This window comes from Lissotriton vulgaris, chromosome 2_1 (genome assembly GCF_964263255.1).
Source record: "Lissotriton vulgaris chromosome 2_1, aLisVul1.2, whole genome shotgun sequence".
Lineage (NCBI taxonomy): Eukaryota > Metazoa > Chordata > Amphibia > Caudata > Salamandridae > Lissotriton > Lissotriton vulgaris.
In genome coordinates this window covers 424,982,181-425,054,269 of record NC_141687.1, presented here as the reverse complement: position 1 = coordinate 425,054,269, position 72,089 = coordinate 424,982,181, and positions in this window count along the sequence as shown.

The following is a 72,089-nucleotide window of genomic DNA, read 5'->3' as shown; positions in this document are numbered from 1 at the left end:
GGAAAGAAAAACGCAGAGTCCGTGGTGTTAGAGTTCTTAGGGGTTTTATTCCTTAAAAAGGAATGGTTCTGGTACCGGATATCGGGTTCCTGACACCACTGGGGTGCAGGAAGGGATAGAGCAATGCTTTATTGACAATACATAGCTTATATACTTAAATCATATACTGGAAACCAATACAGTAGGCGTAACAGCTGAGAGAAACAAGATAAGAGCACACACGTGTTAGCAATACGTAATCAGAAGGCGTGAACTAGGCGTGAACATAGAGGAGTGTGCTAGAAACGTCACATGTAAGTGTCACAAATGGGTGGATACATAGCAGAATCTTGCAATGTCAGCAGAAATCTGAGATCTGGATGCGCGCGCAGCTGCATGACGTGTGATTGACGTGGAACTGGAGGGTGCAGGGGACTTGACATTTACACTAGCGGAAAGAGACAGAAGTCTGGCATGTCAGATCAACTCGTACCTATATCATATCTGATATCTGATGTTTGGGAACCATATTATCTAGAAGGAAAAGGTCTCTCGGACAGAGGCTATTCTATACTGACTGTGAGTGCGTGTATAAGCGTCTAGGTGTCTGCATGAGGGGGCATGGGCCTACCATGGTAACAGAAACTATGAATTACTTGGACGGAGACAGTGAGGCCGGGCCCTTTGCTCTGCAGCTGGAAGGATGTTTACTTAAACTAGTAGGCAGGAATGTATTTTTGAGGAGCAGAACAGATAATTCGAAGGTTGAATACAGTCTTGGCAGGCAACAGGCTGAGCTAAGCGTCGTGAGCCGCGCAGGGAGTAAGGCAGAGGTCACGGGTACAGAGGCCGGCCCAGGCTGAGGCATTTCAGAGTCTGAAGGCAGGAAAAGGCTCGATGGCAGAATTCAGGGCCTACTTCGCCTGGGCTGGAAAACGTGTAAAGTACACCACAAAAAGACGTTGGCAAGGCATACTTAGAAACGGAATATTCAACCCGTTCAGGGTGGGTCTGAAAGAGGACATGTTAACGTTGGACGCAAATGTAATTGCGTCTTCATAGCTGGCACAGGAGGGAAGTTACATGCACTTTAAGCTGGTACATGGAGACGGTGGGGTACACGTTAGGGAACATTTCTTGCCCATAAAATGTATATTTCCTCAAGCTGGCTAACTAAACAGGGCCAGTGGCTGATACCACTAACAAAGGGTGGTTGGGCAGGTGGGGGGAATGCGGAAGTAGCATGTGGTGGGCATGTAAGTAATAATAAAAAAAGAACTTACCTGAAGCCACCAGCCACTTCCTGTGTCACGTTGCTCCTACTGGCCTCTTCCTGGTCCAAGCAGCCCATGGGACAGACTACCATCCAATCCCAGTGCTGCAGAGCCAGTGGGTGCCTGTGAGGGCTCCTGGCACTCATTTTTGGGGACCAGCACTTATTTTCCCTCATCAGACATTTACAGAGCGCAAGAGAGGGAAATACAGACAAAGTAGAATGACGAAGGGAGAGAAAGACAGGAAAGCAAAGGGAGAAAGCATAGACAGGGAAGAGTGGGATAAGGGTGTAGAAGACAGGTAAGAGTGAGATAAGCGGGCAGGGTGTATCTGGAATTGGATTAAAGAAGCATGCAGTGAATTCAGGTCTATGCAGCCTTTGTATTTGTCACACCAGTATTTAATAGTACCGGCCGCAGCCCTCAGAGCAGAGCTTGGGGCACCAGCACTAATTTTTTTCTCCATGTTAACCACTACACTCAGCCATTCTTGATTATTAACAACAAGCTTTCGCTCCCTCTGTACTAAACTGATTATTGTAATATGTACAATATGTGTTAAATAAACCTCTCCAGAAAGATACCTCAATTGATCCATTTTCAATGTATTGCCCGCCCCACACGTGTTGCATTGCACTCTGTGCTATATTAAATCAATCTCTGTAATGTATGTAATTTCAATGACTTGTTGAATAACAGTACGTCCACAAGTATTTTCAGATTTGCACACTGATTTGTGCATCTTTCTCCTCCTATCACTATTAGTTACAGGCGTCCAAACATACTCTCAAAACCCAGTGGCGTAACAAACAATGATGCTCCCCCCTGTCGAATGTGACGTGGGGCCCCTTCGTCTCCCATATCTCACACACATTAGTTGGCCTTGAGCTGAATGGAGCTCTCGAATGGTTGGGGCCTTCTAAAGGGTTATGGACCCCTCCAACTCAGGGGATGAAGGCTCCTGCATTACGCCCCTGCCTGACAAAACCACTCTCCCAAATACACACTTCATCCCCCCTTGGAGTTCTGTGCCACCAGCGGCACAACAAGCCCCTTCAGCTGAGTGTCTTGATGGGATATAAATACAATGAATACAAGTCATTGGCCCAATATATATAATATAACCCTATAACCGCACGTTATCATAGCATTATTCACATTGTATTATTGTAGTAGGAAATGATTCACTGTAGTGCTGCTTGAACCTATTGGTATGACCGGCGCCATATTGTTTCGTTTCTCCATGATAAGCACTTTTTCCCTGAAATCACTTGATTAGGCTTTCTGCACGAATCTACGATGGCAGACTTAGCTGTCTGCTCCACTCGCTAGTTTGTAGCTCGGGGAATCCAAGGTCACACCTGCCTTTCTTGTGGGATGCGCACATTCTAGCGGAGCCCGTTCCTGTACTCCCCGAGCTACAGATAGACAGGGAGGAACCTTACTGACCTACCCCCGGAATAGCTTAGGCCCAGCTACTAGCAATCAATTATGCCTTATATGGGTCTTCCTGCTGGCTCACTGACAAGTTGTATCTTTCCAAGTAAGGTGACATCGTGCTATGTTTGAAACGTTTATATGCTTTGCCCTGTTGTATGTAGTCAGTCTCCTCTGCGCACCTCTGAGGGTCGTGTAGACTGAGACTCCCCTGTCAGGGCCTGTATCTGCAGAATAAACGATTGAACATTGTCCATTGCCGACTGACTTATTATTTATGTATAAGGTATATGGGCTATTGGTGAGTATAGTCCATTAGTCTAATATTTTGGTTTTTTCACTCTCAAACAATCCATTTAAAAAATCACTACTTCCTCCTTTTACTTATAAAACACCTGTTGGAAATACAATGAGATCATTGATATTACTTAACACTTTGATGCTCCATCCCCTATTTAGAGCAATTTCTGTAAGATAAAAAGTCACAAAAGCTCAGCGACACCAGATTCATTTGACACATAAATTGCAACTATCAAAACCACATTCCATATAAAAACGCAGCAAGGTACGTTTCTGCCTCAAAAGCTTATCACAATTATTCCTACCAGAATATTAAACCCTTCACAACCTGCTTTAAAATACTAATCTAGCAATATGGCCATTACCCGGAATCATAGGGCCTTTCAGCGATGACTATCTATGACTCTGTATTACAAACCTTATCATCCAAAACCTCACGCATCCTTTTCAGAGGCGTTGAACTTGTCGATGACCCACCAGATCAACCATCAGATGCACCCAAATCTCTTTGCTCATGTTTCTGTTCCACCACTCACTGTTGAATACTCATTCTCTTTCCAACACACTCGTGGTGAAAAACTTTATTTTGTTCGGATCCACAAATCTCTCTCTCCCTCCCTCCCAACCCAGCATTAGTACATTTCCTTTAACCCATGCCATCCTGCATGCCAATAACCTCCCCACCACCAAACGAGCCAACTAACAAGCACCCCATCCTTAAACAAAAACATCCTTTGAAGTTCTTACCTTTCTTTCTCGACCAACTGCACAATGATTTAGAACCCTTGAACCCTGGCCTCAATTAATTCAACAACACCCCGAGAAATGTTTTCAATTTACACAACGCTCTGTACAATTTCACATCAAGTATAGCCTCTCCTCCGCCTTGGAAAACTCTTGGCATTCATTCTATGAAAGTAAAATGTGTCTGCTTCCTACAAATGGCATAAACCAGCAATGTCTTAATGTGTGGATGAAGAAAAATGATTTGTGCACTTTTAGAACTGAGGGTCTCTAGTTGGCTGAGGTAGGTACCTTGGTCCAAATAGAGATCTTTGCTTCTAGTTAGGGAAAGGAGCGACACACTCTTAGGTAACCCCTGCTCACCCCCTGGTAGCTTAGCACGAGCAGCCAGGCTTATCTCCAAGGCAATGTGTAAAGTATTTGCAACCACACTCCCAGTAACACAGTGATAACACCACAAATGGACACCACACTGGATTTTATAAAAATAGCGGTATCTTTATCAAAAGGAATACAATGAGACCAAACAATAGAAATCCAACATGTGCTTATTCGTAATCTTTCACTTTCCCGGTCATTAGGCCAGCAATAACTTATAGGTTCTTGCGGTATTAATGAGCAGTTCACAATGATCTAATGCAGTCCTAATGCAATGCTATGCAGTTCGTAATGTAGTAATAACACAGTCCTTAATGCACGTACTAATGCAGTTCGTAACGCAGGAATAATGTGATTCGTAATGAAAGAATAATGTGATTCATACTGCAAGAATAATGCGATTCGTAATGCAAGAATAATGTGATTCGTAATGCAAGAATCAGGCACTTCGTGATGCAAGAAATAATGTGATTCATAATGCAAGAATCAGGCAGTTCATAATGCAAAGAATAATGCGATTCTTAATGCAAGAATCAGGCAGTTTGTAATGCAAGGAATAATGGGATTCGTAATTCAAGAATCAGGTAGTTCGTATTGCAAGGAATAATGTGTGCGCCAATCTGCAGGGTCAACTCGGGCCACTACTAGGCCCCAAAAACAGACAATGGTCATATGCTTAAAAGGACAACCCCAGTACTGCTGGGCAGGTACGGGCCGCTAGGGGATGCAGTGCATCTCATGCAGTGCAGCGGGAGAAAGCTTGGAGCACTCCTGTACTCCTCCTGCACGCCTCCCCAGGCCACACACTCTTGCAGCTCCCGACCGGCATCCAAGCCTTACCTGGGGTGCTGCGCTACCTCTCGCTCTCTTTCTCTCCCCGTTCGGCAGGCATCCTGCTGGGCGGCCTCGATAAGGCTGCAGCTTTGGTGTCAGGAGACACTGTAACCGGACGGGTTACGGGGCTGCCTTCTCCTTCATTGATGATCTTAGGCAGATTCCTCTCGGTAAACAACGATCACGATCCATTTCACCTTGCAGCTCTCTTAGCTTCAAGAAATCCTTTAGCGCGTTGCGTTCAGGCAGGTGGCGGTCATCCTTACTCACAGCCTCAGTTAAAATGACGGCTCAGGCCACGAACAGCAATACAGCAGCGTGGACGATGATTCACGCTGCGGGGGAAATGCGATCATGGGGCCCCTCGTAAACAGTACCACGGACCACACAGCAGTCTCTGGCGTGCAAAAGCACCAAAAACCAATCGTTGCTGAGACACAGTTAGAAACTTTTATGTACCTGAGTTTCCACAAAAGGGACGAGCTCTCCTCTGGCCCTACTTAAGGACTCAGCACACAGCAAAGTCCTTACAAGCAGGGGGACACAGCACACAGCAAAGTCTCTTGTCCTCTCTTTAGTCAAATCAGCAAATTGCAGGCCAGCCCCAGAACACAAAGCAAGGGCAGTCCTTCTCTTCAGTCTCTTCAGCTGTTTTTCTTTGTCAGAGGTTCCTCTTGATCACAAAGTAGATTCAATCCTTTTTCAATCTGGATTTCAGTCTTGAGTTCAGGGTTTTAAGCTCTCACACTTATACCCCTAAATGCCTTTGAAGTTTTTGTGTTCAGGGGGCTCTGACCCCAGTCCAAACCAGACCTGGGTGTCTTACTGCCAGTGCAACCCTCTTCATTGATAGTGCAGGTCTGGGCCCCAGATGCACAGCAGGAGGTGAAGCCATCCTTTTGTGGCAGCAACTCAGCCCTCTTCACATCCAGAGGGGGCTACTCTTCCCCCTCACATCAAATGCAGGCCAACCTGTTGCTGTCTCACCTACCCCTCTCTGAGGTCAGGACACTCCCCAGACCCTGTAACATCCAAACCCAGATGGTCAATACACAAACATGCAGAGGCACACAGGATAGTTTAAGACAAGAAACCAGCCACTTCGTAAAGTGTGGTTTCTAAGCACACAATTCAAAAACCATCTTCACAAAAAGATGTGTGAATAAATTTTTAGTTCAGGCACACTAAACTCCATCCCTCCATCTTATGCCTATGGGAAGATATGCTGGAAACATGTGACACAGCATTCCCCATGCTGTCCTGTGGGCAAGATTGCCTTGCAACACTGAAAAACGAATTTGGCATTATTTCACTGTCAGGACATAGTACACACCACAGTACATGTCCTACCTTTCCCATACAATGCAACATACCCACGGGGGTACCTTGAGGTTACCATAGGGGTGTCTGATGTGCATAAAAATGGAAGGTAAGGCCTGGCAAGTGGGTGCACTTGTCCGGACAACAAGGCAGTTAGCAAACTGCATGCAGGCACAGCAGTGGCAGGCCTGAGATCGCGTTTAGGCCACTTGTAAGTGTGGCACAATTAGCGCTGCAGGCCCATTAGTAGCATTTGCATTACCAGGCCTGGCACACATAGTGCACTTTACTAGGGACTTTATTAGTAAGACAACCATACCAATTATACCATAACACTTTATACAGGGAACACTTGCACTTTGACCCTGATCAGCAATGGCAAAGTGCCCAAAGCACCTAATCCAGCAAAACACAATCCATCACATCATCAAAAATAGAGGAGGTAGAGGCGAAAAGTCAAGGGTAACCATGCCAAGAAGTGCCAGGTCTAACATGCACCAGTGCATTTATGCACTTTAGAAAGCAATACGCAGCTACTACCAAGACGTCTGTATGCTCACACCTACTACAATTTGCCCCTACAATCAACAATCCTTTCTCCTCATCTTTCCTCTCTGCCACACAGTATCTACTGTCAAAACCGGATTTTGCCTTATCTTCCTCAGCCCCCTCATATGTTTCACACTAACTTAACTTGTTGAGTTAAACCTCACATTTAGAAAAGCAAACCACCTTTTGCACAACTTCTGATCTTAGCCTCGGAATCATCTGTCCTATCATGGACCACTCTATAACCATTCTCTCAACCCTGGTATGTACGCATAGCCCAAGGGCCTATTTATTAAAAAGTAATCTAGCGCAGCAAGACACCTTGATGCACTGCGATTCAGGGAAAGAGCAGGAATGTGCTGCATTTACTACAATACGGTGCATTCCAGTCTTTTGCCCAGAATGGTGGTGCACAATGGGCTGCCTAGCACCAATGTAGGCACCCTTGCACCATGGTGCAAGTGTGCCCATGTTAAATGTCAATTTAATGTTAATTTATTTATTTTTTTCCCCTTCCTACACAAAAACAATCCTCAAAGGCATATTCCTCTAACTATGTGTACTGCACAATGCAGCACGCATACAGAGATAAAGTAAGAAGGAGAAATGTATATATTAGTGTGAAAGGAAAGTCTGTAGGTTGGCATTTCTTTCCAACAAACAACAAAATTGAAACTGTACAGATATTTCATAGTGGATCAGCAGCTAGGAAAACATAAGGCACATTTTTAATTCTGAAGTGTGATGGGAATACAGATATTATTAGGACTCAAACAAATCAAGACACTTTACTTGGTGGTGCACAAATTATATTCATTGAAATCTCTTTTCCACACTTCACTTGTGAGCGATATAGTCCTATCAGTAAAACTGTATGTCTGTTCAAATTTAGGGGAAATTGTGCTGCTTTAGTGATATGTTTGAGATTGTGCACCAAACTCTCAAACTGCATCACTGGACACATTCCACACCCATACCACTCTCCAGCTGATGGCCATGGCGCATTTGCTACAATTGTTATTTGTGTGACGTTTGGATTTTTCACAATCCTACGATTTATTTTATGTAACTTTGATGCCACCCCTACTCTGAAACGAGTTCCAGCATAACTGCCACCACCACAGTTGCTGAATGTAGCAGGAGGTGATACTTAAGAAAAAAAAGACAGTACCTTGCCATACACAATAATTTTCATAACTTCTCATTGCAAAGAAGTGTACTTTATCTAAAATATTTAAATCTGACTTTATATATGTGTCTATATATAGCTATATGTTTTTACATATAGATCTATACACATACAAAGCCAGATTTAAACATTTTAAGTAAAATATCATCAGCGTTAACAAATGATGTCATTTAAAATGTTATGGGTAATGTAGTATGCAAGGTTATAAACAGTGCATGGCAAGGGTGCAAGTTATATTTAGCTGAGTAGACTGTAACTGGTGAATTTCAGTGCTTCTTTTGTTTTACAACAATCGTTTTATATTATTACAAGGCCTAACTATAACAGCACTTTAACATTTGCTTTTTTCTGTGAATTCCTAGTGAAGAACCGGGTTTTAGAACCCAGCAGCGCCAGGGAAAACGCTCGAAGTCTTCGGATTCCCCTGCCTCGGCAAACAGAGACACGGGACACTTCTTGATGACGTCAAAGACCAAAGTTGATTGGCTGCAACCAGGAACAGAGGTCTACGAAGCACAACACAGGTGGTTCGCTAGAGACTGCACAAATTCAATGAGCGGAGCATGGTCTTTTATGCCAAAAATCACATTCCAGGCTAGCATCGATTACATACAAACTAACCAATCACAGGATGACATTTCAAAAATAGCGCATGACAACAATCCCACTTTCTGTTGTCCAGCCCACCAGAAATGACCAAGCACATTACAATATCCTGTTTGATCAGGCCGGACAAACCCATTATAAAAACTCAACCCAAATCAGTGATTATCTCGTAAAGGAAGGAGCAGAAACAGATGAGAAGCAAGATAGAAGGGTGGGTGTAGTGTACTGTAAACTCAGCAATGCCCTGCTCTTTGATCTTAGCTGTCTGCTCCACTCGCTAGTTTGTAGCTCGGGGAATCCAAGGTCACACCTGCCTTTCTTGTGGGATGCGCACATTCTAGCGGAGCCCGTTCCTGTACTCCCCGAGCTACAGATAGACAGGGAGGAACCTTACTGACCTACCCCCGGAATAGCTTAGGCCCAGCTACTAGCAATCAATTATGCCTTATATGGGTCTTCTTGCTGGCTCACTGACAAGTTGTATCTTTCCAAGTAAGGTGACATCGTGCTATGTTTGAAACGTTTATATGCTTTGCCCTGTTGTATGTAGTCAGTCTCCTCTGCGCACCTCTGAGGGTCGTGTAGACTGAGACTCCCCTGTCAGGGCCTGTATCTGCAGAATAAACGATTGAACATTCTCCATTGCCGACTGACTTATTATTTATGTATAAGGTTTATGGGCTATTGGTGAGTATAGTCCATTAGTTTAATATTTTGGTTTTTTCACTCTCAAACAATCCATTTAAAAAATCACTACTTCCTCCTTTTACTTATAAAGCACCTCTTGGAAATACAATGAGATCATTGATATTACTTAACACTTTGATGCTCCATGCCCTATTTAGAGCAATTTCTGTAAGATAAAAAGTCACAAAAGCTCAGCGACACCAGATTCATTTGACACATAAATTGCAACTATCAAAACCACATTCCATATAAAAACGCAGCAAGGTACGTTTCTGCCTCAAAAGCTTATCACAATTATTCCTACCAGAATATTAAACCCTTCACAACCTGCTTTAAAATACTAATCTAGCAATATGGCCATTACCCGGAATCATAGGGCCTTTCAGCGATGACTATCTATGACTCTGTATTACAAACCTTATCATCCAAAACCTCAAGCATCCTTTTCAGAGGCGTTGAACTTGTCGATGACCCACCAGATCAACCATCAGATGCACCCAAATCTCTTTGCTCATGTTTCTGTTCCACCACTCACTGTTGAATACTCATTCTCTTTCCAACACACTCGTGGTGAAAAACTTTATTTTGTTCGGATCCACAAATCTCTCGCTCCCTCCCTCCCAACCCAGCATTAGTACATTTCCTTTAACCCGTGCCATCCTGCATGCCAATAACCTCCCCACCACCAAACGAGCCAACTAACAAGCACCCCATCCTTAAACAGAAACATCCTTTGAAGTTCTTACCTTTCTTTCTCGACCAACTGCACAATGATTTAGAACCCTTGAACCCTGGCCTCAATTAATTCAACAACACCCCGAGAAATGTTTTCAATTTACACAATGCTCTGTACAATTTCACATCAAGTATAGCCTCTCCTCCGCCTTGGAAAACTCTTGGCATTCATTCTATGAAAGTAAAATGTGTCTGATTCCTACAAATGGCATAAACCAGCAATGTCTTAATGTGTGGATGAAGAAAAATGATTTGTGCACTTTTAGAACTGAGGGTCTCTAGTTGGCTGAGGTAGGTACCTTGGTCCAAATAGAGATCTTTGCTTCTAGTTAGGGAAAGGAGCGACACACTCTTAGGTAACCCCTGCTCACCCCCTGGTAGCTTAGCACGAGCAGCCAGGCTTATCTCCAAGGCAATGTGTAAAGTATTTGCAACCACACTCCCAGTAACACAGTGATAACACCACAAATGGACACCACACTGGATTTTATAAAAATAGCGGTATCTTTATCAAAAGGAATACAATGAGACCAAACAATAGAAATCCAACATGTGCTTATTCGTAATCTTTCACTTTCCCGGTCATTAGGCCAGCAATAACTTATAGGTTCTTGCGGTATTAATGAGCAGTTCACAATGATCTAATGCAGTCCTAATGCAATGCTATGCAGTTCGTAATGTAGTAATAACACAGTCCTTAATGCACGTACTAATGCAGTTCGTAACGCAGGAATAATGTGATTCGTAATGAAAGAATAATGTGATTCATACTGCAAGAATAATGCGATTCGTAATGCAAGAATAATGTGATTCGTAATGCAAGAATCAGGCACTTCGTGATGCAAGAAATAATGTGATTCATAATGCAAGAATCAGGCAGTTCATAATGCAAAGAATAATGCGATTCTTAATGCAAGAATCAGGCAGTTTGTAATGCAAGGAATAATGGGATTCGTAATTCAAGAATCAGGTAGTTCGTATTGCAAGGAATAATGTGTGCGCCAATCTGCAGGGTCAACTCGGGCCACTACTAGGCCCCAAAAACAGACAATGGTCATATGCTTAAAAGGACAACCCCAGTACTGCTGGGCAGGTACGGGCCGCTAGGGGATGCAGTGCATCTCATGCAGTGCAGCGGGAGAAAGCTTGGAGCACTCCTGTACTCCTCCTGCACGCCTCCCCAGGCCACACACTCTTGCAGCTCCCGACCGGCATCCAAGCCTTACCTGGGGTGCTGCGCTACCTCTCGCTCTCTTTCTCTCCCCGTTCGGCAGACATCCTGCTGGGCGGCCTCGATAAGGTTGCAGCTTTGGTGTCAGGAGACACTGTAACCGGACGGGTTACGGGGCTGCCTTCTCCTTCATTGATGATCTTAGGCAGATTCCTCTCGGTAAACAACGATCACGATCCATTTCACCTTGCAGCTCTCTTAGCTTCAAGAAATCCTTTAGCGCGTTGCGTTCAGGCAGGTGGCGGTCATCCTTACTCACAGCCTCAGTTAAAATGACGGCTCAGGCCACGAACAGCAATACAGCAGCGTGGACGATGATTCACGCTGCGGGGGAAATGCGATCATGGGGCCCCTCGTAAACAGTACCACGGACCACACAGCAGTCTCTGGCGTGCAAAAGCACCAAAAACCAATCGTTGCTGAGACACAGTTAGAAACTTTTATGTACCTGAGTTTCCACAAAAGGGACGAGCTCTCCTCTGGCCCTACTTAAGGACTCAGCACACAGCAAAGTCCTTACAAGCAGGGGGACACAGCACACAGCAAAGTCTCTTGTCCTCTCTTTAGTCAAATCAGCAAACTGCAGGCCAGCCCCAGAACACAAAGCAAGGGCAGTCCTTCTCTTCAGTCTCTTCAGCTGTTTTTCTTTGTCAGAGGTTCCTCTTGATCACAAAGTAGATTCAATCCTTTTTCAATCTGGATTTCAGTCTTGAGTTCAGGGTTTTAAGCTCTCACACTTATACCCCTAAATGCCTTTGAAGTTTTTGTGTTCAGGGGGCTCTGACCCCAGTCCAAACCAGACCTGGGTGTCTTACTGCCAGTGCAACCCTCTTCATTGATAGTGCAGGTCTGGGCCCCAGATGCACAGCAGGAGGTGAAGCCATCCTTTTGTGGCAGCAACTCAGCCCTCTTCACATCCAGGGGGGGCTACTCTTCCCCCTCACATCAAATGCAGGCCAACCTGTTGCTGTCTCACCTACCCCTCTCTGAGGTCAGGACACTCCCCAGACCCTGTAACATCCAAACCCAGATGGTCAATGCACAAACATGCAGAGGCACACAGGATAGTTTAAGACAAGAAACCAGCCACTTCGTAAAGTGTGGTTTCTAAGCACACAATTCAAAAACCATCTTCACAAAAAGATGTGTGAATACATTTTTAGTTCAGGCACACTAAACTCCATCCCTCCATCTTATGCCTATGGGAAGATATGCTGGAAACATGTGACACAGCATTCCCCATTCTGTCCTGTGGGCAAGATTGCCTTGCAACACTGAAAAACGAATTTGGCATTATTTCACTGTCAGGACATAGTACACACCACAGTACATGTCCTACCTTTCCCATACAATGCAACATACCCACGGGGGTACCTTGAGGTTACCATAGGGGTGTCTGATGTGCATAAAAATGGAAGGTAAGGCCTGGCAAGTGGGTGCACTTGTCAGGACAACAAGGCAGTTAGCAAACTGCATGCAGGCACAGCAGTGGCAGGCCTGAGATCGCGTTTAGGCCACTTGTAAGTGTGGCACAATTAGCGCTGCAGGCCCATTAGTAGCATTTGCATTACCAGGCCTGGCACACATAGTGCACTTTACTAGGGACTTTATTAGTAAGACAACCATACCAATTATATCATAACACTTTATACAGGGAACACTTGCACTTTGACCCTGATCAGCAATGGCAAAGTGCCCAAAGCACCTAATCCAGCAAAACACAATCCATCACATCATCAAAAATAGAGGAGGTAGAGGCGAAAAGTCAAGGGTAACCATGCCAAGAAGTGCCAGGTCTAACATGCACCAGTGCATTTATGCACTTTAGAAAGCAATACGCAGCTACTACCAAGACCATGTTTCACACTAACTTAACTTGTTGAGTTAAACCTCACATTTAGAAAAGCAAACCACCTTTTGCACAACTTCTGATCTTAGCCTCGGAATCATCTGTCCTATCATGGACCACTCTATAACCATTCTCTCAACCCTGGTATGTACGCATAGCCCAAGGGCCTATTTATTAAAAAGTAATCTAGCGCAGCAAGACACCTTGATGCACTGCGATTCAGGGAAAGAGCAGGAATGTGCTGCATTTACTACAATACGGTGCATTCCAGTCTTTTGCCCAGAATGGTGGTGCACAATGGGCTGCCTAGCACCAATGTAGGCACCCTTGCACCATGGTGCAAGTGTGCCCATGTTAAATGTCAATTTAATGTTAATTTATTTATTTTTTTCCCCTTCCTACACAAAAACAATCCTCAAAGGCATATTCCTCTAACTATGTGTACTGCACAATGCAGCACGCATACAGAGATAAAGTAAGAAGGAGAAATGTATATATTAGTGTGAAAGGAAAGTCTGTAGGTTGGCATTTCTTTCCAACAAACAACAAAATTGAAACTGTACAGATATTTCATAGTGGATCAGCAGCTAGGAAAACATAAGGCACATTTTTAATTCTGAAGTGTGATGGGAATACAGATATTATTAGGACTCAAACAAATCAAGACACTTTACTTGGTGGTGCACAAATTATATTCATTGAAATCTCTTTTCCACACTTCACTTGTGAGCGATATAGTCCTATCAGTAAAACTGTATGTCTGTTCAAATTTAGGGGAAATTGTGCTGCTTTAGTGATATGTTTGAGATTGTGCACCAAACTCTCAAACTGCATCACTGGACACATTCCACACCCATACCACTCTCCAGCTGATGGCCATGGCGCATTTGCTACAATTGTTATTTGTGTGACGTTTGGATTTTTCACAATCCTACGATTTATTTTATGTAACTTTGATGCCACCCCTACTCTGAAACGAGTTCCAGCATAACTGCCACCACCACAGTTGCTGAATGTAGCAGGAGGTGATACTTAAGAAAAAAAAGACAGTACCTTGCCATACACAATAATTTTCATAACTTCTCATTGCAAAGAAGTGTACTTTATCTAAAATATTTAAATCTGACTTTATATATGTGTCTATATATAGCTATATGTTTTTACATATAGATCTATACACATACAAAGCCAGATTTAAACATTTTAAGTAAAATATCATCAGCGTTAACAAATGATGTCATTTAAAATGTTATGGGTAATGTAGTATGCAAGGTTATAAACAGTGCATGGCAAGGGTGCAAGTTATATTTAGCTGAGTAGACTGTAACTGGTGAATTTCAGTGCTTCTTTTGTTTTACAACAATTGTTTTATATTATTACAAGGCCTAACTATAACAGCACTTTAACATTTGCTTTTTTCTGTGAATTCCTAGTGAAGAACCGGGTTTTAGAACCCAGCAGCGCCAGGGAAAAAGCTTGAAGTCTTCGGATTCCCCTGCCTCGGCAAACAGAGACACGGGACACTTCTTGATGACGTCAAAGACCAAAGTTGATTGGCTGCAACCAGGAACAGAGGTCTACGAAGCACAACACAGGTGGTTCGCTAGAGACTGCACAAATTCAATGAGCGGAGCATGGTCTTTTATGCCAAAAATCACATTCCAGGCTAGCATCGATTACATACAAACTAACCAATCACAGGATGACATTTCAAAAATAGCGCATGACAACAATCCCACTTTCTGTTGTCCAGCCCACCAGAAATGACCAAGCACATTACAATATCCTGTTTGATCAGGCCGGACAAACCCATTATAAAAACTCAACCCAAATCAGTGATTATCTCGTAAAGGAAGGAGCAGAAACAGATGAGAAGCAAGATAGAAGGGTGGGTGCAGTGTACTGTAAACTAAACAATGTCCTGCTCTTTGATCTTTATCTGACAAGCTGCTTAACAAGGAACTGGCTCAGAGAGGTCAGTCTCGGGCAAGGGAGTCAGTTCGGCCTGGTCACTCAGGAGTCAGCTAAGGTGTACGTGTCCCAAGGACTCGCTCGGCCGTAGTCATCGGCCTATGTGAGGGCAACCACACAAAATGGCTGCTGTACACAAAATGGAACCCGAGGGTTCAAACGAAATCCCTGAATACATAGTGTTCTCATTGATCGATTATGACGAAAACACTCGTACACACCGCACTCGTGATTTGCGGTCCGCTGACACCAAAATCGTCTATATCCGACGACCTTTATTGAACGGTTCGGAACCTATAAACCACGGACCCTCGAACTACGGAACCACAGACCCTCCTTTTGCCCTTACATAAAATATAAACCCAAACCCATGTCAGTCTGAATCTAGGTCTATATTCATCAGATCATCGATATGTTGCTGTAGTATCATCCTAGTACTTAGTAGCTCTCTCTGGACAGGTCTCCTCGCACACGAAGTAGCACAAAGGCCACAAATAGAAGGAGCACACTGTACAGAGAGACAGAACAGGAAAAGGATAGCTAAGACCATCCCAATGACCATTAGAATCTTCCATCCCCAAGTGGATATCAATCCCCAAAACCATCCCATCAACGACCAATCTCCCTTATCTATATGTACAGAGTCGGAGATCTTATGTAGCCTGGAAATGGCCTGGAAGACTGACAGAGCGTTGTCTGGAATGAAAACACAGCAGCTCGATTGAATCAGTTTACACACTCCACCTCGGTCTGCAAGTATGACATCAAGAGCAACTCTATTCTGAAGTGTCATAAGTCGATCCGACTGAAGCTCAGCAGTCAAGTTACTAAGGACACCAGCAGTTTCGACTATGGTGGACTCAACCACTCTCGTCAACTGGCGAATGTTCCTGCTGTTAGCCATCGGTCCCCAGAACGGCAGAAACCCTTAAAGAAATCTCCCAACTCTTGCCCTGCGGTATCTTCCTTACTGAAGACACTTCTAGCAACTCTCGTCTAATGGTAATCTGCCGCAGCTGTAAAAGTGGGAGGCAACAGGAAAGAAACAAAACATGTGCCCGAAAAGTCAGGGGGCAACCATGTATACGCTTTGTCGTAGCAGATGAAATAGGTACCCTTAGCTGCTAGAAATGCTGGGGAAGTCTGAGATGTAAATACATAAGTCTCAGTGCAGACACTTCCCTAACTGAGCTTTCGGATTCTTGCCATTACCCTGCAGACAATAGCGACCCTGATGGGGCACTATCCAAATCGGTGGAGAACTTTTCGCTCGCTGGTTAACACTCAGACTAACTCCATATCCAGTAACGTCCCAACCACTATATGGTTGTCTCTTATCTTTCGGAATAGTCTCATACAAGTTAGTCCCTTTCACCATGTCGACTATACCTCTGGCCAGAGCACTATTCTTCTGATTATTTTTCAGGGAACGTTGGGGGTAGACACTATGGGCATAAATGAACATCATTCTATATGCCCAAATAGAACCATTTAGGCTGAAAGGCAAAACCAAGTACGGAATACCTTTATCAGTCGTATGGGGCATTGGGCCACAAATCCAACAATTTGTCGTGTTCATAACTAGCTGGTGTTGGTGCGAAAGTTGAATAAAGGAATTGTTGGCAAATTCCAATCTTCTAACTACTTCAAGTTCGGGCAGAGGGTGAAAAGAATGAGAAGAAATAGTAGGAGGAGGTGTAGGTTGCACAGTGGGCATAAACGTCACTTTAAAAGAAAATGTCACATAACCAATTAAAAATGTCATTAAACTCAGCAACATAAATAAACACAATATTAAAAATCTTTTCCGTGTCATTAGTTTGTAAATTTTGCTCTTAAAGCTTATTGTCTCAACAGGTCTCTCCAACTCGAAGAACTCCATACTCACTAAATATGCTGCTCGCGGTGGTAGGGTGTTCTATGCTAAGGAATGCCTCTGTCAGCCCAGGGCAACTCCCTTAGGCCAACCAGAACCGTCGACCTATTGTCTCAGGCTTGCACTCCAAAGACTTGTCAACCGCGACCCTACAGCTAAACCCGGATGGCGGTTCGAAAAACAAAAATCAAAGTAGTTCCTCAGAGGAGAGTTAACCTGCAAACAGAAAAATCATAAAAACTTCATTTGTTTATTTGTCCAGCGACTCTCGGCCGCAAATTATAACGGTCTCTGCCAGGCAATGTTTGTTCGCGAAACAGGGGTTCAGGTTCAGTAGTGTTCAAACGATTCAAAGGAGGCACAGCTTCTTGAAGAAGATCGTCACTTTCTTTCTCAGTGTTCGTTCCAATCAACCGGGCATCGCTGAATGGCAGAAAACGAGGCACGGTCTCAGTCTCAGAGTCTGGAAGTCCCTTCTGGACCCACCGGTCGTACGGCAAGGGCAACGGAGCCCGTTTGCAGTGTATGCCGTGGATCCAAATTTTCTTGCCGTGTACTCAAACTGCGGAACGTGTAGATAATAAAACCAGGTGGGGTCCGGTCCAGCGGGGCTGCTCGTTCTTGCTCCGCTGAAAGTTCTTGACAAACACCCACGAGCCAGGTTCAATGGCGTGACCTGGATCTTTAGAAAGCTGTGGTAAACTGTTATGAACCTGTTGGTGTAAGACACGCAGTTTAGCCGTCAGTTCGTACAAATAATCAAGTAACACATGATGTTCAATCTCACTAAACTTCGTCGGTCTTGGCACGCCCCAAATATTCGCCGGGCGGCCAAACACGACCTCATACGGACTCAAACCCATTCGCGAATGCACAGTCATTCTCGTGGACAGAAGGGCTAGGGGCAAAGCATCTGGCCATTGCAAACCAGAGCTTGCTTGAATTTTGGCTAATTTTAATTTCAAGGTGCCATTGTAGCACTCGACTAAACAAGCTGATTGGGGGTGATTTGCAGCGTGAAATTTCGGCTTTAACCTTAATCCCTCACATACTCTCTTCATCACTTGACCCACAAATTCACTCCCATTGTCACTGCAGATTATTCTTGGCAATACAAATCTAGGGAAGAACTCTTTGATAAGGGCTTTCGCTGTGGACAAGACAGTATTGTCCTTCAAAGGGTAAGCTTCCACCCATCTAGAAAAAGAGCAAACAACCGCCAACACATATTTTAGGTTGTTGCACCTCTCCATGTGGATGAAATCTAGCTGGAAAGACTCGAACGGATACGTTGGAGGAGCAAAATGACCAGCCGGGGTTGGAGTTCCCTTACCAGGATTGTACATCAAACACACCATACAGTTCTTAACCAAATTCTCTGCACATTTGGGAATTCCTGCATTCTGTCAAACCGGAGCCAACAACTTGCAAATCCCTTTCACGCTGATATGTGCCATTCCATGAGCCATCGTAACCACTGGAAGCACATACGCATCAGGTAACAACCATCTCTGATGCTCTGACAAATCAATCCAACAACCATTCGAGTCCAATCTACCCTTACTCTCTCTCCATTAGTTCAACTCTTTCTCTGTAGCTTCAGCTTGGATGGACTTCACACTCTCAATCGAATCTTCACACATGCTTCTATCTGGAACCCATCTCGCCGGACCTGCAACATACATTCGGCTCATCACATTTCTCGCAGTTTCTTTCGCAACCTCATCTGCAAACGCATTTCCACGACCAACATCATCCGTAACTTTCTTATGCGCACTGCATTTCACAATCGCTATTTGCAATGGCAAAGTAAGTGATTCAAGGAGTTCATTCACTAACTGACCATGCTGGATTTTCGTCCCATGCGAAGTCAGGAACCCACGCTCTCGCCACAAACGTCCAAAGCTATGAGCCACACCAAACGCATACTGGCTGTCAGTGTACAGATTCACTCGTTTTCCTTTCGCCAACACACACGCTCTCATTAATGCAATCAACTCTGCTGCTTGCGCTGAATTATGTGGTATAAGTGCAGCTTCAACAATCGTATGCAAAGTCGTAACAGCATATGCCGCAGTCGTATCGCCATTCGGAAGCTTGAAGCACGAACCATCAAACCACAAAGTACCATCACACTCTGTAAGAGGAGTATCCCTAAGGTCTATCCTCCCTTTCGTTTCTTCCTCAGTTCTAAGGAAACAATCATGCTGTTCTTCAACATTATCTGTCTCAGCTGAAATCGGCAACAACGTGGCTGGATTCAACGTGTTGCATCTTTTAATGTGCACATGACTCGCTAACAAGGTCAATTCGTAACCCGACAACCGAGCCCTAGTTAAGTGCTGTGTCTTGGTACGATTCAACAAGGTATCCACTGCATGTGGAACCATCACGATCAGTGTATTGTCCATAACCAAACCAGCAGACTGTCGAATTGAAACAGCCGCAGCTGCTGTAGCTCTCAAACAACTCGGCAACGCTCTAGCTACCGGATCTAAGGTCGACGAAAAATAAGCACATGGACGCTGCTTATCGCCAAAATGTTGAGTCAACACTGACAATGCACATCCCTCTCTCTCGTGGACATACAATGTGAAAGGCTTACTGCATTCGGGGGTACCCAACACAGGAGCCGAACACAACGCATTGCGTAATTCTGAAAAGCTCTCTCGACATTCGTCAGTCCAAGGAATAGGGGGGCATATTACCAAGCAATAGCGATAATTATCGCTATTGCTTGGTTAGCGGGAAAAAAATATCGCCGAGCACCGAGGATTTTTACCGCTGAGATACCTTGATATTATCAAGGTTTATCTCAAAAGCGGTAAAAATCCTTCGAAATGCATGAATATCGCGGAAAAATCTGCGATATTCATGCATTATCGTGACAATGCTCTTAGCCATGTTATCCACCTTCCATTGGATAACATGGCTAAGAACTGCTTTTAGCAGGCGTTAGCTTTTGGAGATATTCGCGCTTAGCGCGAATATTTCCAAAAGTTGTTAATGGGAGTTAGAGATGTTAGCGACTGTTTTCAGTCGCTAACATCTTGACACGCCCACTTTGCATGTCATTAGCGATCATTATCGCTGACATGCAAAGTGGGCCACTAAATGCCCGCTATCACCTCAAGCTGTCGCTAACTGGTGTTAGCGACAGCTTGATAATAGGGCGATAAAATTATCGCCGCATTAGCGGGAAAAAGTCCCGCTAATGCGGCGATAATGCCCTTGGTAATATGCCCCAGGATTTGGAGTATCCTTAACAGTAAGAGCTATCAAAGGCTACGCTAACAACGAGAAATTAGGGATCCACTGTCTACAGTACGACGTAATACCCAAAAACGCACGTACTTCTCTCTGTGTCGTAGGGACACTCATTTTCGCAATCGCTTGAATTCTTTCTGGGGTCAGTTTCCTTCCCTCCTTCGATAAGAGGTGACCTAAATAGGTAACTTCTTGTCGACAATATTGCAACTTCGAAAGAGAAACTTTGTGATGAAAATCAGACAAGTGGCGTAACAATTACAAAGTAGCCTCCCTACAAATCTCTTCATTGTCAGCATAATAACAAATCGTCAACATATTGAATAAGAGCAGCACCATCAGGTAAAACCAACAAATCAAGTTGCGTTTTCAGAGCTTGGCTATAGATCGATGGACTCTAACAATAGCCTTGAGGAGCGCGCTTGAAGCGGAAACTTCGTCCTCCTAAAGAGAATCCAAAAATATCTCTACTCTCAACGGCAATCGGGATGCTGAAGACAGCATTCTTCAAGTCAATCACCGAAAACCACGTGGCTGTAGCCGGGATCAAAGTTAACAAAGCGGTGATATCAGGTACAACAGGAAATTGCGGAACAAGGATCTTATTCACCTCGCGAAGATCGATCACAAACCTATATACAGGAGGCTTTGAAGAATCTGTCCTTTTCAGAACAGGCAAAACCGGACTATTGCACACATTACCTCTCGTTTCCTCGATCACACCCTTTTCAATCAGATCGTAGATGATCGCCAAAAGTGCTCGCTCACCATCACTCGAGATACGATACTGTGGAATACGCGGTAACCTAGCATTCGCTTTCAGTGTCACAACATACGGCGGAATCTCCAAGAGGCCTACATCATTCGGACCAGTAGCCCAAAGAGAATCAGGGAGAGAAGACAATTCAGGTGGAAGTCGATCTTTAAATATATACATCGGAGAGATCACTCTCTCACCCAATGTAAGAGGTACTCCTGACGGAGAACAATATAGTGTTGCATACAATCTTTTTAACAAGTCCAATCCCAACAAGTTCTCACCACAACCGGTCGTCAAAATGAGGGGTGCTTCGAATTTACGAGGTCTAACAGAAAGAGACAACGGAGTAGAAATCGGATTCGTAACCGGGGCACCAGAAAAACCTACTGAAACATTCTTTAAGCCAGATAAAGGTGCGCCAGGGAGTTTAGAGTGCATAATAGAACTCTTCGCAGCACCAGTATCCAACAGAAAAGGCTCTGACACACCTGATGCAATCACTTCAACATAAGGTCCACTCTGGTCTACTGGAACTGAAACAACTCCCTCTCTTTGTCTATGGCTTTCCTAGCAATCATTACCATCCACTTCCTCACCTTCGACGTAGTAATCGTCCGTATAGTACTGAGCTGTCCTACCAGACGCACCCTGTTGCTGATCAAAGCTATTCAATGATTCTGTGGAGGCAAAGAACGCGCTTCCTGACCACGACCTCTACCTCTAGGCGCTTGTTGAGCACCTGGACCTCTCACACCAGAAGCACCATTTGTGCGCTGTAACAAAACCGGACAACTACTCTTGAAACGGCCCTCTTCTTTGCAATACGCACACTGATTAGGCCCATATGGAAAACGTTGTTGAGAAGACTGGTACCGTTGCGAGTTTCTCGAATATTGCTGATTCTGCTGATAATCGCGTTGATTATTAGTACGGGGCGGATAAGCTTGTTGTAGAAGAACTTTAGTCTTCAATTCCTTAGTCTTCTTATCCACTTTCTCTAACTCATCCTTATTCCTATTTTTATAGTACTGGGCAGTAGCTAAAATCTGCGCTGACGTGGAAACGGCCCAAGCACTCTCAGACTCCTTCAGTCTATTACACAATTCGGGAAGCAAAATATGGACGAAGTTGTCGACAAACAATCTCTGACCACCTTCGGTAGCCATGTCCTGACCACTGTGGTCTACAAAGATCTTTTCAAATCGCGTGAAAAAGTCGGACACAGTTTCATCTTTCTTCTGCTTGCACGCAGACAACTTGTCCCAATTGACACGCACTTCCGGCATCAAAGTCTTCTTATAAGTAATAATCCTATAAGGAAGTTCAGTAGTCAAATCCTCGGGCTTAGCGCCACCTACTTGTCTATTATCGGCATCTCTAAGGTGAGCCCATGTGTCACCTAATTCATGTGCATGATCTGTGTGACGAATCTTACCCCAAATAGGCTGTGGAACAACATTCCTAAACAACATGTCTATGTCTGCCAAATTCATGATGCACGAACTCACAGTCTGAGTTAGCTCCTTATAGTACCCTGCTGGATTTTTGCGCGGATCAGGCAAAGACTGCTTAGTAGCTAAAACTTCAACCCGCTTCCAAGGAACATGTACCCAGACACGCTGAAAGTGTGCGGCAACATTTCCATCAGTAGGTCCCCAAACTGGAGGAACCTCACGCATCGGATATTGACGCGCTTTTCTCCCTACTTACGAATCAGGCTCAAACAATCGCTCAGAAGGAGATGCACTCCGGAATGACAACAATGTCGCAACTGCTTTTTCAATCTCGAGACCCACAACGGTCCCTTTTGCAAACTCGGAACGTATTCGGTACAACTCAGATGGAGCTTGTCCTACTTCTTCTACCCATTGTTCAAAAAGGAACGCACACATCATATCAAAGACGTACCGTTGCTTTGGTGCTTCCCATTGATGGAAAACATCCATAATACCCTCAAGATCATACTGCGTAGAATACGTAACCCATTTACGCGCCATGTGATCCAATACTGTCCGTTCATTAGCATCTGGCAACTGACTACGCGATTGTCTACGCTCAACAACAGGAGACATACCCAATGATCCCAACAGAGGAGAAAAGATACTAGTAACTGCAGCAGTCATTCTTTGTCTAGCAGAAGGAGAAGGTGACAAAATAAGAGGAGACGGAGCAGAATGAGAGGAAACAAAAGTCGGAACAGGAGGAGTATACAAGACAGGCGTAGGAGTAGCAGATGAAGGAGGTAACAAAGTCGGCGGCCCTTGAGAAGGCTGCACCAAAGGAATAGTAGCCAACGGAAGAGGAGCTGGCTGTGGAAGAATCGCAGGTGGCAAGGCAACCGGGGGTTGCGCAACTACAACTGGTGGCGGTGGTGCTGTAGCATTCTGTGCATAAGGGGGTGGCGAACTCCATAAATGCGACATTAAAGAATCTTTCTTCTCTTCTTGCTCTTTAGATGGCAAAGCTGGGTAGCACTTATCTACTGCTAACTTACGGATCCTAAGCATCTGTTCGCTCTCTTGCTCTTCCTTATTATCCCTAAACTGTATAGCAGCTTGCACCATTGACAGACCTCGTTCTCGTTTATTCTTCTTCGCTAACTTAATTTCTTTCTGTTTGGCTTCTTTGTGCCATATGCGGAAAGAGTCAAACATTGCCGGCCGGGCTTTCTTCTTGAACAGTTTAACTTCGAGATTGTCTAAAATCTCTGTTTCAAAGCTACCATAACCGGGCCACTGTATATTTAACCCAGATGTCATTATATCCGATGGGGCCCACACCATGTTTTACATAGAGCTCATAGGTCGGAGTTCCAATCGGAGGAACCGGACACGAATCCTCCAATCGGGAATCCCTAGAACAACCAAAACCAAATATCTTTCCAAGTCTGCTAAGACCAGGCATCTTCGCTCACTAGTCTAGCTTCAAACTTTAAGGGAAATCTCAAAACGATAGTCTCGTGAATACACGAGTCCCTCGGCTTTGGGGCCTGCAGGTACCAAATCAAAGCGATCCTCGAAGGGATACCAAAACAAACGAAGGACTGGGAAACGCTCCACTCATACTTAACTGAAATGTCGATGGCGTCACCAGAAGACCCGTCTATCGTCTCGCTCTATAAATCGTCTATGGCTCCAAGACAGGGCGACAGTCAGGGCAGCAGTCCTTCGTAGCCATCAGAAAGCGGGGAACCTCGCAGCAAAGACTTTCGGACCACGACGACATACAGGGGTCGATGAAGTGGCAGGCCTTCCTCCAGAATTTCCACACAAAGCTTCTCACGATCTTCGGGCTTGGACCCGTACCGCTGAAGTCGCCCCAGTTGGGCACCAACTGAAGAACCGGGTTTTAGAATCCAGCAGCGCCAGGGAAAACACTCGAAGTCTTTGGATTCCTCTGCCTCGGCAAACAGAGACACGGGACACTTCTTGATGACGTCAAAGACCAAAGTTTATTGGCTGCAACCAGGAACAGAGGTCTACGAAGCACAACACAAGTGGTTTGCTAGAGACTGCACAAATTCAATGAGCGGAGCATGGTCTTTTATGCCAAAAATCACATTCCAGGCTACCATCGATTACATACAAACTAGCATCGATTACATACAAACTAACCAATCACAGGATGACATTTCAAAAATAGCGCATGACGACAATCCCACTTTCCATTGTCCAGCCCACCAGAAATAACTAAGCACATTCCAATATCCTGTTTGATCAGGCCGGACAAACCCATCATAAAACCTCAACCCAAATCAGTGATTATGTCGTAAAGGAAGGAGCAGAAACAGATGAGAAGCAAGATAGAAGGGTGGGTGCAGTGTACTGTAAACTCAGCAATGTCCTGCTCTTTGGTCTTTATCTGACCAGCTGTTTAACAAGGAACTGGCTCAGCGAGGTCAGCCTCGGGCAAGGGAGTCAGTTCGGCCAGGTCACTCAGGAGTCAGCTAAGGTGTACGTGTCCCAAGGACTCGCTCGGCCGTAGTCATTGGCCTATGTGAGGGCAACCACACAAAATGGCTGCCATACATAAAATGGAACCCGAGGGTTCAAACAAAATCCCTGAATACATAGTGTTCTCATTGATCGATTATGACGAAAACACTCGTACACACCGCACTCGTGATTTACGGTCCGCTGACACCAAAATCGTCTATATCTGATGACCTTTATTGAACGGGTTCGGAACCTATGAACCACGGACCCTCGAACTACGGAACCACACTAGGGATTTAAAAAAAACTAGCATTACATAATTTTACCATACCTAACTATAACATCACTTTAACCTATGTTATTTATTAAATTCCTTCTTTGTTTAATTATAGTTCCCTAACTCTCTCACTGAACATATCTTTTGACCATGCGCAGTAGAGAGTTGGATCTAGGGGCCGACCCAAAGCAAAATCCATTGGGAATTTACAAACCAACGCAAATTGATATTCAAGTTGGTTTGGAAGAAAAGTAACACCAACCAGCGCAAGGTACTTCTTTGCATTGTTCTGAATCCAGGGGACATCTCATGGGTGGTACATGGGCATTACCATGCAATCACCCATGGTTTTGATGCCCTGTCGACTAATAAAAACAGATAGGGTTAACCCCCCAAAATAACAGAGAAATAGTTTAATTTCTACTTTCTTCTCTGACTTTGCAAGTGTGATGCACTGTACAGCAGACTTATAAAGTAGGAAAAGTTGTACATTTTATCTAGGAGTAGCATTTGAATTGGAAGGGTGCCCTTCCAGTAAAAAATCTATGCTAGAGTCACACAAACACCCTTGCATCAAGGCGCAAAGGTGTGCGCTTGTTGTACGGCTACCTAATTGTGTGCCAGTGCTGGGGAGAGGGGAGGACAAAACCATATCTCTGTATATATTGCACTCTTCTCCTCTATCCTTGTCACGCAACACACCACAGCAACTTTTGGTGCAGCGTTGTGTTGCCTGGTATCATCATAAATCTTGCCCCAAGTACTTATAGTTTGAAAAATGTGACCCATTTTCACTTTCACAATGCCAAAACACTCATATTTGGACTTGTGCTGAGCAAGTTAGATTACTCAAACTAATATCAAAAGTAGTTAGAAATGTCAGAATAAAAGATTGTGAAATTAACAGTCAGACAGAGAGCAAAATAACTGACTTCTAAATATCATATTTTTACTGCTGCCCTCTGCAATAACTTTGTAAATAAACTTTCATCATCAAATTTGTGTTGATCACTCCTGAAAGGCAAAACTTCACATTTGAAATTCTGAGATGATGGTGCCATGCCGCAAATGCCATAAATCACTCTCTGTAATAAAGTCTTCAGAAGGACCAAGCCAAAAACAAATGAAGGAAATAACATACTTTTGCATACCCCGCACAAAAGAGTTATTTATCTCCCAGACTTCTCCCAGACTTAACAGATAGGTCTGGGAGACTTCAAATAAGCTCTCCCAGAATTATCTGATTCTCTAGGTGGACCTGGATTCCTGGTTTCAATGCTCGTCTGGACTTTAATGTCGAACTTGTTCTTCTTGATCTGTTATTCTAACTGTGATGTGGTATTGTTTCCACCGTAACTATCTACACCTAGATGTCTGAAGTGGCTGCAAGGTGATGTGCAACACTATATAAACTTCCTTAATAGTGTTAGAGAGATACTTGATTGTTTGCATAGCACTGTATAGATAAGACTTTGTTAAAATTCAATATAATTGTCTAGGTGGCGTAAAGGCTGTAGCCACACTTCGTCATACAAAGCACATAATGAGTTGCAACTAATATGTCAGGATAAGTAGAGGGACTGTTGAAGTGGGGCAAGTCTATCTGGGATGATCAGGTTTACCTCCTAGCTCGAAGCAGAATGACTCTGCAATTATAGGAGTTTTTTCAGAATCTGAGGAATAGCCTTCAGAAGCACAGAACCCGAGGCAGAAAAGCACCCTTCACCAAATGTTTTGTACCAGGCTGGGCAAATGGTTAGTAGATTCTGAGCAACCTTGATTTGAAAAATTTACAGATGGATGCCAAGACCATGATATGTTCTGAAGGCATGACCTCTACCAAAGGCCGCATGCTCGCACACCCAAAGAAAGATAAGAGGCATTTCTAAATCAAAAGAAAAAACGTTGCATTTCATATTGAAAAATGTAAACATGTTTATAATGAAATTATTATTAAAGGGGAGGGCTACTTGGTGTTAATACCCAAAGACATTTCACAAAATGTTTTCTTTTCCACAGCAAATTTAGCAAACGGTTTGTCATGGCAACATATTTTAGAGAAGGAACTATGAAAGCAGCTTCTTTTTGTATGTTAATAGTTTTCAATGGAAGATACGTCACTATGAGAATGTGTACAGGCATAAATATACCAAGTATAAATGATGATGTAAAAAGCATGAGTATCAAAATATGTTAAATAGTACAACCCTTCCATGTCTGCTGTGTAAAGGGGAATCCAGCCGAAGTACTGCATAAGTCCAATGTTTGTTTACGTAGCACTGTTGTCTACCAATGGAATTCGATGTATTATTTAACACTGAAGTTATGTGTGTTTAATTGCCATTGACAAAGGCCATCGGGCCGAAACACGTCTGTCAGGTGTTGTTGATGGCTGGCACACGTGAAATAAACAAAACTAGAATGTTATAGTATGGAAATGGAACAAAATAAACTTCGAGAGTCACAGAAAAACGAAAGGTTACAGATACGTTGTAGTTAGGCTCAGGTTTGACTCACACAAAACCAGAGAAACTCAAGAGTTAGTTAGCTGAGCTAACTATAACTAGCGCCCGGCAATGCACTGCTTATGACCTCACATATTACATCACTCATGACATGGTCAGTGACATCACTCATGACATCATCCAGTGACTGTGTTTAAAAAAAGTTTATGGGTGTTAATTATATATACCAAGGTATATATATTTGTGGGTGTATGAGTGCCTGTAAGGATGATTCAGTGGATGAATGACTGAGTGTATAAGTAAGTGATTTGGGCGTGGATGAATGACTAGGTTGTGTGAATGTCTGTCAGTTGATGTCAAAGTGGCTCTATAGGTTGGTGAGTGGGTACATCAGTGGCTGTATGGGCAACTGATTGGTTGCTTGAGGACCTGTATGCTGTAAGAGTGTCCGTGTGGATGGGTGAGATGGTGGGTGACTGCCTCCATGGATGAGTACGTGGTTGAGTCAGTGGCTGTATGAGCGAGTGAGTGCGTATGTGAAGGGCTTTATGGGTGACTGAGTGTGTGTATGGCTGTGTCAGTAAGTGAATAGATGTGCCAGTGGTATATGGGTGAGTAACTGCATATGTGAAAGGCAGTATAGGAGAGTGTTGGAGTATATGAGTGACTATGTGTGCATGAGTGATTGTGAGATTGGTGAGTGTGTCAGTGACTGTATAGGTGAGTGAGTATGTGTTAGTATCTGTATGAATAAGTGAGTGGGTGTGTGTATAACTGTATCAGTGAGTAAGTTGCAGTATGATTGACTTTATAGGTGCTTGAGTATGTGTGAGAGTAGCTTTATGGGTGACTGAGAGTGTTTGTGTGGCTGTATAGATGGATACATCATTGGCTGTATTAATGAGTGAGTTGTTGTATGAGTGGCTGCATTATTGAGTGGATGTATGTATAGACCTATGAATCAGTGAGTGGGTGTATCAGTACTGGTATGGGTGTGTTACTGGTTTTGAGAATGGCAGTGGGAAGTTGGAGTGGGTGTATGTAAGGTTATTTTAGTGTGTGATAGGGTACGTCAGAGATTCTATGCATTATGGCATCAGTGATGTCACTTGAGATGTCACCAGTGATGTCATGAGTGATGCCACTGACCATGTCATGAGTGATGTAATATGTGAGGTCATAAGGAATGCATTGCAGGGGCACAAGTTACATGCAGCTCCCTGGATCTCAAAGCAATGTGCCTGTTTTCCTGCTCACTTGACAGCAGGCAGGGAAACATACATGCTCCGCTTTAAGCAAGCAAGAGCATTTTCAGCTCTCATTTGCTGAAAGCAGAGCAGGTTTGCTATAGCTTGGCGGGAATGATGGTCCCATCAAGCCATAGTAAACTGCAATGTCACATGGGTGGGCACACCGGGACACTACTGGAGCTTGGCGAGGGGAAGTGGTGGTCCCTGAGGCCGCAAGGGATGCCCTTCATTGTTGTGTTTGTGCCCCAGGGAGGTGGTGCTCCCTGGGGTTCTGAAGGGGTCTAAGCGAGCCCCAACTGCATTCAGTGGTAATTCCCCTGGGGAGGTGGTGGTCCTTGGGATGCGGGGTGGCCAAGCGGACCCCCTTATATTTATTGTTTACAGCCCCAGAGAGGTGGCATCCCCAGAGCTTTTTATAAACCTAACAGGAGTGCCCTATGAACCCCCCTCCCTAATGCTCCTGGGATTTGGCCCACCCAGCGGCTTTAAAAAAAGACACACAAGTCAACCACAAAATCGGACAAAAAATGCTTTTTACTCCTCTCAGGATTCCTGAGGGACCCCTCCACCGGTGGTGTGTGGGTATTCCTACCCTGCCCACTATTCTTTCTTTTTTACCTCGTTTTTATTAGGAAGTCCTGGATGGCTGCCAACACTTCCAAGTTGTAGTGTTGGCAGCCAATGAAATTTTAGGAGGAGGCAAAAGACTGTGGTAGGGACTCGTGTCCCCAGATATCAATATTTTTTTAAGTTAGACATATCAAAAACGATTGAAATGATTTTAATCAAATCACAAAAAGCACACTTTCCTGACCAACCTCCAGCTTTCTGCCAAATTCGGTGTAGTTCCGTACAGCAGTTCAGGCTCTAGTCGTGTTCAAAAAGTGAACAACCCCAACAGAGATAACATGGGGAAAACGCGTTTTGAGGCCCCGCTTTTTTCTCAACACCCGCTTGACAGATCACCCCCCAAAATTTTCAACACAGCAGCTGAACCAATAAGGGGAAGTTTTGTAGAAATTTCATGGAGATTTGTCAAGTGGTGCCAAAGTTACAGGCAAAATAAAAAATGCTCTTCCCATGGAAACAGTGACCCTAATTATAACTGCCTACTGGCGTTTCACTAGCCAAAGGAAGAACAGTCAACATTCACAAGGAAAGGAAAAATTCTCATTAATCACAATGAATAGATGAACAGATGCATTTCGACAACCGCCTTTGTCAATATGTATATATATATATGAACAAAGAAAGTGCACCTGTAATGGAGTGATTGCCCACTGGACCGAAAATGTATTTGTGTATTACCAATTATCAAAAAATTGAGTATATTTGGGAAACGATTCAGTTCAAATGATTACTGACGATTTTATGTTATTATACAAGTTGGGATTATAGTTTGAATTTATACTATCCTATAACCATGAATTGTTGGGAGAATATTATACGATTTTTCACCATTATATAATGGCCGCTGTATTTTCACCACCAAACTACAGCAGTTCGGATATGTAGTCCTACATTCATGTTTATGTCTATAGTGCACCGTATGTAATCATGTTTTACAAACGTTCCCTCGACCCGAGACCAAGGTGCGGCTGCACCGAAACGTGTCGGGCATTTGGCTAACATATGCTTATGGAATAAATCACAGATTGAAAACGAATTTGGGCTCAAGTATGTCCTTAAAGTAAGAATGAGAGGATTTGTGTGTGTATATATATATATGTATATATGTATATATATATATATATATATATATATATAAATATATATATATATATATATATATATATATATCCTTGTACCAACAGCGTTCCTAAACGAGCACTCGGGCGTCGATAGTACAAAACCACAATCCACGTACAGGTCCAACAAAGTTGAATTTATTGCTCCATAAATCAACGTGACGCGTTTCGCGCTCCACATAGCGCTTGATCACACAAGTTACTGTTGCCATTACAAACATTTTTATGTTTACATGTTTGTCGAAATCGAAAGCAGACTGTCTGTGCGGGTGCCTCCCTGTCGAATTGTGAGGGTGCCGCCATGTTGGAACAGTATACGCATTGAGTCTAAACATTATAGTACTCATCTGTATATAAATTCATTGCAATAGTGCTTGAAAGTAATTCATATTGTTTAATTTTAAATTATAAATTATACATGTCCATTACGCATAGTAAAATTCGTCTGTTTGTAAATTCATTGCAAATAGTGCTTTTGCATTAGTATAATTCGTAACATTCGAATTAGGTGTGTCCTTTTAACCAATACGTAAGGATAAAACCAGCCACGTTTTAGTGCTTTCTGTTACCCTGGATCAGGTCACAGAGCGAGTATCAACGAGCGTGGTCATGGTTACCAAGCCGCCCGTGACGTGCGGGTTGCTCCGCCTGGGATAATAATGTGAACCCCACGGAACGGAGATGTATAATAGGAACCCGGCTACCCGGTCAGGACCTCTCTCATAGGGGGGTGGTTGAAGGTCCTAAGACAATTCTTTGACGGGATGTTACGATCGCACTGTAGTGCGAAAAGGTAGTAATCATATCCTGGTTAGTGGATTAGTTTTACTTTCCTGGTTAGTGGAAAAGTAGGACATTACTGGTTTTATCTCATTTGTTATGGTTAAGGACCATCCTGTGTGCATATATTTTTACAAATTAATTTCATTTGAGAACAAACATTACGTGTATAGTTATTATAATGCTATACAGTCCGAACTGTTTGTTGAAGGCAACACATGCAACTTTTTAACTCATTGTGAATAAGGTGAAAAAAATTTGAAACCAAATACTTTCGTCCAGATGGAAGATGACCACAGTGAAAGGATTAGGGTGCTTGTGTCGTGGATCTCTAGACACCATCTCTCCCTTTGCATCTGTGGGAAAGAAGGAGTAAGAGACAGAAGTCAGGAAGGTCTATGCCTGTAAATGGCATGCATAGCTTTAAACACATTATTATGCATATGTTACACATATTATATATATCATTCTTGCAGGTGTACATTGTATTCTTCATTGATATTATGGCCTTTTGAGTAACGGGTACATAGGCTTATAATATATCTGGATTCCTTTTGTCTCAATTTCATTAGACGATTACCACCTCTAGGGCCTACATTTACTTGTTCTAAAACATAGTAAGCTAATTTTTTGACAGCATAGATACCTTCCAAGAACAGATGGGTAAAGATCTATTAGAATTATGCAGTCAGAACTGGACCAAAATCAGAAAAAAAAGTGAAGTATAACATGACTGTGACACAGAAGAAAGCTATGTTAGACCTTGCCAATGATGATAGCATCCTCATCAGACCCGCGGATAAAGGCGGGAATATCGTCATAATGCCCAGGGAAATGTACATCTTAGAGGCTTTTCACAATGAGTTAAAAAGTTGCATGTGTTGCCTTCAACAAACAGTTCGGACTGTATAGCATTATAATAACTATACACGTAATGTTTGTTCTCAAATGAAATGAATTTGTAAAAATATATGCACACAGGATGGTCCTTAACCATAACAAATGAAATAAAAACAGTAATGTCCTACTTTTCCACTAACCAGGAAAGTAAAACTAATCCACTAACCAGGATATGATTACTACCTTTTCGCACTACAGTGCGATCGTAACATCCCGTCAAAGAATTGTCTTAGGACCTTCAACCACCCCCTATGAGAGAGGTCCTGACCGGGTAGCCGGGTTCCTATTATACATCATTCTCCGTTCCGTGTGGTTCACATTATTATCACAGGTGGAGCAACCCGCACGTCACGGGCGGCTTGGTAACAATGACCACGCTCGTTGATACTCGCTCTGTGACCTGACCCCGGGTAACAGAAAGCACTAAAACGTGGCTAGTTTTATCCTTATGTATTGGTTAAAAGGACACACATAATTCGAATGTTACGAATTATACTAATGCAAAAGCACTATTTGCCATGAATTTACAAACAGACAAATTTTACTATGCGTAATGGACATGTATAATTTATAATTTAAAATTAAACAATATGAATTACGTTCAAGCACTATTGCAATGAATTTATATACAGATGAGTACTATAATGTTTAGACTCAATGCGTATACTGTTCCAACATGGTGGCACCCTCGCAATTCGACAGGGTAGCACCCGGACAGGCAGTCTGCTTTCGATTTCGACGAACATGTAAACATAAAAATGTTTGTAATGGCAACAGTAACTTGTGTGATCAAGCGCTCTGTGGAGCGCGAAATGCGTCTTGTTGATTTATGGAGCAATAAATTCAACTTTGTTGGACCTGTACGTGGATTGTGGTTTCGTACTATCGACGCCTGACTGCTCGCTTAGGAACGCCGTTGGTACAAGGATATTGTTGCCGGTTGCTCCGCCGGATCGAGCCACCCCAGGAAAAGACGATGGGTTGTCAGCAGGAGCAGTTTGCTGTAGAATATATATATATATATATATATATATATATATATATAACCCATATATATATATATGTAAACAAAAAACAAAGCAGTCTCATGTGGTGTGCACACTCCAGCCGGTGCTTATGTCAGAGATCAATCTATCTCCACTGTGTATTGGTCTGCAAAAATAACATATAGCACTCAAGGGACTTTTGAAATCCAGGCATTTTAATTGCTAAAAAACAGCCATGTTTCAGCCAGACTGATGTAAATAAATAATTTACTCTTAATTTCTATGCAGGTAAGTACTTAATCAATAATAACTCAATCGGAAATGAAAGAAAACAGAGTCCGTGGTGTTAGAGTTCTTAGGGGTTTTATTCCTTAAAAAGGAATGGTCAAGACCAGGATATCATGTTCTGAACACCACACAGGGTGTCAGAAGGGATAGAGCGCTACATTTTATTAACAGTACATAGCTTATATACTTATTTTACACCATTGGAAACAGTATAGAAGGCGTAACAGCTGAGAGAAGACAAGATAACAGTATACACGTGGTACATGTGCGTAATCAAGAGGCGTGAACTAGAGGTGTGTTCTCGAAACGTCACAAGTAAGTGTCACGGAAGGGGTGGCACTAACAGGAATGTTGCAATGTCAGCAGAAATCGGAAGCTTGGATGCGCGCGCAGCTGCATGACGTGTGCATGACATGGAGTCGGAGGGTGCTGGGGACTTGACATTTGAACTGACGGAAAGAGACAGAAGTCTGGCATGTCAGATCAACTTGTGTTTCTATCATATCTGATATCTGATGTTTAGGAACTAAGCTATCTGGGCGGAAAGGTCTCTGGGGCAGAAGCTATTCTATACTGACTGTAAGTGCGTGCATAAGCGCCTGAGTGTCTGCATGAGAAGCGTGGCGGCACGGGGCCTTCCAGGGAAGCATGGCAACAGAAGCTATGAATTACTTGCATGGAGACAGGTCGGCCCTTTGGCTCTGCAGCTGAAGAAGGATGTTTACTGAAGCTAGCAGGCAGGAATGTATTTTCAGGGAACGGAGCAGATAACTCGAAGGTTATAGTCAATCTTGGCAGGCAGCAGGCTGAGCTGAGCGCGAAGGGCCGCGCTAAAAGTAAGTCAGAGGTCACGGGTACAGGGGCAGCCTGGGCTGAGGCCCTTCGAGTCAGAAGCCAGAAAAGAGGCTCGGTGGCAGAAATTCAGAGGCCTACTCAGCTAGAGCTGGAAAACGTAGAAGTACACTACAAAAAGACGTTGGCATAGCATACTTAGGAACGGACCACTCAACCCATTCATGGTGGGTCTGAAAGAGGACATGTTAACGTTGGACGCAAATGTATTTGCGTCTTCATAGCTGGTACAGGAGGGAAGTTACATGCACTTTAACTCGTACATGGAGACGGTGGGGTACTCGCTAGGGAACACAACTTGACCATAAAATTTATATTTCCTCATTCCCTCCTTGTTCCCTACGGACCCTTCATGATATATCGATCATCATAAATCTATCAGTTTGTTCTTGTAACATAATTCGTTCATCTTTCTTTCTTTGACGATTTGAGAGGCAACTGGAATGCTCAATGCAGGAAGTGGCACACAGTCCACATATCGCCGGTCCACATTGTAGACACAGGCAGCAGCTGAATACTATGACTAGGCCAATGCCTAGGAAGGATAGGATCTTCCATCCCCAAGCTGTTAACGTTGTCCAGAACCAACCGGACCAAGTCCAGGTGCCTGGATTCTGATGTATCTGATTTGCAATTTTATGCAGACGGGTAATAGCTTGATAGACAGATGGCGCATTTTGTGGAATGAAAACACAGCAACTCGACCCGATGACCTTACAGGCTCCACCTCTATCTGCCAAGATGACGTCAATAACAAGACGATTCTGAAGGACAACAACCCGCATAGCAGATTGCTCCTCTGTTAAGTTACCTAAGGCGGAGGCAGTTTCATGTACTACTGCTTCAAGTGTTCTAGTTAATCTACGAATGAGTTTACTATTCTGGACAGGACCTAGGAAGAAGAAGAATCCTTTATTAAAGTCTGTATATTGCTCCCATGCTGTTTCGGTCTGGTCAACAATCGGGAGTTCTTTCTTGGGTCTGGTCTGTATGAGTTGGGAATTTCTCTGGTAATCAGGGGGAGCTAGAAATACTGGTGGCAGAAGGAATGCAATATAACAGGTACCATCCCAGTCTGGAGGCAAGCGTATGTATGCGGTATGACCACAAACAAAATAAGAGTGACTGATAGCTTTGAAGGACGATTTACCCTGATCACTGAATTCGACCACAGTAGTGCATTTACTATGACCTAAGTGTACTGAACCTTTCTTTCGGACACATAATTCACCAGCGACTGGTAACACTGACATATGGGGCAGGACTGGTGCGGCTTCGGATTCTACAGTAAGGATCATAAGGCTAATGGTGTAGTTACCTAATCCATATACTTCATTTTCTAGATCAGTTCCTGTTCGAGTGGGGAGTCCCTCCTTGTCAGGGTAACAGACATCTAGCAGGACTAGGTTCAGATTTCCCCAAACCCAGCCTCCATCGAAAACAGCAATATCAGGATCTAAGGAGTTAATTATTTTAAACCATGCACCACAGGAGCCATTGTGAGTGAACGGGTACGGAAAGAGAGGAAGGGCTCCCTTGTAATTCTGGTAGGGAGGGAGTCGGCCACATATCCAGCAGTCTGTAGCATTATTAGTCTGATGAGAATGGTGTAACATACTAATGAATGTGTTGTTGCGCAGCGCAAGTCTGTAAGAGAGTTCGTGTGCAGGTAGTTCACTAAAAGTGTGTTCAGCAGAGACATTGTAAACAGATTGTTCACGTTTGAAGATAGGCCAGTAGATAGGTAGCAGGAAGCTGGCAACAATAACAAAAATACTTAGAATAAACATTATTAATAGGGTCACTATACAGTGACTACGAAGTGATTTACAGTATGTACGTTTCTTGGCTTCTCTCTCTCTATCTCGATCTAGGGGATACATGTCAGAAACTATTTAACCGATTCACCTAGGGGAGGACTTAAACAATTAAACTGTCTGACTTGCTAGATCGGAGTTTCATGCGATAACTTTCTTGAGGAGTTTTTTCTCGTTCAGATTCTGTAAAGTCTTTTTGTTCGACACAGTCTTTGGTGGGGGTGGACGAGTCTCGGTCAGGTTTCAGTCCAGAGAATTTTTTCACATGACTCGTGTGAACCCACCCCTTTCTCCCTTCGATTTTCACTGCCGTCCTTGTGGTGAGAAGAACGGTCTTCGGGGACTTCCAGCGGGGCTCCAGCGGACTCTTTCTGTCGAAGTTGCGCACTAGAACCAGGTCGCCAGGGCGGACGTCGTGCGGCTTTACATCAGTGTTGTCAGGGAAGGCTGCGGCAACCTGTGAACGACATGATTGGAGTGCAGACATCAAGGAGGCAAGGTAATCTGTCAACATATTACAATCGACATCAGTGATTTTCTTCGGAATGGGCGTCCCCCACATATTCGGTGGTCTGCCAAAGACCACTTCGTACGGGGATAGCCCTGATCTCGAATGGGCGACCATCCTCATGTAGAATAGTGCCACTGGCAGGGCGACTATCCAGTCGACCCCTTTCTCCTGACATATTTTGGCAAGGCGGATCTTTAGTGTCTGGTTATGCCTTTCTACAAGGCCTGCTGCTTCGGGATGTCGGACACAATGGAACTTCCACTGGTATCCTAGCAGTAAAGAAACTTCTTTCATTAATGCAGATGAGAATGGCTGACCGTTATCTGAGTACACGACACGAGGCAAGCCGTATCGTGGGAAGAATTCACGAACCAGCTGCTTGGCAGTGGTCGGAGCAGTGTAGTCTGGAACTGGGTATGCTTCGGTCCAGCGGGACAGAGCACAGACAACTACGAGAACATATTTAAATCCTCGACAACGGTCCATCTGGATATAATCCATCTGGAGGACTTCAAAAGGGTGATCGGGAGGATGAAATCCACCTTGCTCTACAGGGACGCTTTTACCTGGATTGAACTGACAACAGATCATGCAAGTACGCACTTTCTGTTTTGCTGCTGCTCGTAAGTGTTTGTTGCTCCAGAGATTCTGTAAACTGTCTAACATCGCTTTCTCTCCCAGATGTGCTGGGCTATGTGCTGTATTTATCATGACTTGAACCATAGAGTCAGGGAGAAACCATATAGATTTTCCCTTCGTCATCCAACCTTGATCTGTCTGGATCCCTCCTAGTTCAATCCATTTCTTTATTTCCTCTGGAGTAGCATGTGTCTGAATATCAATTACGTCTAGGGCGGGATCTTTGACTGTCATACACTGTGTCGGTACTGTTGGCTTTGTCATATCAGTTGTCTGGATGTGAGTCAATGCTGTATGTTTTGCTGTCTGATCTGCCAGGTCGTTACCCTGGGAAACAGAATCTGTAACCTTAGTATGTGCTTTACACTTCATGACTGATATGCCCGAGGGCAAATGTATTGCTTCTAACAGTGCTTGAATGAGGGGACCGTGCTGTATCTTGGCACCATGAGAGGTCAAGAAACCTCGTTCTTGCCAGAGGACTCCGAAGTCGTGTACAACTCCGAATGCATAACGGGAATCTGTGTATATGTTAACATTTCTGTTCTTGGCTAGTATACAAGCTCGGGTCAGAGCGATGAGCTCTGCTGCTTGAGCAGACAGTGTGTCAATACGGTGTGTTTCTTTAACTTCAGTTTCAGTGGTCACTGCATATGCAGCCACTAATTCTCCTGTACTTGTTCTCATGCATGAACCGTCCACATAAAGTGTCAGGTCTGGATTTGTCAATGGAACATCTGTCAAATCTCGTCTAGGCTTTGTTACTGCATTAATGATTTCTATACAATCATGTGGGGCTGGATCTGTCATAACTGTGGGTAACAGTGTTGCGGGGTTCAGGATACTGCAGCGCCTGATTTCTATGTGTGGCTGGAATAGCGTTAATTCATAACCTGTTAGTCGTGCTATAGTCAAGTGTTGAGTCTGGGTTCTGTTTAACAGAACCTCTACAGAGTGTGGAACTTGTACGGTTAACTGATGGCCTAAAACTATTGAATCGCTCTGTCTGATGGCTAACGCTGTTGCTGCTACTGACTTCAAGCACGCAGGGAGTGCCTGGGCTACTGAATCCAATGTACTCGAAAAATAAGCGCAAGGCTTATGTGAACCTGCTTGATCTTGGGTGAGGACAGACAACGCTGTACCATCACGTTCTGTCACAAAAAGTGTAAACGGTTTGCTGTAACATGGTGTCGCTAAAACTGGTGCTTGACATAAGGCTTTCTTTAATTCTTCAAAAGCTTGTGTGTGTTCCTGAGTCCAAGGGAGGGCAGTCGAAGTCGCTGCCTCCTGTGTTGTTAACTGGATGAGTGGTTTAGCTAGAAATGCATATTGAGGAATCCATTGTCTGCAGTACGAGGTGAGGCCTATGAAGGCCCGCACTTCCTTTTGTGTCTGGGGTTGCGGCATATTTACAATTAACTGAATGCGATCGGGAGTGAGCTGTCTCCCCACTTTGGACAGCAAGTGACCCAAGTACACAACTTGCTGAACACAGAATTGTAGCTTTGAAGGAGACACCTTGTGTCCCTTGTCGGCCAGAAAATGTAAAACTGTCAGTGATGCTTGTTCACATTCGGGCTCACTTCGTGCGGTGATCAGTAGATCATCGACGTATTGCAGTAAAGCGGTGTTAACTGGCATTTGAATACAATCTAGTTGTCTTTTCAGTGCTTGACTATAGATGCTGGGGCTTTCTGTGAATCCTTGAGGTGCGCGCGAAAATTTGAAACTGCGTCCATTTAAACTGAATCCGAAGAGATATTGGCTCTCTGGATCAATAGGTACGCTGAAGAAGGCGTTCTTGAGGTCAATTACAGTAAAGAACGTTGCTTCTGAATCAATAGCAGTCAATAGGGAAGAGATATCGGGGACCACAGGGTACTGTGGTATAATGCATTTATTTAATTCTCGAAGATCAATCACCAGCCGATATACTGGCGGTGCATTGGGGTCTGTACGTTTAAGAATCGGAATGATAGGTGAATTACATACATTGGAGTCGGTCTCTACGACCACTCCTTGGGCAATAAGCTCTTCAACGATTTTCAGTAAAGCCACTACAGCATCGGGTGGTAACTTGTATTGTCTGATTCTGGGTAAAACAACTCCTGTCTTGAGTGTAACACGGTATGGAGTGATGTGCATACAACCTACATCAGTTGGGCCTTTTGCCCACAAGTAATCTGGTACATTTTTCAATCTGACATCGAATTCTCGCAAAACATAATGACCCTTGAAATCCCGTAGAAAGAGTCTAACTCCCTCCGGGGAACAGCATATTATAGCTCCTAGAGCCTTCAATGTTTTAATTCCTAACAGATTTTCTGGACATGATTTCGTGAGTAACAGGTCTGTAAAACGTGATAATGGACCTACAGCCAGGGGAACTGGTTGCGATACTTCATTTACAATAGGCTGTCCTGAAAAACCAAGGGAAACATTCTGTGAGCCTGAGAGGGGTGCCCCTGGAACTTCATCATGGCTGATTGTTGTGCGACTTGCCCCTGTGTCAATTAAAAACTTTCTGTCTTTTCCCAATACTTGACTGTGTACATAAGGACCTTCTTGATCTACAGGAATCTCAATAAGAGGCAAGTCACCTTCCCTCCCTAGGCTGTTTCATGTGTATCGTGAATATTCGGGGTAAGCGGACTGGGCATACTGGTACATCTGTTGTGAAACTTGCTGAGTTGCGGCAATGGGCTGTGGCTGTGATACCGCTACTGTCTGTGCTGTATGTGCTGATGAAGCATGCATGGGCTGTGTATTCTGTGCATTCTGTGAAGACTGATGCTGGTTATGGTCTTGTCTAGGCGGATGCGGTCTTTCTTTAGTTTTACCTGTCTCTATGTTGTGCTTCAGAACTGGGCATTCGTGTACGTAGTGACCTGGTTGCTTGCAAAAATTGCATGTCCCTTTAACGGGAGCTGTAGTGTGACTTGTCTGGGTCCCACCCTTTCTGTGGCCGTCGGCTGGGACCGTCTGAGCTACTAACATTTTCATCTTTGTGTCTTTCATGCGTTTTTGTTCCTGATCTTGTTCTTCTCAAATTCTGTTCTGATGATATTGGAGCATTTGTAACATCTGTGATGGCGTGTTCGCCTGCCATGTACTTTCAACTTTGTATACTCGGTTTTTAACTAACGGTAGGGAATTCTCGACTAACTTTGATACAAAAAGATGCGGATATGACTCGCTACTTGGTTTGAGGCCACTATTAATAATAAAACATTTCTCGAATCTTGAATAGAAGTCACTAGTGTCTTCATCATGTTTCTGTTTACAGGACGAGATTGCGTCCCAATCTTCCTTCCTCGTTGTCAATAATCTTGGCAAGACCTGTACTATTAAACCTGGTAATGCTTTCGTTTTTTCCCCAAGGCCTACCCCTGGGACACGTTTCTTTTCCTCTTCTTCTAATTCTGCCCATGCAATCTTTGTCTCTCCCACCTCCCATTCTTTTTCCTTTAATTTCTCGTAGATGCCCGTGGGCAACAGTACCTTCAACATTTTCATGATATCATCATACGTGTAATCCCCCATTAGTAACATGTCTTTAAGCTCTCTATGAAAACCTGCAGGATCTTTATCATGACACGGGACTAGTTTCTTCATTTCTAACAGTTCTAACTTGGTCAGGGGCGTGTGAACATATACACGCTTCAAGACACGGTCCTCGCCCATTACTGGGTGGACTTCCCGTAAAGGGTTCTGACTCTCAATGCCACCCCCGCATTGCATGTGGTACATTTTCCTTTCTGGAGGTGGGGCGGGAACATATTCAGAGCTTACAAAAGTGCTATATTTACGGCGTTGTTCTAGAATTATTTGTATTAACTTGGTACTGAAACCTCTCCATCTGTCCATGAGAAGTGCTTCTAATGTTTCGTGTAAGGGACCTGGATCAGAATGATGGTTTCTGTATTTGATGAGGAGGTGCTGAATCATGTATACACCTGCTAATTTCTGCTCGTCTGGGGAAAGGTTCAGAAACGTCTGTGCTAAAGTATCATCATTGTACATGTCTGGATTTTCGGCCCATAATATGGCCGATCGGGCTAGTTCTTGTTCATCCATAGAATTGAGTACGTGGTACCCTACTCGATCTCGAAGCCTTTTATCTGTCTCCTGAAACTGATGTTCAGAAGAGTTCGGATTTGTTAAAGCAGAGAGAAAAACTCTCTTACTTTCTGGACGGATGCCTTTCCTAAGGTAATTTCCCTTACCTACATACGCTATAGTATCTGCATTTCTTTCGGGTTCTTCCTGTTCTTCTTCCTCCTCGGAGGAAACCTTTTCTTTCTCTTTCTGGTGTACTGCTATCACTGCTTTCCTAATCTTCTTGTACATAGAGGCTATGCAAGTCCCCTTGTCGTGTTTTCCTTCAGCTATATTTTGACCCCACTTGTTCAATGCATCTAATTCACTCTGATCTGTTCCGGGCCTATCTCGTTCTCTTATTAGACAATTTATGAAAAATCGTAGTATCTGTGCTTGCATGTCAACTTTCTGTTTCTCCATGGCATCCTTAATACTGTCAGGGTCTTTCCCTGTCTGAACAAACTCATATATTCTATCTAGACGCTCCTTCATTCCTACATAGCATAGCAAGTTATCAGTAGCAGATCTTAACCGTAGTGATGCCAACATCATTAAATCGTCTTTTCCGGGTACTGGATCATATCTGCAAACTGAAATGTTTTCTTTTAATGCGTCAAGGCGGGATGAATTAGAGAAGTGGGGAGACCTGTACGTGAGAGGACTCTGCATACCTCTGAGATTGAATCTGTGAGTTGGTGGCGGGGTCCGAGGACCCGCGGTCGCACCTCCTGAAGCGGAAGCTTGTGCATTATCTCCCTGTGGAGTCTGTATCTGAACTTGAATTTGTCGTTTAGGTGGATCAGGCAAACGTTGTTTCGGTAGGTCAGTTTTGAGTACGGGAAGTGGCGGGGCTGGCGGAGCGGGGGAGGTCTGTCGCGGTACTGGTGGAACATGATCTGGAGGCGGGGTGCCACCCCCGTCCCTGTCAGTAGGCAGGGCTCGAACAGGCAGATTGGTATAAGCGGGAGCTACATCCTCTAGATAAGAATTTAGGAATATATCTTTAGTAGTTTTATGCATTACTTTAGTTGGAACTAATGGTGGTGGTAGATTTTTCGGTATTTCTGACATGGCCTCAGGTGTACCCTCGGCCATAAGATACATGCCGTTTACTTGGCTATTCCGGATTCGATCTATTTGTTCTGTTTTTACTCGGATCCCCTCGGTAACTAGTTCGTTTTCTTGAGCTTTTTCTGATTCTTTCAGTCTATCTTCTCTACGGAGTGTTCTTTCAGCACGCTTATGTGCTTCCTTACGCCAAAATTCTATGGCGTCCTTCTGAGATTGTCTGGCTTTCTTTTTCCATAATGCTTCTTCTACCTTCATGATGCACTCGGCATCCCATGTTCCGATAACGGGCCATCTGTGTCTCTCGTCTAGATGTTTAGTGTACTCGGCCCATAATTCTAGATACAATATGGCATCTATGCCATGTTTATGATACATGAAGTTACCTGGAGTGTCCCTAGGGGGGATAGGAATTGCTTCCTCCAGTATCCTTTTCCTAGTTCCTATCTGCTTTAACTTGTTAAGAAACGGCATTTTGCTTACTTATTACTGAATGGTCAATCCTTACTACTTACTACTGAATACGGCTATTTGTACAGAAAACACAATAATACACATAAAACGGTCTCATTCATGCCACAACATTAATCACATAAAAAGACATTTGTAACATATATAACTACCCCCTACATCGGATGTACTGCTAAACAGCACAGATACACTGCCTAAAAACAGTGCAAGAACTTGAAAACTGATGTACTGCTAAACAGCACAGATACACTGCCTAAAAACAGTGCAGACCGGACTTGTGTACCCAAACCCGTCTAGATACGTCCCAGCAATGGTACTCACCGGGAAGCACGGAAACAGAAGGCCTCGGAAAACTCGACTGGACTCGACTCGATACTTCGGAAAACTTCAGAAAACTTCGGAAAACTTCGGAAAACTTCGGAAAACTGGTGGGCCTCTTGACACCTCGGACCTTGCTTTTTTCGGCTAGGCTCTGGTCGGGATCCTCCGCACTCCTCACCGCCTCGTCTGGGTACTGATCGCAGTCTTCGTCACCTCCGTGGGTCAGAGGGAGATGCAGGAAATCCTGCCGGTACGCGTATGTTCCGGCTAACTGACGGCAGGGGACACAGGTTGCAACGCACCAACCGGCGCGTGAGGTGGGGGAGGGGTCCCTATTCGGGCACCAAAATGATGTAAATAAATAATTTACTCTTAATTTCTATGCAGGTAAGTACTTAATCAATAATAACTCAATCGGAAATGAAAGAAAACAGAGTCCGTGGTGTTAGAGTTCTTAGGGGTTTTATTCCTTAAAAAGGAATGGTCAAGACCAGGATATCATGTTCTGAACACCACACAGGGTGTCAGAAGGGATAGAGCGCTACATTTTATTAACAGTACATAGCTTATATACTTATTTTACACCATTGGAAACAGTATAGAAGGCGTAACAGCTGAGAGAAGACAAGATAACAGTATACACGTGGTACATGTGCGTAATCAAGAGGCGTGAACTAGAGGTGTGTTCTCGAAACATCACAAGTAAGTGTCACGGAAGGGGTGGCACTAACAGGAATGTTGCAATGTCAGCAGAAATCGGAAGCTTGGATGCGCGCGCAGCTGCATGACGTGTGCATGACATGGAGTCGGAGGGTGCTGGGGACTTGACATTTGAACTGACGGAAAGAGACAGAAGTCTGGCATGTCAGATCAACTTGTGTTTCTATCATATCTGATATCTGATGTTTAGGAACTAAGCTATCTGGGCGGAAAGGTCTCTGGGGCAGAAGCTATTCTATACTGACTGTAAGTGCGTGCATAAGCGCCTGAGTGTCTGCATGAGAAGCGTGGCGGCACGGGGCCTTCCAGGGAAGCATGGCAACAGAAGCTATGAATTACTTGCATGGAGACAGGTCGGCCCTTTGGCTCTGCAGCTGAAGAAGGATGTTTACTGAAGCTAGCAGGCAGGAATGTATTTTCAGGGAACGGAGCAGATAACTCGAAGGTTATAGTCAATCTTGGCAGGCAGCAGGCTGAGCTGAGCGCGAAGGGCCGCGCTAAAAGTAAGTCAGAGTTCACGGGTACAGGGGCAGCCTGGGCTGAGGCCCTTCGAGTCAGAAGCCAGAAAAGAGGCTCGGTGGCAGAAATTCAGAGGCCTACTCAGCTAGAGCTGGAAAACGTAGAAGTACACTACAAAAAGACGTTGGCATAGCATACTTAGGAACGGACCACTCAACCCATTCATGGTGGGTCTGAAAGAGGACATGTTAACGTTGGACGCAAATGTATTTGCGTCTTCATAGCTGGTACAGGAGGGAAGTTACATGCACTTTAACTCGTACATGGAGACGGTGGGGTACTCGCTAGGGAACACAACTTGACCATAAAATTTATATTTCCTCAAGACACTGATGTGTTTCAACTACAAGTCTTGCACTGGTGTACTACGTGTTTTTTTTTTTTACAGAAGAATATATATAAGGGTTTTAGAACATTTTCTTGGAATGAGACCATTGGCTTTTCGGAACCATACCAAGATGTTATTAGGAATGGTTAAAATGTGTCTTTAATATAACTGTTTCTTTTTTGTTAAACAATTGTACAAACAATTGAAAGGTACAGCCATGGGCCCATGTTTGCCCCCAGTTATGCAAATTTGCAAATGGGCTGATTGGAGGAGCAGGTGCTCAGGCAAGAATTTCAAGAGAATTCGCCTAATTACCACTTTTAATAACCAACACAAAAAGATGAGGCAAATCATCAAATCTAATTGGCCCATCTTAAAAACAGATATTGTGGTTGGCCCATTGTTGGAAGATATGCCTAACATTACTTTTCGACGAGCACCCTCAATGAGGGATGCTCTGGTTAGAACTAGCCCTGAAGTCATTTTTAAACCTAACTGGCTATCTAACAGAGCAGGTTTTCGAAAGTGCAGTTCATGCTGGGCATGCAAATTCGGTGTGAACACCAGCGAATTTGTTGAGGGTCTAACGAATGCTGTGATTCCTATCAAGAATGTGTATACTTGCAAAACAGACCATGCGGTCTATGTTCTTAAGTGCACGTGCGATTTACATTATGTTGGCAGCACTAAGTTGCAAGTATATAATCGAATTCTACAGCATCTCCGTGCCATTGTGAATTCCGACCCCAACTACCCAGTGGCACGACATTTTAAGCTGGTACACAGTAACAATCTTAATGACCTGCAATACTATGTTATTGACTCAGTTCCCCCAAACAAAAGGGGTGGTGATCGAGAGAGACGACTCAGACAACTAGAAAGTCAATACATCCTGAGACTAAACAGTAAGATCCCTAACGGTTTGAACATGGGAGAAGACCTCAACAATTTCTTGTAAATATTTTATTCTATCATATGCATGATTTCTTATAATGGATTTTTATAACTATTTATGGTTTTAATCTATTTATTCATGATGATGATGGTTTAAGATAATTTACTCTGTAATTTTTATAAACAACTTATTGACAATACTGCATTTAAATTGTGTACATATAATCTAGCTGTATATTAATGAATTGTGATATTCCATAGTAACTGCCGCTACATTTTGAACTCACTGAAATATAACTATTTTTTAATCTCCCCTTTAATGATATTTATGCATTGCCGAAGTTTTGCACTTTTTTGCTACTTTGCACTTTATCACTTTAACCTTTCTGCTCCAGGTTGTGTCCTGGGTAAATCATGTTTGTTCCCAAACTTTGGGATTATGCACCCTGCACTTTTTTCTTTGCAATGAAATTTAGTAGTGGTCTTTTAGATCGATGTACTGGACAGACTACGGACCTACTGGACATTGTTTTTTATATCATCAAGTTCTTATTAGCATTTCAATATTGTGGTAATCCATTGGGCACTTGCCCTTTATGTGACTTTAAATAATTTTGATGTATAGTGTACTGTTATAGTTGTATGTATTTATTGCATTGATTTACACTTTACAACGTATTTGGATACTACATTCTATACTTTTTGAAGATATTTCCTTCATGTCTATTATTGAGTGGGAGGAGCTCCTTGTCTGCACCAGTATTTAACCACTTATGTCTCTGGGTCTTGTCATGTGATTAAGTCCGTCATGCTGCCATCCCCATTGATGGAATAAAGCACAATACTTTTTGAAAATCCTTGGTTTGTGGTCTGTACCTGGCTGTGTCCGTTTGGTGTCTTCGGCGCTTCAGGATTGTGGATGCTTATATATATATATATATATATATATATATATATATATATATATATATATATATATATATATATATATATATATATATATATATATATATATATATAGATATATATATATATATATATAGATATATATATATATATATATATATATAAAACCCATATATATATATATGTAAACAAAAAACAAAGCAGTCTCATGTGGTGTGCACACTCCAGCCGGTGCTTATGTCAGAGATCAATCTATCTCCACTGTGTATTCGTCTGCAAAAATAACATATAGCACTCAAGGGACTTTTGAAATCCAGGCATTTTAATTGCTAAAAAACAGCCATGTCTCAGCCAGACACTGATGTGTTTCAACTACAAGTCTTGCACTGGTGTACTACGTGTTTTTTTTTTACAGAAGAATATATATAAGGGTTTTAGAACATTTTCTTGGAATGAGACCATTGGCTTTTCGGAACCATACCAAGATGTTATTAGGAATGGTTAAAATGTGTCTTTAATATAACTGTTTCTTGTTTGTTAAACAATTGTACAAACAATTGAAAGGTAAAGCCATGGGCCCATGTTTGCCCCCAGTTATGCAGATTTGCAAATGGGCTGATTGGAGGAGCAGGTGCTCTGGCAAGAATTTCAAGAGAATTGGAATGAAAATGTGGTTTTGAGGTTGAGGCTTATAGATAATTTGTTTATAATTTGGAAGGGCTCTGAGGATAGCACTTTGAAATTTGTTCAGGGCATAAATAACAACCAATTGAACCTCCACTTCATGAACACAATGAGAAGTAAGTCAGTAGTCTTTCTTGATTTGATAGTCTTTGAAAAAGGAGGCAATTTCCTTACAAGACCGGAGGCTACCATTATGCATACAACTTTTAATGCAGTCCAAGCATAGCCGCATATGTCACAAAGCAAAAGTTCCAACTTAGAATACATATGAACCAACAATAGCATGAATCACTAGGCAATCAGCCTCTTTTAAATGCGGCTCCAAGCAAGATAAGTCAACTTCCTACTTAGCTCATGAAAAGTCTTATATTTTAGAGTTTAAGATTAGTATTTTAATATTAATTTACATTAATACCGTATACTGAGTAACCCTCTTTTATCCCTACAGGAGTAAATATTTATATATACAATGTAAGGATATATATATGCAATGTTATGTTATAAGGTACAATGTTATAAGGTACAGTAACACCTTTTCACTCCTTGTTTTCGGTTTCACAGCCTCCAATTTACGGAGGTTGGCTTCCGTTTTCCATCCCTTCGTTTATCTTTATCTTTCATGAATGATACTAAGTCTTTGAAACTAGTGCGTGAAATGTTTAAAAGCACACATTGACTCGCGTCGCAAGTGTAGTTACCTTCCCCACTGTTTTGGAGTTCATTTATATTTTCGGAAAGCTTTGCCATGCTCGAGGCTTCATGTTTCTTACTGCGCTTCATTTCTTTGATCATAAATTGGGAAATTATAATATTTAGTTACCTCTATTAACATAATCCGATTATCTGTGTAACCGCCCCAATAATCAGAAAGTTTATTATATTATACAAATTAAAAAAAGGAAATCAGACTGTTATAATTGATATATACAAGTTTAATATATTATAAAAAAATAAAACAAATTAGAGGATCAGACATTTATATACATTTATTTGACTAACATGTCTGACTCAGATTCGGATTCAATTCATGGTAATACTGTTGAATCTGATTTTACTAATGATGCCCTCAAAAAACTTATCCATAAGGAAATTAGATCATGTGTGTTTTCTACTCTCTCTCAAGTTATGTCATCTAAGAGATCCTTGATCCATGAAAACGATTATTTATCAGATCTGGACATAATAGAGGTTAATGATCTCACTGAACAAAGGGGTAAGAGGCATAAAATAAGTAAAAATATTGATTATACCCCAGAGAGCACGGGAGGTCCTAGCACCTCAGGTTTTACAGGCGGTCCTCGCACCTCATTTGCCTCAGGTGTCCTTTGCGGCACAAATGTAATGGGTGTCCCTCGCGGCACAATTCATCAAAGTGCTCTAGACAATGATCGTTTTGATATTGATGATGGCTCAGAATTTCCTGACGAATATATTCTTGATCTCGATGAGGATGATCAAGATATTGATTCCTTTCTCTTAAATGATAATAACGGTCCTTCATCTTCTAAGGATAGTATTTTGGACCCTTTGGGGGAGGAGATGTTCTCCCCTTTTAACATTAAACACCCTAGAAGCTCAGAGTGGACCCCACACGAGCACGTATCTAAATTCATAACTAAATGGATTAGAAATCCTTTAGAAAGAGAGACTCGTAATCTCTTAAGAGCAGAGTGTACCAGACCTTCAATCGAAGGTAAAGTTTGTCAAACTCCTAACCTTGACCCAGAATTAATTACCTACCTATTTAAATTAGGGAGAGACCCGCTTAAAGGCCGGGAAAGATTGCTTAAGATCTGTCAAGATAAAGTTCTCAACATTCTAGGACCCCAAAAAAAAATAATCTACGCAGCAGAAGAGAGTTACCTTAATGGCTGCCCTCTTGATACACACTCCATTCGGGGGTGGAGCCAAAGGGCACTAGTCCTCTTAGGCAACGCGAATGTGGGACTTAATTGTGAAAGAAGAGTGGTCCTCAGTAAAATTAGCCCTAAACTAATCGATATGGCTGAAAAGGAAACCTCAATTAATCCAAAAGGTTTACTTTTTGGAGAAGATTTAATAAAAAGTTTGGGCAAATATGTATCGACCTTTACCGCTTTAGATAAAGCGCACCAAAACATGAAAAAAGTTTTTAACTACAACAGCAACCTTTTTGGAAGGGCCGGTAGAAGGGGGCTATCTTCCGTCCGGTTCAACCGACGCCCCTTTCCAAGAAACAGAGAGAATTTTGGTAGAGGATACCATCCATCCAAACAACCACAGTTCTATCCACCCAGAGGAAGAGGTTTTCGCTCGAGAGGATTCCGAGCTAGAGGAGCACCTGCAGAATCCACCCCTCAAAGTGAGTACAGCTTCCCCTTCCCTTTCTTCGAATCCAAAAGTGGATGGGAGACTGAAATTCTTTTACCACAATTGGAAAATTATTACACTAGACCCCTGAGTTCTAAACATTGTTCTCAGTTTTTCAATAGATTTCATCCAGACTCCAATCCAGAACTCTCTCCCAAGACCGAGTCCCCCACACTAGATCAAGAAAAAATCATAGAGGAAGAAATTTCCTCAATGCTAAAAAAAGGAGCAATTTTAGAAGTTCCCATGGAATTTATGAGATTCATAAGTACTCTCTTCCTTGTGGAAAAGAAAGACAAGGGTTGGAGACCGGTTATAAATCTCAGAGAACTCAACAAATTCCTTGTCTACCGATATTTCAAGATGGAGGGCATCCATCTTCTCAGAGACCTCTTACGAGATGGAGACGGGCTGGTCAAATTAGATCTGAAGGACGCCTACTTTACCATTCCCATGGCAAAGGAACACCAACCCTTTCTTCAGTTCATTTGGAAAAACCATCTCTTTCAATTTCAGGCTCTCCCCTTTGGTCTCTCCTCTGCCCCATGGTGTTTCACCAAGGTACTGAGAGCAGTTGCCTCATGTCTAAGAGAAAAAAGTATTCATCTCATCATCTACTTAGACGACATCCTGATTCTTTCTCAAGATTATGCTCAAATCATCAAAGATCTCAAGACAGTTATAGACCCCTTAGAAAGTCTGGGTTTTATCATAAACAGGGAAAAAGCCATTCTAATTCCCTCAAAGAAGATGGAATTCCTGGGTTTCACAGTGGACACAACAGAATGTCTTCTCCTTCTCCCTCCCAAGAAGATTGCCAAAATCCTAAAGGAGATAAGACATTTATTGAAACAAAAAAATCTCACCCTAAGAGAACTAGCCAGACTTTTAGGCCTTCTATCTTCTTCAATTCAGGCCATTTTTCCGGGGCCATTGAATTATCGAGCCCTTCAGAGAATAAAAGCAAGAGCTCTCAGATCAGGTCTTTGGTACGGAGATCGAATTGCCTCAAACCCAGAAGCAATCTCAGAACTAACATGGTGGTTAGACAATCTAGATGCATGGAATGGGAGAGCGATCTTTGGTCAGCACCAGATTTTATTCTAGAATCGGATGCCAGCCTTCATGGCTGGGGTGCTTGTCTACAGGACCAAAACACTGGAGGTATTTGGTCGCAGCAAGAGTCCCTGCACCACATCAATTATCTAGAATTAACTACAGGGCTTTATGCTCTAATGAGCTTCAAACGCTTCCTTCAAGGAAGATCAGTCATATTGAAAATGGACAACATGTCTGCTGTCGCTTACGTAAACCGTCTAGGAGGGACCAAGTCAGAAGACCTCTCCAATCTAGCAAAGAAGCTTTGGTTTTTCTGCCTAGAACACAAAATCTCCCTGAGAGCAAAATGCCTTGCCAGGAAATCCAATCTTTGTGCAGATTGGAATTCAAGATTCATCTTGGATTACAGTGATTAAAAACTCAACACTTCTGTTTTCAACTCCCTGAATCATTTCTGAGGCCCATTCCAAATAGACCTATTTGCGAGCAGATTGACTACCCAATTGGTATCCTATTTCAGCTGGATGCCCGATCTCGGTGCTCTAGCAGTGAATGCCTTTCTCCAATCTTGGGAAGGGATCAACGCTTATGCCTTCCCTCCATTCGCAATGATACAGAGACTCCTTCAGAAAGTGAGACAAGAACATTCCTCAATTGTCCTAGTAACTCCGTTTTGGCCATCCCAAGCATGGTTCCCAACAGCTCTGGAACAAACCTATGATTTTCCCTTCCTAATTCCTCCTCTGAAAGATTTTCTCACAGACGCAGACAGTCAAATTCACCCTCTTGTTCAGACAGGGAATTTGAACCTTCTTGCTTATAAGGTGTCAGGAGATCTAACGATCTCGCAAGACTTTCGTCAACAGCTTCAACTCTCCTTGGAGAGTCGTGGGCCCCTTGGACACATTACCGGTACAACAACATTTGGAAAGTCTGGTCACGTTGGTGCTTGGAAACGGACTTGGATCCCGTGGAGGCACCTATGGTTGATATAGTTAATTTTCTTGGAGAACAATTTGACAGAGGTTTGAGTTACAGATCTCTCAATTGTTTTAGATCTGCTATTTCTGCTGGACATTCTCTAATTAACAATAAAACGGTAGGTAAAAATCCTATTATTTGTAGAATACTTAAGAGTATCAGACTTAGAAGACCTCCTCAACCTAGATATCAATCTCTATGGGATGTTAAATTAATTCTCGACCTTTTCTGTTCTTGGCCAGTTAATTCTCTTCTCAGCAGATATGTTTGGGGTTAATTTTGAAATAGATAGAAGAACTAAAACTATGTCAGATTCTATTTTCTATCCTCGTTTTGATAGTTGCACTAAACTCTGTGTTGTTCAATGTATGAAAGAATACGATGTTAGAATGAACTCTCTTCGTCCTTTGAATGTATCTCAATTACTCATCTCTTTTGTTAAACCCCACAAAGGAATTTCTTCTTCCTCTATTGCTAGATGGGTTAAGACAGTCATGAAGCTTGCTGGAATCAATCTGGATATTTTTAAATCACATTCTATTAGAGGCGCAATGGCCAGTAAGTCATTCTGGTCAGGTGGTAAGTTAGATGATATTCTAAAGGCTGGTGACTGGTCTTTTATTTATTTATTTTATTTTGAAAGTTTTATATAGCGTGAACAAGATCTTTACAGATATCAGAGCGCTTTACAGGACACTGGGGTGATAGAGTAATACAATGTGATATTTGAGGTAGTTAGGTACAAGGTGCGTAGTTACATAGGTAGGTCAAACACAAGAGGTAGGTCACAGGTGAGGTAGTGTCGGTACAAGGTGCATAGTCAAACAGTTGCGTAATAATATAAAGTACAAAAATAAGGAGCATATGCCTGTTTAAGCGTGCTTAAAATGTTTTTGGAGATAGCATAAAGGTAGGCATAGTTGAGGTGGTTGAGTGCAGGATGTATAGTCGCACAGGAGCATCAGTAGTACAAGAGTAGGGATCATTGAGGTGGTGTAGGTACAGTGTGCAAAGTCAGACAGGTGCGTCAGCAACATACCAATATACAAAGAGGGAACAAATACAATCAAGTAAGTCGATAATACAAGTAATGCAAATAGACCAAGGGGGTCAGGCAGGTCTTACAGAGCAGATTCTAATTCTAGAACCTTTGCTCATCATTATTGCAAACCTGTATCTCACATGTCTAATGTTGTTTTACATGGCTACGAACATGCATAATGGTAGCCTCCGGTCTTGTAATGAAATTGCGATTCTCCTATTAACATGACCAGAGAATCTGGATTTCATTAAAGACACGGAGGCTAACATTATCCCTCCCACCCTTTCCCTGGGTGGTTGATTATATGATATATTACGGTACAGGTTGATGTTTATGATATGATATGCTTATTTGAATATTTTACTTACAAGCTTACATTCTTTTCCTTTGCAGGACTGTTTACTTTCTTTTCCTTTTCAGGACTGTTATTTAGCTGATTGTTTATTATTCAAATCCTTAATATTTTTATTTGGGTTTTTTAACAACCTTTCTTTGTTCTACAGATAACCTTTCTTGATTTTGTCTTCTTGATTCCACATCTGGTGAATCAATCGTGGATGGTGTATTCTTCCGTCATCCTTCTTCAAGTTTGATGTTTCATTGGAGTTGTTTGGACATTTCCTTTCTCACTGTCACACATTTAAAAGAGGCTGATTGCCTAGTGATTCATGCTATTGTTGGTTCATATGTATTCTAAGTTGGAACTTTTGCTTTGTGACATATGCGGCTATGCTTGGACTGCATTAAAAGTTGTATGCATAATGTTAGCCTCCGTGTCTTTAATGAAATCTAGATTCTCTGGTCATGTTAATAGGAGAATCGCAATTTACACTCAAAAGTCTATAGGAAACCCACAGCCAGTAACATGATATTGCATGCCAATAATTTTCATCGAAACAGCTTGAAAGCCAGCATACGCTATGGTGAGGCAGTGAGATTGAAAAGGAATTGCAGTGATGACGCTGAGTATAAAAAAGCTATCAATGTCATGTCTGGTAGATTTAAAGGACGGGGTACTTAGAGGAAATAATTGAGAAAGCAACTCACAAGAAAAGCAACCTCAAGCAAGAAACAATATTATTTAAATTAGGCAAAACACAATACACAAATCAGAAAAGATCCAAAATTAGGTTTATTTCACACTTCAATACACAACATGACACCATCCGAAAGATAATAAATTCTGGCTGTTGTGAGTAATGATCCAATTCTTGAAAAACAGGTACTGAGAAGGCTAGGCATAACCTACAAAAAAATGATGTCCATTAAAGATGACCTAGTAAGAAACACTCTAACAGAGTCGAATGCAGGTATCTGGTTGAGGGCTAGTCAAGGCTTCCGTAACAGTAACAAATGCAAGGTATGTGAATATTGAACCAATAGAACACATTAAATAACAGCGTTAGAACCATGGCTACATAAAATCAAAGAAGCTTTGAATTGTAAAACAGATTATGCTATCTATGTCTTGGCTTAACCATGTGGATGCCAATACATAGGTAGTACCAAACTCTCAGTACACAAATGCATTTTGCAGCACATGAGAACTATAAAAAATCAAATTAGCTCTTATGCACTAGCTTGACATTTCCCAATCACACATAATAAGGAGGAAAGGCTCTTGAGCTACTTTGTGATTGATAAGATGACAAGTTCATTGAGAGGAGGTGATCAAGAAAGGAATTTGCAAAAACTAGAATCTAGTTACATCTTGAGATTTAACAGCAAGGCCCCAACAGGTTTAAATATGGATTAAGAATTATAGTCACAATTGTGAAAAAAGAAAAACCAAAAAGTGAGAAAAGAAAAAAGAAACAAGATAAAAGATATAGTAAGAAAGGGTAAAAGAAAAAACAAAACAGTGTGAATGCCCTCCAACCTGTCACTAAGGCTTTTTAATACAGTAGTTTTAATTGATTGAATATGTATATATTTCTCTCTTTTCAGATTTGAATTTGCCTTCTTTTTTTGGGTTAGCTGCTATAATACAGTAGGGGAAAGATGTATCAAGCCTTCAGGGAGGGTGCCTGCATGAAGTTTTGGTGAATGTATACTGAAGATATATTGAGGTTTCACCCCTCCCATGTTCTGGCCAGTGTCACAAATCTACCCAGTGGGTCCTGCCAGCTGCGGTCTCTTATCTATGGCACAGAGTTTTTAACTAGTATCGCCACTCCTGGAGTGCCCCAGAAAACCTCATGATCTCAAACAATGTTCAATGTCTACATCACCCCACTGGCCAGGCTCATATGCTCCCACAGCTTCACCGACATTTGTTATGCTGATGACACGCAAATCATGGTGCCCCTATCTTCAACATCAGATTGTATGGTTCACATTATTAGGTGGATGTGGGATATCTGCTTAAAGCTAAATACTGACAAAACAGAAGTGGTTTTGTTCGGTAGGGATATCTCCTTCTGGAACTCCTCATGGCGGCCGGAAGCAGCCGGGAAATGCCCACTGCCAGTGAAAAAGGTAAAAACCTTGGTGTCATGCTAGATGACCATCTATCACTATCTGACCAGGTCAATAGCATCACCTCATCGTGCTTCTTTGTGCTGAAGACTCAATGAAAAATGTTACCTTTCATTCCTATGGATCTTAGAAAAACAGTTATCTTTGCTCTGGTACTATCAAAAATCGATTATTGTAACGCTCTCTACTTAGGGGCAAACAAGAGAACAATATGCAAGTTGCAAGCACTACAAAATGCAGCTGCACAACTGCTGCTTAAGATTTCTAAATTCAGTCCTATAACCCAAAGCATTCGAGACCTGCACTGGCTCCCAGTCCAGGCAAGGATCCAATTTAAATCAATGTGCATAAGACATTGAACGGGGCTGGGCCTGACTTTCTTAGTAAGCATATTAGATGCCACACCCCACAACGAAACCTCAGTTCATCATCGGCCTCTCTACTCATGATTCCCAGGATAAGGATGAAAAAATGGGGGGGCAGAAGCTTTTTCCACTTGGCCCCCAAATTATAGAACACACTGCCCATCAGCCTTAGAAATCAAACTAACAGATTATCTTTCAAGATAATGTTAAAAACATGGCTTTACACACCAAAACCATAATCATTTATCTTTCCCTCTTTTATAGATCGATGATAGCTAGTGCTAAGATGCCTCGGCATACACATGCTTTATAAAACCTTTCATTTCATTTCATTTCATTTCCATCCTTGGGATCCTGTTGTAAAGTCTGGTGGGCTAATTACGTGTAGCTGTATCTGTTAAGTGCTACACAGTGGTTGCCATTCAAGTGCATCTCCCGGAGAAGGACCAAGATGGGGGAGTGCCTACGTAGATACTGCATGCCCATCATCCTTTTCATTCTGTCGCTCAGGCCATTCAGGTTCCAGGTCAAGATTTTTCAGTGTGGTTGTGGACTGTGTTGTTGCAGCCATGTCTGAGTGTTATGCACGTGGGTCCATTCCCACCCCCTTTTCCAACCCTCACTACCCCAATTGCCACCAGGTACATTTGGTCTGAAACGATGGGTCAATGTATAGCGCAACAATAACGTTTAACAAACATAGTCTCATACTCAGGAAATAAATCCCCATTGTAATTTCCCCCCTCCTTGCACTGTTAGTTTAAAACTACCCACCTCACCATTTTGCAGAGCGACTGTCGCACCAATAAAACCATTTACCTATAACTTGGGGTTGGTTGACTCCGCTACGTGTGTTCCCGCAGCCGCCCTCCCGACCTGCTTTTGAGGTTTAACCATATTGAAGACATGTTGCCCAAAGTCATAAAACCCTTCTCAGCAGTCTTTTACCATATCAGATAGGCCCTGGTTACCTTACAAAGTCCTCCGTTCCTGTTCTTACTTATCAGCCAGGCCGGGTTGCATTTTCTTTGTTGATATTCAGATAAGGTCACACTCTCCCCCCATCCCCTGCTGCTCGGCATCTAGCGTAGTCTCCGGAGTGTTTGTGTGCTTCTGTTTCGTCGGTCTAGGTTGCACCAGGTGGAGAGCGCCTTTGATTTTCCTGTTTCCAGCCTTGGTCCTGCCGCTGCTGGCGGTTCATTTTTTGCCCTACTTCAAGCCACTTCCATACTTCATCAGGTGTTGTGAAATTTAGGGCCCAATTCACAAAAGTAAAATAAATAAATAAATCTAAGACAAACCCCTAACTTTACAACTTTCGGTATTCACAAAAGGCATTTAGTAGTAGAAAAGTTAGGATTCCTAACTTTACTACTACTAAATGCCTTTTGTAAATACAGAAAGTCATAAAGTTAGGATTTTCTCAGTTTAGTAGTAGTAAAGTTAGGAATCCTAACTTTACTACTAAATGCCTTTTGTGAATACCGAAATTCGTAAAGTTAGGTTTTTGTCTCAGATTACTTTTGTGAATCGGGCCCATTGAGATTTGTCTTGGTCAATGACTCTAAGTTTAGCGGGAAATATCATCGTATATTTGAGCTTTTTTGATCTCAGGGATCTCTTTACCTCGTCAAAGGTGCGTTGTTGCCCCTGTACCATGAGGGTGAAATCTGGGAAGAACCGGATTACAGAGTTTTCAAAGGGTAGGTCGCTCCTTGTGCGAGTTGTCTGTAGTATTATGTCACGATCTCGGAAGTTAAGGATGCATGCAATTATTGTCCGCAGCGGGCCCTTGGTTTCAGTGGTGGTGCCAGTGTTCAATGCGCTCTCTCTAAAGAGAAGAAGTTCGAAAGGCGCTTGGGTTTGAGGTGGATAAATATAAGATCTTCCAAAAGAGTCCCGCGTCTGGGCCTTAGCCTCCTATGGCACCCCCACCACTCTGAAGTTATTTCTCTGGGCTCGCCCTTCCTGGTCTTTGAGCTTTACCGCCATCACTCTGTGTTGCTGTGTGAGATGCTGTATCTGTTTCTCCATACTTTGGGAAACAGTTTGCTGTTCAGCGATATTTCTTTCTGCCTTGCCCACTTTTTCAGAGGTTTTATTCAGGTCTACTCTCAGCAGGGTCACTTCGATTGTGGCCATATCCATTTCGGATTTGAGTGTTGTCCCCAGTTCATGTATGTTTCGCTGTCATAATAGCCCCTAATGAAGGCTACACTGGGTCCCGGGCTCTGTGCGCCACTGCCTTCTCCGACCTCGGTACCCTGGGTACTGTATGTTTATCAAGTTTATTAGTCTGCTGCGGCGGGCCACTCTTGGGGAGCATTGTGTGTCCTTCCACTGAGACGAGTGGCACAAAAGGCATTGCAGAATCTCAGTCTGGGCCAACCTCCTTCGATGATCCCCAGGGCCTCCCCCCACAGAGCTACAGGAGACCCTTCTGTCACTGCTGCGGATCTCCCTGCACAGATGTCCTTGCTCAACGGTTCGCATGATCTCCAGGCCCGCCGCACGATCTCTCACCTAGCGTGGGGGGGTCCCCACACAGTCTTCAAGTTCCTATTTCAGGGGAGGTGTACGGATTGTTTTCCAGGGGTGTCCCCTACCCAAGGACCATCCAGTCGGGCATTCCAGCCTATCCTGTTATGGTTTGGTTTTGGCCCTAGCCCCGGGCCATGTCACTTAATCAACACCCTAAGGGCCCCACAAATCAAGGTCCTCACTTCTGCAGCCTGGTTCCCATGTACTTTGGCAGCGTCCCTGTGCAGTAGCCTTGCCTCCGGGGTAGATGGGGGCCCACAGTGAGCCTGCTATTGTTGTTTGTGGTCCCCTAGGAAATGTGGGTCCATCAGTCCTGACAACCGTTTCATGGTCTACGCCACAATGTCAGGGCCCCACTCGCAGCTCAACCTCAGGCAACGTTGTCGGCTCCACTCGGCACCTCTCAGTCGGTGGAGGAAAACTCTTGAGTGGACAGATCTTTGTTTGGATGGTGGGTGTGAGTAATAGCGATCACCAGTTCAAAGGGACGATCCGCATCCCCCGCCGCAGCGCCGAACCAACTCCCACATTGCAGTCCAGACTCTTGCCGTCAGCCTCACCCGTCTCTCCTGCCGTCATCCACACAGAACCCAGAGTCCAGCAAGGCACCGCCATGGGGGAGGGCGATCAGGCTTCAGGACCCCGGTCTTTGGCCTCTCTCGTTTTCCGTCCGGTGCCGCGGGGCTCAGGCTCGTGATTTTGTAATGTGCTGCTGAGGCATTTCACTGTGCACTTTAATCCGCTGATTTTTAACCTTTGCTGTATGTGATTCATTTTTAAAATACGATTTGTACTTTGCACACACCTTGTTCTTCAGGCTTGCTGCACTCAGTTTCCTTTTACCAGCGCCCCATTCCATCACAGGTTTTCCCGTTTGTTGTGGAGGGCGCCGGCACAGATTGCTGGTCTCTTGACGATTGGAGACCCAAGGTCACGCGCTAGCCTCTACATCAGGCGCCGCCCTTTTTAGCCTTTACAACCTGCCCAGCGCCCTAGAGGTTCGTGATTTTGTAATGTGCTGCTGAGGCATTTCACTGTGCACTTTAATCCGCTGATTTTTAACCTTTGCTGTATGTGATTCATTTTTAAAATACGATTTGTACTTTGCACACACCTTGTTCTTCAGGCTTGGTGCACTCGGTTTCCTTTTGCCAGCGGCCCGTTCCACCACGGGTTTTCCCGTTTGTTGTGGAGGGCGCTGGCACAGATTGCTGGTCTCTTGACGATTGGAGACCCAGGGTCACGCGCTAGCCTCTCCATCAGGCGCCGCACTATTTAGCCTTTACGACCTGCCCAGCGCCCTAGAGGTTCGTGATTTTGTAATGTGCTGCTCAGGCATTTCACTGTGCACTTTAATCCGCTGATTTTTAACCTTTGCTGTATGTGATTTATTTTTAAAATACGATTTGTACTTTGCACACACCTTGTTCTTCAGGCTTGCTGCACTTGGTTTCCTTTTGCCAGCGGGCCGTTCCAACACGGGTTTTCCCGTTTGTTGTGGAGGGCGCCGGCACAGATTGCTGGTCTCTTGACTAAGGAGACCCAGGGTCACGCGCTAGTCTCTCCCACAGGCGCCATCCTATTTAGCCCTCATGACTTCTTCCGCGCTCAGCGGACGCACGCTGAAGTCGCACCTAAGTCCAGCCCGTCTGCGCCCGTCCGCGCTGAGTTCGTGCCTGGGGCCTGGGAGTCTGGGCTGGCTTGGACTGGTTTGCAAGTAGGTCACTGCTATCCTAAACAGTTGTTGTTGGCGCTGAAGCCCCTAGCCAAGCCCTGCGATCACACTACTGTCCCTGAGGCCTTCTCAGGCAGGTTGGGGTGTGGATGTTTTGGCAGTGTCTTTGGAAACGCTAATCTCCAAAAGACGCAGCTCCGCACTGTCGCTACCAAGTCTGCTCACAACCTTACGACTGAAAGGGGTTTTCTTATCAATGCTAGGTCCTTAATAAAAAATAACAATGCGTTTAGGGACTTTGTCTCTGATAGGAAACCTACGTGGGTGTTTATTACAGATGCCTCGGACCTGATTTAATAGATGCTATTCCCACTGGGTATGCCCTGGCCAGGATGAACAGAATTGGTCGTCGAGGAGGAGGAATAGGAATTCTTTATAAGGATTCCCATATATGTCGTACTAAGTTTCTTTCCACTCCCTCTGACCCTTTTCAGACCTTATACTTTTCCATTAACTCTACTCCTTCTGTCTCTTTCTCTGGCCTTCTGTTTTACAGACAGCCGGGCCCTAGATCTTCTTTCAGTCAGGATCTGAGTAGGTTGTTAGAGCCATTTCTTGAGAGGCCCAATATCACTCTTCTGGGTGACTTTAATTTCCATTTGGAAAATTCAGGATCTAAGGACACTAAGACTCTCCTAGATACCCTTGATTCTTGCGGTCTTACTCAATTGGTGGTTGGACCTACTCATTTGGCTGGGCATACACTAGATTGAGTCTTCTCTAATGACCTCAGGTTGAAGGTGGGCCCTCCGGTTCCCTTAGCTTGGTCCGACCATGCGGCCGTCCCGCTAGAACTATCTTTTCAGGATTCTCTTCCTTCTTTTGCAGATGCTAAGAAGTGGGAACTCAGAAGGAACCGTAAAGCCATTAATAATGTGGTTCTCTCTCCTTTTTTGAATGATTTGATGCCGGTGGAACTACAGGAAGCTAATTCTGCTGCCCTTGAACTAGCAAGTACTATCTCAGGGGCTTTGGACATTGTGGCCCCCCTCAAATTACATTACTCTGCGAGAAAGAGTCCGTCTGCCCCTTGGTTATCGGACAGACTTAGGTTGTTGAAACAAGGATGCCGGAAACAGGAGAGGCTCTGGAGGGCTCGGCTGGATCCCTCAGAGAGAGAACAACACAAACTCTGTCTAAGGGATTACAAACTAGCCATTGTGGAGGAGAAGAGGGCCTATTTCTCCAAGATCACTGCCTCTCTTAACTCCCCCAGAGTTCTTTTTAAAATCATAGTCTCTTTATCCTCTCCCCCGGTAGTTGATCCTATAGCGGATTTGCAGGAGTTGTGTGATAACATCTCAGCCTTTTTCCACTCAAAGATCGCTGATATTTACAGCACTCTTGAATCCCTGAATCTCGGTCTGCCCTCCCCTATTGATGGTGCTTCCGCCAGAGATCGGAGTTTGCCAGATGGACACCCCCGAGTTTCCTGTCCTTTCCCCCTCTTACGCCTGAACTGATGATACAGCTCTTGGATAACACCAAATCAGGCTCTCCTTTAGATCCTTGCCCGCTGAAAGTTCTGAAGGCCTGTCGGGATATGCTTATCCCTCCCCTCATGAATGTTATGAATCGGGCAATCTCGGAGGGAGTGTTTCCCTCTTTATGGAAAATGGCGGTTGTCAAACCCCTCCTTAAAAAGTCTACTTTAGATCCAGGGGTTCTGAAAAATTTCTGCCTCATCTCACTTCTCCCTGCCCCTGCAAAGATGCTGGAATCTCATCTAAATCAGCACCTTAGCTCCTTTCTAGGAGATTCAGCGCTTCTGGACCCCTCCCAGCATGACTTTAGGAGATCTCATAGTACTGAGACTGCCCTTATGGCAATTGTCAATAATATTCGCTGCCAGGTTGATAAGTGCTATACCACTCTCCTGGTCCTGCTGGACCTGACAGCGGAGTTTGACACTTTGTCTCCATCCATTTTGGTCACCCGCCTCAGGGATATAGGGGTCAGAGATCTTGCACTGAGCCTCCTGGCTTCCTTTCTAAACAAAAGGGAGCAGAGAGTGAAGCTGGGCCAGTTTCTTTCTGCCCCTAAACCTGTGCACTGTGGAGTCCCCCAGGGCTCTTCATTGAGCCCTACTTTATTTAATATCTATGTGGCCCCACTTGCCAGGGTAGTTAGATCTTTTAGGTTGGAAGTACTGTCATACGCCGATGACACTCAAATAATGGTCTCCCTTATGCAGCCCCTGAAGGAGTCTGCTCTGAACTTCAGGAAATTGTATGGAGGCCGTGTCTCAGTGGATGGTACAGAACTTCCTAAAACTAAATGGGGAGAAAACGGAGGTGCTGATCTTCGAGGGCAATCAGGATATCTGTTCCAAAAACTGGTGGCCTGCCTCCCTCTGGGATTGCCCCCTTCCCCGTCAGGTTGCTATAAAACTTAGGAGTCTTTGTGGACACTGTTCTTTCCTTTCACGGTCAGGTCAGCCGGACTGTCTCCACCTGCCGTGGTATCATCAGGGTCCTCAGAAAGATTGCCCATTATCTCTCACCTAATGCCTGCAAACTGGCCACTGTGGCATTAGTCTCCTCAAGATTGGACTATTGCAATGCCCTCTATGTGGGCATAATAAGAGCCTTATCTATTGTCTCCAGATGGTCCAGAACGCGGCGGCAAAGATGGTCTTAAACCTTCCTAGACTCGCCTCGGCCACGGCAGCCCGGAGAAGTCTACACTGGCTTCCCATTCAGTCCAGGATTTCTTTTAAAATTCTCTGTCTTGACGATGGGGCCCTTCATGGCACGGGTATTGTGGGTCTTAAGCCTCTTATTTATATCTACTATCCCTGTCGACCCCTTCGCTCATCTATAAAAATCTTTTTCAGGTTCCCAAATTTGGTAGAGCCAAATAGGGAGGCAGAGCATTTTCCTCGGTTGTACCCAGGCTAGGGAATTCTCTTCCTCCTGCACTCCTGGGGCTATCGTTGATTGCGCTGTTTCGTAAAGCACTGAAAACTTGGCTTTTTTTCTGAAGGGTACCTGTAGAGTACCTCATCGGCTACTATACATTTCTGGACCTGCTTAGGCGCCTTGATGCCCTTGGGCTAAGTCGCGTGTTATAAGACTCCCATCATTCAATCATGGCTCCTCCCTCCATGAGCGCTCAGCGGCACACCTCAGCTGTGTGGCCTCGCTGCTGTCAGACCTCTCTTGCCACCGATTGCGGTCCCGCTGTGACATAGCGCAATGCCCCGCTGCCTTGTATACGTCCATGCGGATTCTGCCGTGCAAAGTCCTGTGTATATTGTCATATTTTAGCTAAGGGCGGGATGGGTGCAGTGGAGCCCTCGGACTAGGCAGCCATCTTGGCTGGTGCCAGACCATGATCCACAGAGTTACTTTTGAATATAAAGATTTATAAAGTGTTCAATATCGCTACATATCTATGGTGCATTGGAGCAGATGTGTTTTGTAAACACACCCATACTGTACACAATTAGGTAGTCAAGTAATATGGCCCTTAACCACCATGATAAAAACTATAATACAAACTAGCACGCTCATTGGATGATGCCATCAACGATGTCATTTGAGATGTTATCAGTAATAAATAATGATAAATAAATGATTTCACAGAACATGTCATAATTAATGCCATATGTGAGGTCATACGCATTGCATAGCAGGTGCCCAAGTTATAGTTAGCTCTGTGAACTATAACTGGTGAATTTCTCTGTTTTTCTAACTAACATATTATACTATAATTTTACTTTAACCTCTGTTTTTTCAGTGAAAATATTCATATTAGGTAATAATAGAATGTTGAGAGGGACTAAACTTTCCTTTCAGACCTCTCTTTCAGATGATGGGTGTGCATAGTATGATGTGTAGATTGGCCTCTTTGCTGGGACCTCTCTGTAATGATGGGTGTGCATAGTTGGGTATGGGGAGGAAGTGGGCACTCTTTTCAAACCTCTCTCTCAGCTGACAGGTGGCAGAGTAAGGTGTGGGAAGGGTCTGCCTTCTCCTTTTAGACCCCTATCTCAGATGATTGATGTGCATAGTAGGGTACGGGAAGGGATTGCACTCTCCTTTCAGATGTCTCTCTCAGACGATGAGTATGCCTAGTAGAATGAGGGGAGGGACTAGCCTCTCCTTTCAGACCCCTCTCTCAGGTGACGTGTGTGCATAGTAGGGTGCGGGGAGGGACCAGCCTTTCAGGTGATGGGTGTGCATAGTAGGGTGTATGGATGGAGCAGTCTCTGGTGAGACTTCTCTCCGTAATGATGGGTGTGCATAGTAGGGTTTGGGGAGCGACTTGGCTTTCCTTTCAGACCTCTCTCTCAGATAACAGGTATGCTTCACAGGGTATCGGGAGGGACAGGCCTCTCCTTTCAGACCACTCTCTAAGGTGACAGGTGTGCTTATTATGGGTGCAGATAGGCGAGGAGACTGTCAATTCAGACCTCTCTCTTGGATGACAGGTGTGCATAGTAGTGTGTGGGGAGGGACACGCCTATGCTTTCATACACCTGTTTCAGGTGTTTGGTGTACATAGTGGGGTGCAGGGAGGTACAGAGACTCTTTTCAAACCCCTCGCTCAGATGACAGGTGTTTGTAGTAGGTTGTGTGGAGGGACTGGCCTTTCTGCTGAGACCTCTCTCTGTAATGAAGGGTGTGTGTAGTGGGGGCTGAGGAGGGCCTGGGCTCCCCTTTCAGCTATCTCTCTCAGTTGTTGGGTGTGTGTAATAGGGTGTGGGGAGAGACTAGCCTCTCCTTTCAGACCTCTATCTCAGATGATTGGTGGGCTCAGTAGGTTGTGTGGATGAGCCATAACTCTACTCACAACACTTCTCAAACAAATAAGCATAAATAATTGAGTCTGAGAAAACCATCTCCAGTAAGTCTCCTTCCTATTGTAGCAAGTATGAATAGCAGAGTATATTCAAACATCACCTACTCCTTCTTACTTTTCAAGATTCTGTGAAATTCTTGCAAGATTGTAATGCTTAAAAAAAACAGAATGAACCTTCTGCTCATCACAGTACTTGTCTGTTATACACTTCTTCTCAAAACCAAGGACCACAATATGCACTCCTACTAGTAGATGCATTAAAAACTCATCTACTCCTTTTTACTATTCACGGTTCCGCGAGATTGTAAACATTAGTTAAAAACAATATACATTTATTTTCAGCACATTAATTATCTCTTATACACCTCCTCTCTTAAGGACAACATGCCTTTCTGCAGCCCCCTTAAATGGCTTTTTTACTTAATTTCTACAATACCTCCACTTTTTCACAGTAAACAGTAATGGCGGCGATTTAATTTGTAAAATTCCAAAAGCTAGCCAATCAGAGCTCTTGCAGATTAATCATAGGGCTCCAATTTTTTATTTTGCGCTCTGGTGGGATGCTCATGGGACTCTCTCTAGCAAAACTGCCAAAATGAACAATTAATTTTTACCCTTAATATTTCAAAAACTACTGAACAGATTTTTTATCAAATCAGAAAAAAGCACAATCTGCGGACCAAGATCTATGTTCCTCATAAATCCGGTGCAATTAGGTATGGCAGTTTTTGCTGTAGGCTTGTCTAAAGAAGTGTATGGAAAATGCAGGGAGATTTAGCGTTTTGGGACATCCCTATTTTTTCTGCCCCCGCTGGAAAAATCATCCCAAACCTTTTCGGGAAGGAGGTGGGGTAGATGAACGTTTTTTGGGAAAGTTTTATGACGATTTGTCATATAGGGCCAAAGTTATTAGCAAACCCAAAAATCCTGCGTCTAAGGAAAATCTATCTATCTATACGAATTTAAGGGAGCATACAATCTCTCTAAAATATTTTATAACCTTTGAGCAAAAGATTCTCTTTAATGTAGATCTTTTAAATTGTCTTCCATACATACAATATTAGAAGCCCAGTTAGCATATGGTTATTACGTAATAATTCTACACAGAACACACTGTAAATCCTAATTCATATCTGCAATATACGCTCATGATTTTCTTTTCGAGAAAAGGTTTATTGAAAATAATTCTAGGATTACATAAAAGAAATTTTGTAAATACTGTTACATTACATCCAGTTTAACATCATATAGAATATGTCGCAGTTTATTCCCCACAGAAAGGTGTCCCACTGGTAGAGGGCAAAGAAAGACAGCAACAGGGAGGTGTAACCCTTTCAGATATTTCTCCACCAACATGTAGAAACCAGCATGTCATATTAAATGAATGGTTGCCGTGGCAACAGAACAATGGCACACGACACACACCTGGGCAGGAATTCAGCTCTGTTCTTCTGTACTTAGCGGTCTGTCAAGGCCCTAATACCAGCGCCCGGTCAAACGACAACATAGGAGACCCCAAAACACGACCAGCGAAAGAGAGTAAGGAATGGCAGACATTAGGGCCCAAAGAAATGAAGTAATTACGTTGAAACAAAAGACCAAGCAGTATTTACAGAGCATGTGCGTGGAGGCGTGAGGACAGCATGCATCTGCTCATGAGGTACGAATTAGGTTCAGCTTTCTGTTTAACCTGGTGTGACTCCCATGTCCCGATATGAAGGTGCCTGTGAAAAAATTTAAAACACAGGGCTTGGCTCGCTAGGCACTGACACGTGTGTGCTCGTCACGTTTAAGTATACGAGAAGTTTATTATGATGAACATCACAATTCTTATCTCTCGCTCCAGCTGTATGTTGCCCATGCTGTAACACGTGGCAACAGTAGGGGCGCCGTAGCTACTGCAAAAGTCGTGTTTGTTTGTATAATATTTTCAGTCAGATTAGATGTTTGTATGGGGTTATTGTTATATTACTAATGACTCTTGTCTCAATGCCCGGGATTCAGAGGATTTTTTTTTATTTCTGAGATTTACGGGTTTTAAACCAACAAGAAGTAAAAACAACAGATTTGTGGGCGTTACAACACGTGTAACAAGAGCTGCGTGGACCTCTAAAGCCACAGCAAGTACCTGTTGATATTTACAGTGATCTGGAAGATCCCTGCTCACCGCCACATCACGCTGCCAAACATGTTGCTATTAAACCCACTCTAAAATCTCTTCTAAATGACTCCCTGCGCTAGTACATTGTTCCTAGCTGTTAAGAAAGGGCCAAGCTAATCCCACTGCTGAAAAAACCTTCAGCCGACAAGTCGATCTTGGCCAATTAGACGCCTATCTCATTACTGCCTGCCTTTTCTAAAATCTTAGAGAAACTGATTAATGCCCAATTTTCCAGGTATTTGGGCTTTAATCAGTTTCTGCATCATCCCAATTAGGTTTCTGTCCTAGACACAGCACTGATTCCACACTGATAGAAGTTTCTGACACAATCACACTTGTCTATCAAGGGACAAGTGGCCCTTCTCCTTTTAGATCTATTGGTGGCATTCGCTACTGTTTCCCACCCTATCCTCTTACAACAACCAAGTAATATTGGAATAGCTGGGGCTGCCCTGGGTTGGTTTGAGGCTTTTCTATCTAACAGAAACCAGTCAGTATGGATGCCACCTTTTGTCGTGTAGTTCCTACCAGTCCGTAGGACCTACGCATTGTTCGGGTAACATACACTAAGGGCTTGGTGTCAAAACTGATTCCAGCCACCCCCACAGGATATGTTGGGCAATAGACAAGCTAGCTCACAGTGCCACCGTAAGCCCCCCAAACCTAAAAGGGACCGAAGAGTTTCTTGCAACCACTGAACATGAATCGTGGAAATAGAACAGAACCTTTCACTCAGTCACTCGTGCTCCTTTATTCTCTGAGAAATTTACAGAGAATACACAGAGGGACGTTTTCAATAATATTTATTCAACCAATGCCATTGTTGTATAAAATACGTGTGCTGCAATGATTGGTAGACTGAAACAGATAAATGTGATTACAAGCACCACCCACATAAATACTAGAAATAGTTCTACCATGGTGCTAAATAGTTGTATATATGCAGGCATATAAACAAGGTAGTAATCTTGCGTACTCCTACTATGCAAACCCTACTCTGAGTTTACCTATAGCGTGTGTAGTCGTAGAGCCAAGAATCTCCCCAAGGGACGATCCAACCCCTTTACCTGATGGGACAGAGTGAAGGACCCAGGCTTGGTCACAAACTGGACACCGCTCATGAGATGTCAGGTTGCTGTGTGGTGATTTCTCAGCATGCAAGGACCCTCGGTGGCAGCGGAAGTACCTTCTCTGCTAATCTATTGGGATGTTCATCTTTTATAATATAAAGCAGTCTTGCGATGTACGAATAGATTAGTGATGTCGTGGGGAATATAGATAGCCCTGTCGCCCGTGGATGAAGATAGTGATGACATTTGTACGTAGTAAAGAATGAGTCTTGTACACGATGTTCAGGGCATTGTGATAATGTTGTGTGTAGCTAGATGTAAAACAAGTTTAGATTCAGAGAGACAAATCCAAAATTGTCGGGAGTGCAAATGTATGCAAAAGGCCACAGATTGGAAATGTTATTTGTGAGGACAATGTAAGAAATAAGCTGCTTCGCTACATGGGCCTAACCCGTGAATATAAAACCCACTCCTCATATTAACGGTCGCTATCTAAAAAGTCAGCAGACAGTTTAACAACTTTTTTTTTAAACTACTCTTTAAAGTATCTAAAAGCGGGCTTCCCAATAAAATATGTAAAATGTTGTATAAGTCTTTATATTATTTGAGATCCCAAGCACTCAAAAAGCCATGGTGTCTAGAAAAAGAAAAACTGTTTTGGTAAATTGTTTTCAGCATGGAAAAATGCCAATTGTTTATGTGTTCTGAGTGGTAGGCGTAAGATTGTTGTTGCCCACATCTGCAGACGTTTTCAGAGGCGCAACTAGTATCATCTTTATGAGGCAAAGGTGATTCTATCCAGTTTCCACAGCAGCCGCTGAGGGAGGTGTTGTGTCCCAAAAGTTGTCCGCAGAGCTGGTATTCACATCACTGAAGCATCCCAGGGTGGCTCTAAGAATCCGTTCATCATTAATGTAATACGCTGGGAACAGCAATACGCATGGGCCTTTAAGCGATCCATCAGTACTTCAGTGTTCAGTGGCGCAACCAATTCAGATCTGAGACATATCCAGGATTCATTCTTGGCTGCAAAGCAGACAGTGAAATTCTGGTTGAATGCAGTCAAGCCAGACAGGCCTGAACAACATGAACCAGTGCTCATTTAGTTCCTGAAGCTGAGGTGTGCTGAAGCAGGGTATCATGTGCTCACGGCAATGTAGAACCAGCAGTGCTGTCTCCATTCCAAGTTAAACTGTGGAGCAGACAGAATAAAATAAGCATTCCCGCCACAAGTAGTAGGACAAGCGGGAGCTCTCCAAAAACACTTCCCAACACGGAGTGTATGAATGCTGATATAACCCCGAATATTGTCTGAAAAGTGATAACCAAACCAGAACCAATACATTTAAAAAGATGCACTATTCCTTTCATATCAGACATGTTAAAGATATGATGGGCCAGCTGCCAAAATGCAGCCGGAAGCTAGTGTTGAGTAGTGTCTGTATCTCAGACGAGGACCTTGCAACCTGGAGATCAAAAGTCTCTTTGGCTGAAGTTAAGGCCACATCCTCCTGTAAAATCATGGCTTTCAGTTTGCTCAGGGAGTCAAATATAATGTAGGAAACATTTATCAAAGGCCATAGTGCTGCCTCCATAACTTTGCGGGCAGGTAGAAACAGTACTTGTGTGCAATAAGTCACAATGGAATTAACTGTCACCAGAAAAGGGATACCCGGTTCTATTCAACAGAAACCTTGACCATTGAGCATCAAATAGCTCCAATTCAAGAGCAGCCTGAACACAGGATGAATCACAGCAGCTGGGAAACCCTTCAGATAACAAGACAAGATCACCATTGAAGCATTTCATGCTCCATGGAGAGAAATGTCTTTGCAAACCAAGGTACCATTTAAGGTGTCTTTACTGTCAGAGCCACTAAGAAAAACTTCTGTGTCCCCATTCCAACATCTGAACCTGAACGCTAATTACCAATACTTGTGAATATAACCTTAACCTTCCTTTAGTGTTTCATATCTGCCCACCTGTTGGTATTGGAGACAATATTGGAATTGAAAGGTCGTGACCCTTAGGGTGATGTAACAATGGATTATCTAAACAGTGGATGGTGTCTTAGCCACAGTGAAAGATAATTGGTCTAATTTTTCAATGTACAACATGGTATATTTTGCATCTCTACGCGCTATTGTCATCTGTTTTTCTGTTAGATCATATGATGAAAACAGATTTGTACTGTTAATGTAACTCCATGGTACGTGGCCAGAACATAATGTCTGTAACGTCCAGCTCAGTATTACTACTGACCGTAATTGTAACTGTCCATGTTGTAATATAGACATGTCTTGATGTATTATGTCAATTGTGGAAGACACTATGTTGCCCAGTTAATACATTCTGGATGTTAATGTGGTCATACCATTATCAACCACAGCTAAAGCCTTTTCTAAATTAACCCTATAAATCTCACACAATCTCTCAGCAGCTTCCTGTTGCGATTTTGTCCACAGCTCATTGTATATTTTGTACCAAAAACGCCTTTGACATGGGTTCCAGGGAGCTAGTTAAAAATCACTGAGATCATGTCATCAGAAAGAAGGGACAAGTGTTGTTTCACTTGTGAGGATGTTGAGGTTTTTAGCCAATCTAGGCATAACTTCTCAACACTATATATCATTATCACCCAGAATGTTCTGTTTGTACATATCATTTGATCAGGCCTATTGATCCTAAACCCTTCAGTGTTACCCAGGAATGTAGATCGGCACCCATTTGTGTCCACAGGCCAAACCAACTAACCCTTCCAATTGGGGTTCTATGAATTGAAAGAATCATTACGTATCGTGGTAGCTAGTGTATCCCCACTAAAGTATCTAAAGTGCTTTCAATTCTCAAAATGTGAGAATGCTGGAATACAAGGTGTGTTCAAAGCCTTTGTTTTTCCTATACCTAGACATGAAGTTTGTTGCACTGCCTTGTTCAGGAAAATCATTTGATGTAGTATGAGGCATGCTCTAAATAAGCCCTCTGTCCCCTGAACCTGCCAATCTTTTGTCCCCAGATAGACTTTGTGTCCATTGTGTCTCTCCAAAAGCCGAAACCCTGTGTAGACAGTTGGGAAATAAAGGAAGCAGAGTATATCAGCTTGGTGTATGTTAACATATTGTTCTTTGCAGGTGGAGGCTGGTTCTGATTTTTTTCAAAACCTGAAAAACAAGCAAACCTCTCTGCAACAATCTTTGAACTACCTTTTGGTGTTGTTGGGTAGTGTTCCCATTGCGCATAATTGTAAAGACCACGTGGGATACTGGCTTTATGTAAAAAATGGTGACCATAATGCTTGTATCAGAATATGTCACCAAAATTACTTGTATCATCATACAATTCATCATTTGAAAATGCAGCTGATTGCTCTAAATCTGAAAGCAAGGTATGCAAATTTTTAATGTCCCAATCATCAGAGAAAGTACTATAGGTGATAATGTCACTTATAGAAATTTTTAAGAAATAAGGAATTTTTAAAAGTTCAGTAGGACCATATACATCATAGGATACCCTGCCCTTCAGGAACTGGAACTGCTGTAATGTTAAGCAGGTACAAGTCTCTCACTTCATGGTGTGATGATGCATGTGGGTTAAGAACCAAGGGGCATATTTCCTAGGAAGTTGCAGAGCGCAGCATTAGCCACCTTGGCTTAACTCCATGCTACGCCACTTCCAAAATGCAGGGCTGCACCTTATTTAGATGATTACACTGCAGCCCTGTGTTTCCCCCTGTGGTAGCACTAATTTTGGCTGCCTAGTGCAAACACAGACACCCGTGCACCATAGTGCAAGGGTGCCTGCATTGTAGGGGAAGATTGTTTATGTGCACAAGGGTGTCCCTCCCTGCACATAAACAATCAGAAATAGCATTTTTAAAATTCTATGTGTGCTGCAGCATACATAGAAGTTGTAAAACGTCATTTTTTTCTGTGATTGTTTATATGCAGGAATGATCACCTTCCTGCACATAAACATTCAATGGCCTTTTGCTGTTTCTATGTGTGCTGCACAATGCAGCACACATAGAAACTGCAACAACGAGGAGAAATTAAG